The 72,089-nt window shown below is 47.2% G+C and overlaps 2 protein-coding genes across 2 annotated transcripts; both read right to left on the reverse strand.

Annotated features, from left to right (window-relative positions):
- Positions 1-6,908: 6,908 nt before the first annotated feature.
- Positions 6,909-41,157, reverse strand: LOC141213690 (uncharacterized). The gene is made up of 6 exons (XM_073665293.1): positions 41,089-41,157; positions 13,906-14,055; positions 13,477-13,776; positions 13,296-13,393; positions 13,007-13,097; positions 6,909-10,244 (listed from the first exon to the last, which is right to left on the reverse strand). Exons 3-6 carry the CDS (start codon positions 13,607-13,609, stop codon positions 8,548-8,550), a joined length of 2,019 nt encoding a protein of 672 aa, XP_073521394.1. The 5' UTR covers positions 13,610-13,776; positions 13,906-14,055; positions 41,089-41,157; the 3' UTR covers positions 6,909-8,547.
- Positions 41,158-49,617: 8,460 nt separating this feature from the next.
- On the reverse strand, positions 49,618-54,066 carry LOC141213681 (uncharacterized; the record flags this gene model as incomplete). The annotated part of the gene is made up of 1 exon (XM_073665281.1): positions 49,618-54,066. A coding segment is annotated over one exon (864 nt), but the record flags the coding sequence as incomplete, so codon positions are not given.
- Between the last annotated feature and the right edge of the window lie 18,023 nt (positions 54,067-72,089).

Here is a 72,089-nt window from a genome sequence, read left to right on the forward strand (position 1 = left end):
GACTTTGTGGAACTTTCTCCCATCTCCCTACTGCATCTCTGGAGCTCAGCCACAGTGATCTTGGGGTTCTTCTTTACCTCTTTCACCAAGGCTCTTCTCCCACGATTGCTCAGTTTGGCTGGACGACCAGGTCTAGGAAGACTTCTTGTGGTCTCAAAAATCTTCCATTTAAGGATTATGGAGGCCACTGTGCTCTTAGGAACCTTAAGTAATGCAGACATTCTTTTGTAACCTTGGCCAGATCTGTGCCTTGCCACAATTCTGTCTCTGAGCTCCTTGGGCAGTTCCTTTGAGCTCATGATTCTCATTTGGTCTGACATGCACTGTGAGCTGTGAGGTCTTATATAGACAGGTGTGTACCTTTCCAAATCAAGTGCTATCAGTTTAATTAAACACAGCTGGACTCCAATGAAGGAGTAGAACCATCTCAAGGAGGATCACAAGGAATGGACAGCATGTCACTTAAATATGAGTGCCTGAGCAAAGGGTCTGAAGACTTATGACCATGCGATATTTCAGTTTTTCTTTTTTAATAAATTTGCAAAAATGTCTACATTTCTGTTTTTTTCAGTCAAGATGGGGTGCAGAGTGTACTTTAATGAGAAAAAAATGAACTTTTTAGAATTTACCAAATGGCTGCAATGAAACAAAGAGTGAAAAATTTAAAGGGGTCTGAATACTTTCCGTACCCACTGTATATGGTTTCTGGATTGCTGATTTGTCTGGAATATTGTGCAGCGGCCAAAACAGCAGACCCCCTCTCCCACTACAGTGAACCCACTTAGGAAACGATATTCCTCTGGTATTAGAGGTTTAGAATACAAAGGGACATGATGAATTCTAAGTCTTTCCTTTAGACTATGGACTTCTTAGGGTGCCAACCTCTGCAGTCATTCAGTGTTAGTAGTAATAAGGGTGAAATAGTAATTATCAATAAACCCCATCCTATTTCCTCTCATCTCCCAATGTGCCCGTCCATCTTTGTTATCATTTTTATTCTATTTCATAGAAAGACTTAGAATTCATCACGCCCCTATGTATTCTAAGCCTCTAATCCCACATTTGTTATTATTCCTCCCCCACGATGGGGGTAATGGCTGCTGGAATAATTATGTCTAACATTCTGGGAGGGTGTCACGGGTGTATCAGGTTTGACAGACAGTAATTCTGGATCCTGCTGTAGAAGGTCGCTGTGCTTGGCTTTGCAGACACCTTTTTGATTCTTTCATCCCTGTAGTGTAGTGCTATCCTCTCGCTAGGACCCAGCAGTGATCTCCTCTTTCTGCTGCTAATTGACACACCCTTGCTTGATATTTAAAAACCCACAGTGTCTCCAGAGAGTCACCGGTGAACTATTTTCCTCTGTTCAGGCCTGGAGTTCTAGCAGTTGGCTAGTTTCTTCTTGGAGTTTCTTGGTGATTAAGGACGATAGGGGAGTCAGGGTGTTGTAAGATCTGCCTAGGGGGTCTCCTCTCTCATTTTCCCTAGTTGTTGGGTTTCCCCCATTTTCCCATCGTCATACATTTGGTCCTTCCCTTCTACTTTGAAGAACCTAGAATATAAGACATAATTTCAGTTGTTTCACACTTTTTTGTTAAGTATATAATTCCACATGTGTTAATTCATAGTTTTGATGCCTTCAGTGTGAATGTACAATTTTCATAGTCATGAAAATACAGAAAAATCTTTTAAATGAGGTGTGTCCAAACTTTTGGTCTGTAATGTATCAAAACCAGATATGGTCGTCATTGTGTCCATGGAGTAAGAGAGAGACAGCACATGTGTCTTATGATTTTAAATCCAGTCCAAGAGGAGCATCTCCAGCCCCCGATGTGGGGGACTGATATCACCAGCCTATTGTATTCTCCCATTTTCCCCCATCACTGACTAAGAGCTATGATGAACCCTGGTAACCTCAGCTGATAGGACAGAAGGGAACTGGTGTTACGAGTTGTATACACCACCTTTACACAACTATTGTAAATCTGCTTCTGATTTGCCCAGACTGAGCTTCTGTTCAGAGAAAAGTCCTTCCCCCTCCAGCAAAGCACACTGTCTTATATACACACATTATTTATATATATATATATATATATATATATATATATATATATATATATATATATATATATATATATATATATATATATATATAATAATAATATATACTCACACACACACACACACTCACACATATGAGTGGAGCAATATTCATGTGGGATAATATATGTACAGTACAGACCAAAAGTTTGGACACACCTTCTCATTTAAAGATTTTTCTGTATTTTCACGACTATAAAAATTATACATTCACACTGAAGGCATCAAAACTATGAATTAACACATGTGGAATTATATACTTAACAAAAAAGTGTGAAACAACTGAAAATATGTCTTATATTCTAGGTTCTTCAAAGTAGCCACCTTTTGCTTTGATGACTGCTTTGCACACTCTGGGCATTCTCTTGATCAGCTTCAAGAGGTAGTCACCGGAAATGGTTTTCACTTCACAGGTGTGCCCTGTCAGGTTTAATAAGTGGGATTTCTTGCCTTATAAATGGGGTTGGGACCATCAGTTGTGTTGTGCAGAAGTCTAGTGGATACACAGCTGATAGTCCTACTGAATAGACTGTTAGAATTTGTATTATGGCAAGAAAAAAGCAGCTAAGTAAAGAAAAACGAGTGGCCATCATTACTTTAAGAAATGGAGGTCAGTCAGTGCAAAAAATTGTGAAAACTTTGAAAGTGTCCCCAAGTGCAGTTGCAAAAACCATTAAGCGCTACAAAGAAATTGACTCATATGAGGACCGCCCCAGGAAAGGAAGACCAAGTGTCACCTCTGTTTCTGAGGATAAGTTTATCCAAGTCACCAGCCTCAGAAATCGCAGGTTAACAGCAGCTCAGATTAGAGACCAGGTCAATGCCACACAGAGTTCTAGCAGCAGACACATCTCTACAACAACTTTTAAGAGGAGACTTTGTGCAGCAGGCCTTCATGGTAAAAGAGCTGCTAGGAAACCACTGCTAAGGAAAGGAAACAAGCAGAAGAGACTTGTTTGGGCTAAAGAACACAAGGAATGGACATTAGACCAGTGGAAATCTGTGCTTTGGTCTGATGAGTCCAAATTTGAGATCTTTGGTTCCAACCACCGTGTCTTTGTGCAACGCAGAAAAGGCGAACGGATGGACTCTACATGCCTGGTTCCCACCGTGAAGCATGGAGGAGGAGGTGTGATGGTGTGGGGGTGCTTTTCTGGTGACACTGTAGGGGACTTATTAAAAATTGAAGGCATACTGAACCAGCATGGCTACCACAGCATCTTGCAGCGGCATGCTATTCCATCCGGTTTGCGTTTAGCTGGACCATCATTTATTTTTCAACTGGACAATGACCCCAAACACACCTCCAGGCTGTGTAAGGGCTATTTGACCAAGAAGGAGAGTGAAGGGGTGCTACACCAGATGACCTGGCCTCCACAGTCACCAAACCTGAACCCAATCGAGATTGTTTGGGGTGAGCTGGACCGCAGAGTGAAGGCAAAAGGGCCAACAAGTGCTAAGCATCTCAGGGAACTCCTTCAAGATTGTTGGAAGACCATTTCCGGTGACTACCTCTTGAAGCTCATCAAGAAAATGCCAAGAGTGTGCAAAGCAGTCATCAAAGCAAAAGGTGGCTACTTTGAAGAACCTAGAATATAAGACATATTTTCAGTTGTTTCACACTTTTTTGTTAAGTATATAATTCCACGTGTGTTAATTCATAGTTTTGATGCCTTCAGTGTGAATGTATAATTTTTAGTCATGAAAATACAGAAAAATCTTTAAATGAGACGGTGTGTCCAAACTTTTGGTCTGTACTGTATATATATTATATGTATACTGTGGGGAAAAAAAGTATTTAGTCAGCCCCCAATTGTGCAAGTTCTCCCACTTACAGAGATGAGAGCGGCCTGTAATTGACATCATAGGTCGAGATCAACTATCAGAGACAAAATGAGAAAACAAATCCTGAAAATCACATTGTCTGATTTGGAAAGAATTTTTTTTAATATACATAAATATGCATGTATTAAATTTAGATATGAAATGAATATTTGTTATCAAGAGATAATACTCAAATAAAAGCTGCGACACCTTCCCATAATGGCTACAGCCAGAGGGATCAAAAGAGAAAACGTATTCAGAACATACCCCGGCCCCCTCACACCACCCCAACGCCGTATTGCTGATGCTTCGTCAGGGGCACTGTGATTTTCTTGATTTTTTTGGGATATTCTATATCTCAATGTTAAAATTAATCTACCCTTAAAATTATAGACGGTTCATGTCTTTGTCAGTGAGAAAACTTATAAAAACAGCAAGGGATCAAATACTTATTTCCTTCACTGTATATATATATATATATATATATATATATATATATATATATATATATATATATATATATATATATATATATATATATATATATATATATATACACTGCTCAGAAAATTAAACGGAACACTGAAATAACACATCCTAGATCTGAATGAATGAAATATTCTCATTGAATACTTTGTTCTGTACAAAGTTGAATGTGCTGACAACAAAATCACACAAAAATCATCAATGGATATCACATTTATTAACCAATGGAGGCCAGGATTTGGAGTCATCCCCAAAATGAAAGTGGAAAAACATACTACAGGCTGATCCAACTTTGATGTAATGTCCTTAAAACAAGTCACAATGAGGCTCAGTATTGTGTGTGGCCGCCACGTCCCTGTATTACCTCCCTACAATGCCTGGGCATACTCCTGATGAGGCTGAGTATTGTGTGTGGCCTCCACGTGCCTGTATGACCTCCCTACAATGCCTGGGCATGCTCCTGATGAGGGTGCGGATGTTCTCCTGTGGGATCTCCTCCCAGACCCCTGGGCTAAAGCATCCGCCAACTCCTGGACAGTCTGCGGTGCAACGTGACGTTGGTGGATGGAGTGAGACATGATGTCCCAGATGTGCTCAATGGGATTCAGGTCTGGGGAACGGGCGGGCCAGTCCATAGCTTCAATGCCTTCATCTTGCAGGAACTGCTGACACACTCCAGCCACATGAGGTCTGGCATTGTCTTGTATTAGGAGGAACCCAGAGCCAACCGCACCAGCATATGGTCTCACAAGGGGTCTGAGGATCTCATCTCGGTACCTAATGGCAGTCAGGCTACCTCTGGCGAGCACATGGAGGGCTGTGCGGCCCTCCAAAGAAATGCCACCCCACACCATTACTGACCCACTGCCAAGCCGGTCATGCTGAAGGATGCTGCAGGCAGCAGATCTCTCTCCACGGCGTCTCCAGACTCTGTCACGTCTGTCACATGTGCTCAATGTGAACCAACTTTCATCCGTGAAGAGCACAGTGTCCTGCACGGTCTTGGGCTGTGAGCACACCCCCCATCTGTGGACGTCGGGCCCTCATACCACCCTCATGGAGTCAGTTTCTAACCGTTTGTGCAGACACATGCACATTTGTGGCCTGCTGGAGGTCATTTTGCAGGGCTCTGGCAGTGCTTTTCCTGTTCCTCCATGCACAAAGACGGAGGTAGTTGTCCTGCTGCTGGGTTGTTGCCTTTCTACGGCCCCCTCCACGTCTCCTGGTGTACTTGCCTGTCTCCTGATAGCGCCTCCAGCCTCTGGACGCTACGCTGACACAGCAAACCTTCTTGTCAAAGCTCGCATTGATGTGCCATCCTGGATGAGTTGCACTACCTGAGCAACTTCTGTGGGTTGCAGAGTCCGTCTCATGCTACCACGAGTGTAAAAGCACAGCCAATATTCAAAAGTGACAAAAACATCAGCCAGAAAGCATTGCTACTGAGATGTGGTCTGTGGTCCCCACCTGCAGAACCACTCCTTTATTGAGGGGGTCTTGATAATTGCCAATAATTTCCATCTATTGTCTATTCCATTTGCACAACTTAATGTGAAATTGATTGTCAATCAGTGTTGCTTCCTAAGTGGACAGTTTGATTTCACAGAAGTTTGATTTACTTGGAGTTATATTCTGTTAAGTGTTCCCTTTATTTTTTGAGCAGTGTAGTATGGTTGGGTAGTAGTGATGCGGCGGTGTAGCAGTGATTGCCATGTGTCATGCCACGTCCTCCCCACACCCATTGGCCGAGAGACTACACACCCCCTTTTCTGCAGTTCTTTAATCTTTTTTCTTACTTAGGTGCATTTTCTAGGCTTTAATATGTATTAGGATATACTTTTACCCTGTCGCCTAAGAGTCAGGGCACTGATACCACTTACAAAGGTCTGCTGTCCCCGGTATGAGCTATCTATATTAGTACCTATATATAGACAGCGGTATAACTAACCTCTTATATAGCAACTACTTCTGACCTACCTCACAAGCACCTGCACTTTTATTGAATGCTTCTCAGCATTTTAACAATATATTCTTATTTTTTGGCAGCCCAATTATGTACTTACATCAGAAAAGAATCATGTTAATTTGTCTCATGCTCCTCATTAGTGCTCCTCCATTGTTTTACTATTAACTGTCTCTGTTTCTGCGATTCATATTTTTTTCCTGTATAAATTATAATTAATAACATTTTGTAATTTTTTCACTATTATATGGGACTCTGACTTGAAGTTTTTTCCTCTTGTTTCTTATGTATGGAGGAGGATGTGGGGCTCATTATACTGTATACTGGTTGGCCCACGACTTTGTCAAAGTTTTCATGTTGTGAGGTTTACATTCCTGATGTAGAATCAGTCTGGGTAAATGTACATGGACATGGCAATAATGGAAAGCTGCTAATTGGACTTTGCTACAAGCCTCCTAATATAGCTGAACACGTAGAGGATGAAATGCTGCAACAAGTTAAAAAGGCAACAAAAACAAGTCCTGGTGAAAAGTGTTGGATCCCTTGAAATTGTTCCAGAAAATGAAGTAATTCTCCCTGAAAATTATTGCAATTACATGTTTTGTTATACACATTTATTTCCTTTGCGTGTATTGGAACAACACAAGAAAACAGAGAGAAAAAGGCAAATTGAACATAATTTCACACAAAATAGGCCGGACAAAATTCTAGGTAAACAACTTTGTTTCAAGCATGTGAAGCTTGTTCACACGCAATTGTGGCAAGTAACAGGTGTGGGCAATATGAAAATCACAACTAAAACTAGATAAAAAAGGGAGAAGTTGATTCAATCTTTGTATTGTGTGCATATGTGTGCCACACTAAGCATGGAGAAAACAGAAAAAGGAGAAGACAACTGTCTGAGGATTTGAGAACTAAAATTGTTGAAAAATATCAACAATTTCAAGGTTATAAGTCCATCTTTAGGGATAAGCATGTTCCTTTGTCCAAGGTGCGCAGCATAATCAATAAATTTACAACCCATACAGTCAAATATGGTGGAGGTTCAAAGGTGTTTTGGTGTTGGTTCGCTGCCTCTGGCACTAGGTGCCTTCACTGTGTGCAAGACATCATGAAATCTGAAGATTAGCAAAGGATTTTGGGTCACAATGTAGTGCCTAGTGTCAGAAAGCTGGGTTTGTGTCCTAGGTCATGGGTTTCCAGCATGACAATGACCCCAAACATACTTCAAGAAGCCCCCAGAAAATGGATGGAAACAAAGTGCTGGGGAGTTCTGACCAGCAAGGAGTCTGGATCTAAATCCCATTGAACACCTGTGGAGAGATCTTAAAATTGCTGTATGGAGACAAATATTACAGTTTGAGAGTCCTCAGTTTTTGATACCATCTTTTCAGTTAGCCATTAGTCAGTAAGCTTTCGAGACTACTCAGGTCTCTTCATCAGACATAGTATAACACAAAATCTGAAGAGTCACATATTTATACACAACATGGCACAGGAATAATGCAATAGATGAGACAAGTGATGTGAAGCAGAAATATCAGTTTTGGAAAGGGAGAAGCAGTTGTGGCCGTAAAAATAAGTGGCCACAAGTAGAACTATTCTTTTTGTCTTTTTTTGTGTGGCGATGAGAATTCATCCTTGTTCTAAGTTTTTGCCCTGTCTCCCCTACATACAGACCCCCAGTTGGACATTTGGTACATATAATTAAGTACATTACATGTGATGCAGCTGAAAGTACCTGGGATCTTGTGGTCCTGATGTGAGTTGGGAATCTTTATCTTGTCCGTGGTCATTATAAATGGACAGGTTTATATACAGTGGATGAGGATGAATTTTGTAAGTTTCACCACAAAGGTGAAACTATCCTCCAGGTCAGTTTGCTTTCCCTCCCAGTACCTTTTCATTCTAACAATGTTAGGTTTTTGAGAGATTATACTTGTTCCTTCTATTTTTTGTTCTCCTTAGCTTGACTTCTTCGCCCTATATGAATGTGTTTTTGTTTCTCATTCAGGGTTTTCGTATTTTACTTCATACTTTTCTTTCCCCTTGTTGACAGTGTGTTGCGGTACGAGGACGAGGAGGTACGAGAAACTCCTCAACGGCTTATTAAGGAGTTAGGTCTGTGGTGGTTTTTAGTTGTGCAGCTAGGGCCTTTCTTGTCTGTGCAGAGACTAGTTGGGTGTAGTTGTGGCATTCTCCCCTGTGTGGGTTCTCCGGTGGTTATCAAGATGCGCTTTCTGGTTAAAACATTTCCCACATTTTGAACAAGAAAAAGGCTTCTTCCCTGTGTGAATTCTCTGATGTTTATTAAGATCTGATTTCTGTACAAAACATTTCCCACAATCTGAACATGAAAAAGGCTTCTCCCCTGTGTGAGTTTTGTGATGTTTTATAAGAGTAGACTGCGCTGTAAAACATTTCCCACATTCTGAACATGAAAATGGCTTCTCTCCTGTGTGAGTTCTCTGATGGTTGATAAGAGTTGATTTCTCTGCAAAACATTTTCCACATTCTGAACATGAAAAAGGCTTCTCCCCTGTGTGAGTTCTCTGATGTGGGATAAGCTTTGATTTCTTTGCAAAACATTTCCCACATTCTGAACATGAAAATGGCTTCTCCCCTGTGTGAGTTTTGTGATGTTTTATAAGAGTAGACTGCGCGGTAAAACATTTCCCACATTCTGAACATGAAAACGGCTTCTCTCCAGTGTGAGTTCTCTGATGGCTGGTAAGAGTTGATTTCTCTGCAAAACATTTTCCACATTCTGAACATGAAAAAGGCTTCTCCCCAGTGTGAGTTCTCTGATGTTTGATAAGCTTTGATTTCTTTGCAAAATATTTCCCACATTCTGAACAAGAAAATGGCTTGTCCCCTGTGTGAGTTCTCTGATGTGTGATAAGAGTTGATTTCTCTGTAAAATATTTCACACATTCTGAACAAGAAAAAGGCTTCTCACCTGTGTGAGTTCTCTGATGTTTGATAAGGGTTGATTTTGCTGTAAAACATTTCCCACATTCTGAACATGAAAAAGGCTTCTCCCCTGTGTGAGATTTGTGATGCTTGATAAGATTTGATTTCTTTGCAAAACACTTCCCACATTCTGAACAAGAAAATGGCTTCTCCCCGGTGTGAGTTCTCTGATGTATATTAAGATGTGATTTCTGTACAAAACATTTCCCACAATCTGAACATGAAAATGGCTTCTCCCCTGTGTGAGTTTTGTGATGCTTGATAAGATTTGATTTCTCAGTAAAATATTTCCCACATTCTGAACATGAAAATGGCTTCTCCCCTGTATGAGTTCTCTGGTGCTTAAGAAAACTAGATTTCTGGTTAAAACATTTTCCACATTCTGAACATGGAAAAGACTTCTCCCCTGTGTGAGTTCTCTGATGTGTGATAAGAGTTGATTTCTCTGTAAAACATTTCCCACATTCTGAACAGGAAAATGGCTTCTCTCCTGTGTGAGTTCTCTCATGCCTAACAAGATTTGATTTCTGATTAAAACATCTCCCACACTTGGAGCAAGAAAATCTATTCTTCACTGTGTGAATTTTTTGATGTTTAAGAAAAGACTTTTTGAGAGGAAAACTATTTCTATACTCTGAATGTGAAAATGGCTTCTTTGCATTAGGAGCAGTTTGTTTTTTAATGCTTATTTTGTGACTATGATTTTCCTTAGTAGTCGGTAATGAATCAGAAGACAGGACCTGTTTCATAGGATCAGATGACAGATCTTTGCTGTGAAGGGATGATGGTAAATCTGGAGAAATGTCATTCACTTCAATTGTATCCTGTGGGATCTGAAAATTATCTGATTTGAAAATTGAAGATGTCAGCTGTCCCTCTGATCTCCTGGTACAGTTATCTGCCAAGAATAAAACCAATTATTATTTTTTAATAAAAAATCCTTGAATTTTATATTTTTGAACATTTCTACTTAAACTGTCTGTAAATAAAGGCAAGTTATATAAAAAAAAATTCACTTATTCACCAGGACAATGACCATCTAATAGAAAACCTCATAGGATGAACCAGTGGAGCGTGGTGTTCAACTGTTTATTCATTCTGCCTCCCAAATATGGAGTAAAAGGCGCAGGCTCTGTCCAGCCACTTATATTAGTTTGCATGGAACCAGTAGTACCATCCAGTCTGGCAGTATGGGTGTGTGTGCTGTCCAGCTGGAGTAATCTGCTCCCTGCTTCACCCATTTGGAAAGCACCGCACCCTACTAAAGCTGGAAGCATATTGCCGGAAGCTGCCAGATCCAGCCTTGTTCTCCTCTGGTTCAGTCCTCTGTGATCAGCTCCCGGCTTGTGCATTTGGTTCCTGTTGTGACCTCGGCTCGTTTAGTGACTACTCGTGTCTTCTGATTTTGTACTTTCTCTGCCCTCCTGGTTCTGACCCGGCTACCTGACTATTCTTCTTCCCATCTCACTCTACAGAACAGCTGGTAACACCGTGGCCCAAGCCTAGGGGTCTCTGTGTAAGTCCACATCCATGTAGACGGGTTAAAGGGTGATGAGCAGAGTAATTTGTGAAATCTGTAAACAGGGTAGATAGTGACAAGCCTGTTCGTGGTGGCCATCTTTTGAGCTGCCAGGTGACCATGAACAGTGCCCCCAATACATTGTGTCTGCGAACTATTCCAGCAAGATCTGCATTCCTAATAGCTAAATGTCGCTCCTTCCCTTCTTACCCTGCCATGTGCCCAGACAGTAGTGTACAACCGTATATAGGGGATTGTCAGATTCAAGAGAAGTTGGAAAATAATTTGTAAAGTCCATTTGTTTCCTATTATCCTTTGTGAAGAATTCCAAAATTATCACCACATAAAGTGACACATATCAAATATGAAAAATGGAACCTGATTAGGAACAAAAACTGTCTGCGGGAAGGGGTTACATCAGAGGATTACTGAAGTCAAAAACTGTGAGTATAGACAATAACACATCTACTGAAATGATCAAACTCAACAGTCTTCAGAGAAAAATGAGTAACTAGTGGAGAAACCTCTGTAGGGTAATTAGAGTCTGGGGCTCGGTGGCTCTTGGCAATCTAAACTATCGTAAGGGACAATATTTTCTATCACATGAGTGTCAAGAAGAAATATTAGACATTTAAAGTGAAGATTTTTACAATACTGCAGAGCTGAGGTGTCTTAAATTTAGATCTCGGACATTTGGAAGAGGCAATGGAGATCTTTTAGAAAGACTACCAGGGAGTTACAGAGACACAAAAGTGAGGCCGGCCGATCCCACCACAATCAGACTATCATACAGAATGAACTTGTAAAAAAAGGAAAGAATATATAAACATGTAACATCCCCAACAACAACGTAAGTATGAAGGGAGAAATCCAACACTAAACCGGAGTTGCACTCATTTATGGTGGACCATTGGAGGTATGATGAGTCCTGACCAGAAGAGTAGAGAAAGTATTAGTGCCCCCATTTCAGGAGCGATTGTGCTGGAATCTGAATTCTTTAGGATTGAAAACATTATGGAATTTATGACGTGGAGTGAATCCATGAAACCAGGGCTCGAGCCATGCCACCACATCTCCTGCAGGCGTGAATAGATGTATATTACAGCCATCAGCCACGCACAGCTTAGAGACATATCATGGCACAGTTGTAATGTTTTTATGTAGTTTATCAAGATCCTGTTTGAAGTTCGTTGGTTTTAAAAGAAATTGAAAAGTATAAAGGGAAACTCTGTTGTTATTGTACAGAAATTCACACTTGTCTCTCACTGCACATTTAATGTTATCGATCAAAAAAGCAAACTTTGGCCCGAAAGACTGGACCTGGTCTTGTAGGGACCATATGAGAACATTCAGCCGCACAGAAGGGAGAGAAGGTAGATTCATCCAATAAAATATCAGGGATCTAGGAAGCCAACAGCATCATTACCCTCCGCTTTCTCTTACAGACCCATCAGAATATTTTTCTTCAAGTGATTTTCTCACTTGCCAGCACTTTCTACGTACGCTGTCATTTGGCTTTGTAGTTTACAGATCTGGGCAGGTGACGGTCAGCGTCTACTAATCCCAGGGGGTAGGTGGATCCTCCAGGTTGGAAGATCTATAGAATTTCACAATTACACAAAGAAAATTGAATATTTTCGGACGGAGGAGAATGTTGTGGTCTAGAGGGAAAATGGTGATCACACGATTGTGATACGGCCGGACTACACGACTGATAAAGCTGCCACAGCCGGTGACTGAGAAGAATCTGTGACTTCTCAGAATTTAGTGGTCACTACTCACCAGGTTAGAGGATGCAGTGTCTCAGGCACGTGATCCCTTAGCCCATTCTCCCTGTCTTCTGGTCCTAAGGGATTATTGCCTGAGACACTGTGTCCTCACCCTCCTTTCCTATTGTCATTCCCAACAAGTGGTACACTGATGAAGGTCGTATAGACCGAAACGTGTTTTTGTTTTTTTTCTGCTGTGGACTGCAATTAAAATTGCTTTTGCTAAAATTCATTACCTGAGTGCCGAGGTTCCTCTTATATTATATGTGGTTTGGACCCTACTCGTGCACCCAGGTCCAGTACTGCTGCGTTCTCCAGCACTATTACTGAGAAAAATCTGAGACTTCTCAACATTTCATGGTTACTACTCACCTGGGTAGTCATATATAGGAATCTCCTCCTTACACCGCTCATCACCCCTCACATATGCCTCTATAGTATTAATATGGGTCAGATCTTCACCCTGAAACAAATATTATAAAAGTCAAAGACAGATGGAGAAGTCACATGTATGATCGGCTCTAATCCTGCCATCTCCACTGTTCTCATTACACAAGTATAAAACACAATAATGGTGGATAAAACAAGACTGAAGACATGACTTTTACAGCCGTGTCTACACATCATAGGGGAGATCTCATGACACCTTCTCTCCATCTACCTGATGATCCTGAGGAACATTGGGATCTTCTTGTTTACAGTCCTGAGGAAGAAGAGGACGGGGACATCTCTCTGGTGTTGTCCTCTTACTGGATAGATCTGGAGGAAACACATACAGAGACTGAATTCATTCTTTACATACATATAATTATAGGCCGTGTGTATTTAGTCCTGTCTATTACCTGGTGATGTGAGGGGCTGGGGAACCTCCATCATGATGTTCTTGTACACATCTTTGTGTCCTTCTAAATACTCCCACTCCTCCATGGATAAATAGATGGCGACATCCTGACACCTTATAGGAACCTGACACATACAATGATACCGTCATCTCCCCGATCCCTTTATAGCGTTACTGTATAATGTCCCAGCAGTGTCACCTCTCCAGTCAGCAGCTCAATCATCTTGTAGGCGAGTTCTAGGATCTGGTCATTGATGTCCTCATGTATCAGGGGGTGAGGTGGAGGCCCCGTCATTAATCTCTGGTTATGGAGAGACACATTAATAAATCTCACTACAGACATTTCCAGAGTCCTCACCTCTCCAGTTCTGTCCATCTGTTATTCCCATAGATAAGAATGATGTAATGTGATGTCATCAGAATCTCTCACCTCTCCAGTAAGCCGGAAGAGGATCTCTAGTGTGAGGTGTAATATGCTCTCCACCATCTTGTCCCTGTCCATATCCATCTTTGATAGGTAAATCAGGAAAATTTTCTTATATAGACGATCTTCACTGAGAGGATCCGGTATTGTAGAGACCTGAATGAGAAGAAGATGAGCCGATGGAACATCATAAAAATCCTGTATAATAATTAGTGTTGAGCATTCCGATACTGAAATATCGGGTATCGGCCTATATTCGCGGTATCGGAATTCCGATACTTAATTCCGATACTTTTGCAATATCGTATACCGGAATCGGAAGTTCCCATAATGCAATGAGCCAGTTTCATTTTATTCAGCCAATGAGGATCCTAAGAAGTGTGGGCACATCCTGTTAGGCATGTAGGCATCTTAACTAATGGCATGGCTGTGATTGGCTGCTGAAATGATGTCATGATGCACTATAAAAGCCGCCGCCGCCATTTTGAGCTCACTCTGCTGTGAATTCAGTTAGGGATAGGACGCTGTTGTTCTGAGGGACAGTTTTAGCTACCTATTTGCTCTATTCTGCTTTACCCAAGCTACTTTATAAATCGCTGTGCCTTGCAGCGCTAGTGCACAGTTCTCTGTGCTGTTCACCGCTGTCTGCAAGGTCTGTGTGTGTGACTGCAGCTCACCCTGTAGTGTGTGATTCAGCCACGTCTGGTTGTAGTGCACTCAGTGAGTGTCACTGCCTCATACATTGTCCTTTTTTGCCAATTCATAATTTTTCCTGATTTCTCCTATTAGTGTGGTGGTTCCATCCGTATTCAGCTAAATTGGTTCCAAACACACTATATAGGAGTAGATAGAGAATTTTTTTTTTGTCTTGCAGCGCTAGTGCATAGTGCTCTGCATCTGCACTGTTCACCGCTGTCTGCAAGGTCTGTGTGTTTGAGTGCAGCTCACCCTGTAGTGTGTGCTTCAACCACGTCTGGTTGTAGTGCACTCAGTGTGTGTCACTGCCTCATACATTGTCCTTTTTTGCCAATTCATAATTTTTCCTGATATCTCCTATTAGTGTGGTGGTTCCATCCGTATTCAGCTAAATTGGTTCCAAACACACTATATAGGAGTAGATAGAGAATTTTTTTTTGTCTTGCAGCGCCAGTTCACAGTGCTCTGCATCTGCACTGTTCACCGCTGTCTGCAAGGTCTCTGTGTGTGAGTGCAGCTCACCCTGCAGTGTGTGCTTCAGCCACGTCTGGTTGTAGTGCACTCAGTGTGTGTCACTGCCTCATACATTGTCCTTTTTTGCCAATTCATAATTTTTCCTGATTTCTCCTATTAGTGTGGTGGTTCCATCCGTATTCAGCTAAATTGGTTCCAAACACACTATATAGGAGTAGTTAGAGGAGCCTTTCTGCAGCATTGGGCCCTGCAGCCCCAGCCAGATTAGTATTAGCCTATTTTTTGCAGCCTCATCTATTGCATTGTAGGTTACCTTCCAACATTGTAATAGCTACAAAAAGTTTGTGATACTATCGGTATTACATCTTTGGGCACATCCAGTGTCTTTTTGTGACAAAAAAAACCTAAACAAAGTTCACCAAACACTCCACTTTACAGTTGTGTAGGCCACATTAGCCCATATTAACCCCTTAATAACATCTGACGTACTAATACGCGTCTGTGCCCTGGGACTTAAGAGCCAGACCCGTATTAGTACGTCATCGCGATCGCGCGCGCACACAGGCTGTGCGGCCGCGATCGCCGCCGGGTGTCAGCTGATTGTCACAGCTGACACCCGGTACTATGTGCAGGGAGCGGTCACGCACCGCTCCCAGCACATTAACCCCCGCGATGCTGCGATCGAAGTCGATCGCGGCATTGCGGGGGCAAGGGGAGGTGATCGGCGATACTCACCTCCTCTTCCGGCTTCCAGCGCAGTCTGCAAAGGCTTCCCGGGTGTTGCCATGACGACCCGATGTCGTCATGACAACATCCGGGTCACCAGAGAGCAGGAAGATTGCTTGGACATGCGCAGTGCATCTCCAAGCAATCTTCACACTGTGCACTTCTGACAGCCTTCATGGCATAGGGATTGTGCTCCATTCCTGTGCCATGCAGGCGATCAGAAAAAAAAAAGTGAAAGTCCCAGAGTGGGACAAAGTAATAAAGTGTATAAACTGTGTGAAAGTGGAAAAAAAAAAAAAAAAAAATGTGCAAAAATATTATAAAAAAATAAAAAAAATAATACACCAAAAATAAAAATATAATGTACCCATCAATAAATATTATTATAAAAAAAATAAAAAAAAACAATAAAAGTACACATATTTGGTATCGCCGCGTCCGGAACAACCTGACCTATAAAACTGTCCCACTAGTTAACCCCTTCAGTGAACACGGTAAAAAAAAAAAAAAAAAACCCAAGCAAAAAACAATGCTTTATCACCATGCCGCCAAACAAAAAGTGGAATAACACGCGATCAAAAAGACGCATATAAATAAAAATGATACCGCTGAAAACGTCATCTCGTCCTGCAAAAAACAAGCCGCCATATAGCTCCATCAGCCGAAAAATAAAAAAGTTATAGCTCTCAGAATAAAGCGATACTAAAAAATATTTTTTTCTATAAAATATTTTATTGTGTATAAGCGCCAAAACATAGAAAAATGATACAAATGTGGTACCGCTGTAAACGTACTGACCCGAAGAGTAAAGCTGCCTCATCAATTTTACCACACGCGGAACAGAATAAAAAAAAAAAAAAAAAAACAATTCCTGAATTGTTGGTTTTTGTTTATTCTGCCTCCCAAAAATCGGAATAGAAAGCGATCAAAAAATGTCACGTGCCTGAAAATGGCACCAATAACAACGTCAAGTCATCCCGCAAAAAACGAGCCGTCACATGACTGTCTGCCAAAATCTGGAAAAATTATAGCTCTCAAAATATGGCGATGCAAAAACTAGATTTTACAAAAAATGCGTCTTTTAGTGTGTGACAGCTGTCAGTCATAAAAACCCCATATGATTCTGGCATTGCTGTAATCACACCGACCCGAAGAATAAAGTCGTCTAATCACTTATACCGCACAAGGAACGGCGTCAAAAATAAACTCTTGAGTTAGGATTGGGCTAGGGTTAGGGCTGGGTTTGGGGCTAGGGTTGTGCTGGGGCTAGGGTTGTGCTAGGGTTAGGGCTGGGGTTGGGATTTTTTTCAAAAGTAAGAAAAAAAGATGACGATATGGCGACTAGTGTTGAGAGCAAGTGCTCGCTACTTGAGTTTGCATCGGGTGCTCTGGTATGCATTTAGTATCGTGGGTATTTGAGTGACATGCTCGAGTCTCTGCCCCATATGCTTCGCGGCCAAAAAACTTTACGGGGATTGCCTGCCATGCACGAGCGATCCCCGCATGGTTTTTTTTGGGTGTATAATAACCGTGAAACATGCGGAGCAGGGACTCGAGCATGTCACTCGAGCACACGCTGTACATGGTGCATACCTGAGTACCCGATGCAAACTCAAGTAGCGAGCACTTGCGCTCAAGAATAATGACAACTTATTCAATATGATGACCTAATGTAAACAAATAATGTGCCGTACCTCTGGGTTCAAAATGTTCACTATACACCTTAATAAAATCTTTGAGGGGTATAGTTTCCAAAATGGGGACACTTGTGGGGGAGCTCCACTGTTTAGGCACATCACGGGCTCTCCAAACGCGACATGGTGTCCGCTAACAAATTGAATGGAAAATCGGCTCAAATTGTTAGCGGACGCCATGTTGCGTTTGGAGAGCCCCTGTGTGCCCAAACATTGGAGCTCCCCCACAAGTGACCCCATTTTGGAAACTAGACCCCCCAAGGCACCTATCTAGATGCATAGTGAGCACTTGGAACCCCTAGGTGCTTCACAAATTGATTCGTAAAAATGAAAAAGTGAAAAAAAAAACACTTTTTCATTTTTATGAATCAATTTGTGAAGCACCTGGGGTTCCAAGTGCTCACTATGAATCTAGATAGGTGCCTTGGGGGGTCTAGTTTCCAAAATGGGGTCACTTGTGGGGGAGCTCCAAAGTTTGGGCACAGAGGGGCTCTCCAAACGCAATGTGGTGTCCGCTAACAATTTGAGCCGATTTTCCATTCAATTTGTTAGCGGATACCATGTTGCATTTAGAGAGCCGCTGTGTGCCCAAATATTGGAGCTCCCCCACAAGTGACCCCATTTTGGAAACTAGACCACCCAAGGCACCTATCTAGATGCATAGTGAGCACTTGGAACCCTCAGGTGCTTCACAAATTGATTCATACAAATGAAAAAGTGTTTTTTTTTTCACTTTTTCATTGTTACGAATCAATTTGTGAAGCACCTGGGGGTTCCAAGTGCTCACTATGCATCTAGATAGGTGCCTTGGGGGGTCTAGTTTCCAAAATGGGGTCACTTGTGGGGGAGCTCCAATGTTTGGGCACACAGGGACTCTCTAAATGCAACATGGTGTCCTCTAACAAATTTAACGGAAAATCGGCTCAAATTGTTAGCGACACCATGTTGCGTTTGGAGAGTCGCTGTGTGCCCAAACATTGGAGCTCCCCCACAAGTGACCCCATTTTGGAAACTAGACCCCCCAAGGCACCTATCTAGATGCATTGTGAGCACTTGGAACCCTCAGGTGCTTCACAAATTGATTCATAAAAATGAAAAAGTGGTTTTTTTTTTCACTTTTTCATTGTTACGAATCAATTTGTGAAGCACCTGGGGGTTCCAAGTGCTCACTATGCATCTAGAAAGGTGCCTTGGGGGGTCTAGTTTCCAAAATGGGGTCACTTGTGGGGGAGCTCCAAAGTTTGGGCACACATGGGCTCTCCAAACACAACATGGCGTCCGCTAATTATTCAAGCAAATTTTACAATCAAAAAGTCAAATGGCGCTCCTTCCCTTCCGAGCCCTGCCGTGCGCCCAAACAGTATTTTTTCCCCAAATATTGGGTATCTGCGTGCCCAGGGGAAATTGCACAACAAATTTTGGGGTCCATTTTTTCTTGTTACCCCTGTGAAAATAAAAAAAATTGGGTCTAAAGTAACATTTTTGTGAAAAAAGTTAAATGTTCATTTTTTTCTTCCACATTCAAAAAATTCCTGTGAAGCACCTGAAGGGTTAATAAAGTTCTTGAATGTGGTTTTGAGCACCTTGAGGGGTGCAGTTTTTAGAATGGTGTCACTTTTGGGTATTTTCTGTCATAAAGACCTCTCAAAGTGACTTCAAATGTGATGTGGACCCTAAAAAAATGGTTTTGAAAATTTTGTTGGAAAAATGAGAAATCGCTGGTCAACTTTTAACCCTTATAGCTCCCTAACAAAAAAAAATTTTGGTTCCAAAATTGTGGTGATGTAAAGTAGACATGTGGGAAATGTTACTTATTAACTCTTTTGTGTGACATATCGCTCTGATTTCAGGGCTTAAAAATTCAAATTTTGAAAATTGCAAAATTTTCAAAATTTTCGCCAAATTTCCGTTTTTTTCACAAATAAACGCAAGTGATATCGAAGAAATTTTTCCACAATCATGAAGTACAATATGTCACGAAAAAACAATCTCAGAATCAGGGGGATCCGTTGAAGCGTTCCAGAGTAATTACCTCATAAAGTGACAGTGGTCAGAATTGTAAAAATTGGCCCGGTCATTAACGTGCAAACCACCCGCGGGTCTTAAGGGGTTAAAGTCTAGTCCACACTTTATAAAATTAGTGTTTCTTATACCTGTTAGCAGCTGTTCAGGAATAAGCACACTAAGCCCTTAGTCCTTTGCTGCCTATCTTTATCAGTCTACCAAGATGAAGAAGGCAGGGAGTAAGGCATGTGGTCGTGGGCGTGGAGTTTCTGCAGGGAGAGGACGTGAGGATTCTGTGCCTGCAGGGAGAGGACGTGGGGATTCTGTGCCTGCTGCGGGCACCAGTGACTCAGCATCCCCCAGTTTTACCAGGGAACAGTCCTTTATGCGCAGCTTTGTAGGAGCTAGCCATACCCCACTGCTGCGGGAGGACCAAATTGAAGCCGTTGTCGGATGGATGGCAGCTAATGCATCGACTTCAATTAGTTTCACATCCTCTCAGGTCCTGAGCACTGAAGAGCACCCATCTGTCTCTTCACCACCTGCCAAATTGCCCAGGCAGTCAGAGAGCCCTGGACAGGAGCCATCTCTACTTCTGTTCTCTGAATCTCTTGGCTTGGAAAGAGGGGGCCAGCCAAGCAGAATTCGAGAATTTGAAGAAGAGGTAGTATGCAGTGATGCGCAACCGTTTTGTCTCTCTGAATCTGAAGAGGCGGGTGGGCCAGTGCCTATGCTCAGCAGCACACCTCAGTATGCATCTGATGAGGAGACTCAGGTGTCACTTTCTGGTGCGTACTGTGCTGTTGAGACTACCCAGGAGAAGCAGTTGTTTGAAGAGGATGGTGTAGATGATGAGGTCCTTGACCCATCATGGCGTGAGGGACAGGAAGGTGGTGGGAGCAGCTCTGAGGAAGAGATTCCCCGAACAGCCCAAAAAGGAGGGAGAGGGAGGGGGCAGACTTGGTTGCCTGTAGCCTCCACTTCGGCACCCATTAGGAGCATGGCTCTTCCAAAATCCAAAGCGGGCGCTCCCAAGACTTGCAGTGCCTGGTCCTTTTTTGACACAGTTGCAGATGACATTTGCTTTGTCAAATGCAAGCTGTGTAATCAGAAGGTGAAAAGAGGGAAAAGTGTCAGCAACCTCAATACCACAAATATGTGGAAACATGTGCGGACCAAGCACGTGGTGGAGTTACAAAAACACACTGAAGACCTAGGCCAACCTACAGCGCCACCTACCACCTCTTCAGCTCGTGTTGTAGCCTCTTCCTCCAGCTCACACACAGCTGGTTCGGCTTCCTCACAGGATCGCCATGGAAGAATCTCTGGCACTGTTGTACAGAGACACAGTGTAATTCCACCCACAGCACCACTTTCCCAGTCATCCTCACACTCCCAGGCCAGTCTACAGCCATCGTTAGCACAGGCATGGGAGAAAAGGCGCCCATACTCGGCAAACCACCCCCGAGTACAGGCTCTGAATGCTGGCATTGCTAAACTACTGGCCCTTGAAATGCTATCATTCAGGCTGGTGGAGACTGACACCTTCTCTAACTTTATGGCATTGGCAGTCCCACAATACAACGTGCCCAGCCGCTTTTATTTCAGCAGGCATGCCGTCCCTGCCTTGCAACATCATGTGGAGGGAAAAATTAAACATGCACTACAAAACGCTGTCAGTAGCAAGGTCCACCTGACCACCGATGCGTGGACCAGTAAGCATGGACAGGGACGATACCTTTCCCTCACTGCCCATTGGGTAAATGTTGTGGAGCCGGGTACAGATCTTGAGAGTGGCGCTGTACGTGTTCTGCCAACTCCAAGGATTGCAGGAATCCAGTCTGTACACATTGACTCCTCCTCATACTCCAGTTCCTCTGAACCAGCGCTGCAGGAGCCGTCACGGTCTACCTCCACATCGACCCGTGAACGGTTGGTTACCTGTTATGATGACCGATATGAGCACAGCCGTGGCCGAACGTCAACAGGCCATATTAAAATTAATTTCTTTGGGGAATCGAAGGCACACAGCGCAGGAGCTCTGGAATGCCATCAAGCAGCAGAGCGACGTGTGGTTTGTGTCAGCGAATCTCCAGCCAGGCATGGTAGTGTGTGACAATGGCCGAAATCTGGTGGCAGCTCTGGGCCTAGGCAACCTCACTCACATCCCATGTCTGGCACATGTGCTCAACTTGGTCGTGCAGAGTATTTTGAGGGACTATCCGGATCTTGATGCACTGCTTCACAAGGTCCGCATAGAGTGCGCTCACTTACGGCGTTCCAGCAACGCAAGATCACGCATTGCAGCTCTGCAGCACCGATTACGTCTTCCAGAACATCGCATCATATGTGACCTACCCACCAGGTGGAATTCAACGTTACATATGTTGAAGAGGTTGTGTGAGCAGCAGGCAGCAGTAATAGAGTACCAGCTGCAGCAGGCGCAAACAAGTCGCAGTGCGTGCCGTTCACACTTCACCACCACTGAGTGGGCTTTTATGAAGGACATTTGCCACGTTTTGCGTGCCTTCAATTATTCCACGCGGATGGCGAGTGCAGATGATGCACTAGTCAGCATGACTATCCCCCTTATCTGCCTGCTTGAAAAAACACTGCAAGCACTAAGGGACGAGGTTTAGGAAGAAGTGGAGGATGAGGAGTCACAAATGCCATCTGCTTCTCTAAAGTCTGCGCAACGTGGTTCCTCACAAAGGCCTAGGCAGGGGACACTTTGTGAGGAGGATGAGGAGGAGTCAATGGATGAGGAAGACATCTGTCCAGAGGAGGGAGGTACACAATGCTCTAGTAGTCAGTATCTAGAGAGAGGGTGGGGTGATGCAGAGCAGGCAGAGATCACGCCTCAAGCAGGGGACAGCGTTTCTTGGCCAGTTGGCAGTCTGCAGCACATGGTTGATTTCATGCTGCAGTGCCTGAGAAAAGACCGCCGCATCGCCCACATTCTCAACACGGCTGATTATTGGGTGTCCACCCTCCTAGATCGTCGCTACCGGGACAACTTACAAAGCCTCATAACACCATTGAACCGGGAGCGTAAAATGCGGGAGTAACAAGACGCACTGGTGCATTCCATCATGTTCTCCATTCCAACCGAGAGCAGTGCTGCTAGAGCTTTACAAAGCTCAGTGCGTTGAGGCAGTGGAGAAAGCTCTGCACAAAGAGGGAGCAGAAGCAGCGCCTCAGCACAAGGCAAGACCAGTATGGCTGAAATGTGGCAAAGTTTTGTGTCCCCGCCGCCACAAATATCTACACCATCACAGACGGCTCCAGTCAGCAGGAGGCAACGTTTCCGTCAGATGGTGACAGACTACATGTCTTGCCCTCTCAGTGTACTCCCAGACGGCTCTTCTCCCTTCAAGTTTTGGGTCTGTAAGCTGGATACATGGCCAGAGCTTAGTCAGTATGCATTGGAGGTGCTAGCTTGCCCTGCTGCTAGTGTATTATCGGAACGCGTCTTTAGTGCCGCAGGTGGTGTACTAACAGACCGTCGCATGCGACTATCCTCCGATAACGTTGACCGGCTTACTTTTCTCAAAATGAACAAGGCCTGGATCTCTCATGAATTTGCCAGTCCTCTTCCAGAATAAATAATTGGTTGGCAACAGTATCCAGGTCTCCTGTTGTGTTCATGCTTCTACCACCTGAACTGTAATCCCTGAGCTCCAACACCGCTAGTTGGCGCTCGGAAGTGCCGTCTGCACAGTCAACACTTGCTGCCGTGTTATTGGGGTTCAGTAACGTCAGCTGTTCCCCTGCTGTGCGGACGGCAATTTCTCCTGCTCTGTCCACATTCTCACTACTACAGATTTTAAAGTTGCTCCAATTACACCTCTGGCTCCTCTGTTTTCAGTATTATCCCTGAGCTCCAACACCGCCAGTTGGCGCTCGGAAGTGCCGTCTGCACAGTCAACACTTGCTGCCGTGTTATTGGGGTTCAGTAACGTCAGCAGTTTCCCAGCTGTGTGTCCGGCAAATTCTCCTGCTTTGTCCACATCCACTGTACTACTGATTTAAAACTTGCTCCAATTACACCTCTGGCTCCTCAGTTTTTAGTATTTATCCTGGGCTCCAATACCGCTAGTTGCTGCTCAGAAGTGCCGTCTGCACAGTCAACGCTTGCTCCAGTGTTATTGGGGTTCAGTAACGTCAGCTGATCCCCAGCTGTGTGTCCGGCTAATTCTCCTGCTTTGTCCACATCCACTGTACTACTGATTTAAAACTTGCTCCAATTACACCTCTGGCTCCTCTGTTTTTAGTATTTACCCTGGGCTCCAATACCGCTAGTTGCTGCTCAGAAGTGCCGTCTGCACAGTCAACGCTTGCTCCAGTGTTATTGGGGTTCAGTAACGTCAGCTGATCCCCAGCTGTGTGTCCGGAAAATTCTCCTGCTTTGTCCACATCCACTGTACTACTGATTTAAAACTTGCTCCAATTACACCTCTGGCTCCTCTGTTTTTAGTATTTACCCTGGGCTCCAATACCGCTAGTTGCTGCTCAGAAGTGCCGTCTGCACAGTCAACGCTTGCTCCAGTGTTATTGGGATTCAGTAATGTCAGCTGATCCCCAGCTGTGTGTCCGGCAATTTCTCCTGCTCTGTCCACATTCACACTACTACAGATTTTAAAGTTGCTCCAATTATGCCTCTGGCTCCACTCTGTTTTTAGTATTTACCCTGGGTTCCAGCACCGCCAGCTGTTACCCAGCAGTGTCTTTGGCACGGGTACTCCCTGCTGCCCAGCCTGGTTCCAGCACGCCAGCTGTTTCCGGGTAGTGTCAACGTCACTTTGCCTCCAATGCGTTGTCCTGTCGTGTTGCGGTCAGGTTAGCCAACTCTATGGTGCCTGCAGTTTAGGTGACTCCTATGTGGGCTGCGGGATCTGGCAATGAAGGCGGGTTCCATAGTGCCAATAGGACAAGCACCCCCTGTAGGACTGTGGGTTTTGTTAACTGCGGCTGGCTCGCGGCCTTGAAAGTTTTTTTTACATGGGTACCTTCTGCTACCCATCCGGGTACCAGTACCGTCAGCTGGTTCTCGGCAGTGCCTTTGGCTTAGGTGCCTCCTTCTCGGTATCCAAGTTCCACCAACGTCTGCTGGTCCTTGGTAGTGCTTTCTGGCACAGGTACCTCCTGCTTAGTAACCGAGTTCCAGCACCGTCAGCTGGTCTTCGGTAGTTCCATTGGCTCTTGTACCTTCTGCTACCCATCCGGGTTCCAGTACCGTCAGCTGGTCCTCGTTAGTTCCATTTGCTCTTGTATCTTCTACTACCCATCCGGGTTCCAGTACCGTCAGCTGGTTCTCGGCAGTGCCTTTGGCTTAGGTGCCTCCTTCTCGGTATCCAAGTTCCACCAACGTCTGCTGGTCCTTGGTAGTGCTTTCTGGCACAGGTACCTCCTGCTTAGTAACCGAGTTCCAGTACCGTCAGCTGGTCTTCGGTAGTTCCATTGGCTCTTGTACCTTCTGCTACCCATCCGGGTTCGAGTACCGTCAGCTGGTTCTCGGCAGAGTCTTTGGCACGGGTACTCCCTCCTGCCCAGCCTGGTTCCAGCACGCCAGCTGTTTCCGTGTAGTGTCAAAGTCACTTTGCCTCCAATGCATTGTCCTATCGTGTTGCGGTCGGGTTAGCCGACTCTATGGTGCCTGCAGTTTAGGTGACTCCTATGTGGGCTGCGGGATCTGGCAATGAAGGCTGGTTCCATAGTGCCAATAGGACAAGCACCCCCTGTAGGACTGTGGGTTTTGGTAACTGCGGCCGGCTCGCGGCCTTGAAACTTTTTTTTACATGGGTACCTTCTGCTACCCATCCGGGTTCCAGTACCGTCAGCTGGTCCTCGGTAGTTCCATTGGCTCTTGTACCTTCTGCTACCCATCCGGGTTCCAGTACCTTCAGCTGGTCCTCGATAGTTCCTCAGCCTTCTTGTACCTTCTGCTACATTTCCAAGTTCAAGCTTTTTGAAATGGTTCTTGGTAATCACTCTGGATCTCCCTGATGAGGACCCTGAAGACGAGGACCCTGAAGACCACCCCGAAGAAGACGAGGACCCCGATGACGAGGACCCTGAAGACCAACCCGAAGAAGACGAGGACCCTGAAGACGAGGACCCTGAAGACCAACCCGAAGAAGACGAGGACCCCGAAGACGAGGACCCTGAAGACCACCCCGAAGAAGACGAGGACCCCGAAGACGAGGACCCTGAAGACCACCCCGAAGAAGACGAGGACCCTGAAGACGAGGACCCTGAACACGAGGACCCTGAAGACCACCTCGAAGAAGACGAGGACCCCGAAGACGAGGACCCTGAAGACGAGGACCCCGAAGACGAGGACCCTGAAGACCACCCCGAAGAAGACCAAGAAGATGACCCTGAAGAAGTTGACCAAGAGGACAAAGAAGAGAAGACAACCACCAAGATACAGAAGAAAAAGAGACAGAAAACCAAGAAGCAGAAGTACAAGAAGCTGCAGAACAAAAAGCGGAAGAACATTAAGCATAAGACTAAAAATCAGAGCAAAAGATAATATCTAAATTATAAGCAGAAGATGACTAAGCAGTGTATGGGGGTGAGTCCGTTCCTCCTCGTGGTGCCCCTGGAAAAGACCTACTGTTGCAGGCCAAACTGAACGCGGACAAATCCTGTTGTAAATCTTTTGTGACGGGCAGAACGAAAGGTGTAAGGTTCAAACTTTTATAGATAACAACTACAGGAATGCCTGTCACAAATAAGAATATGATGAAGAAGAAGAATATGAAGAAGATGAAGAAGTAGAATATGAAGAAGAATAATAGTTGAATAAGAAGAATATAAAGAATGTAAAAAAAAAGAATAATACGAAGAAGGTGAAGAAGAAAAAGATGAAGAAGGTGAAGAAGAAGTTGATGAAAAAGATGCTGATGCTGAGGATGATGGAGAAAGTGTGGGAGAAGTAAAAAAGAAGGTGAAGAGCATGGAAGTAGTGAAACATAAATATCTGACAAAATATAAAAATACTTAACATAGTCAATATTTCCGTAACTCAGAACGTCTTAAAAAAAATATTAATTCCTGCTATTCAATTTGATTGGGCTAAACCTCTATGCCTTTATTGTCTCCCCCACCTCCCCCAATACATTCTACATTATTCTTAGTTGTTTTCCTTCATGTAGAATTAACCTACAAGGAAAGAAAGGGTTTATTTTTATTCCGATATTTCTGTCCATTTGACTTGCATTGGTTTCCGGTATCGGAATTGGCGATATCCGATACTTTTTGGGTATCGGTCCGATCCAATCCGATCCGATATTTCCCGATATCGGAAGGTATCGCTCAACACTAGTTATGAACTCTTTTGGACACCAGAACATAGATGTACACCTCAGGGATGGCAGAGGTGCAGCTGCAATAAAATCCCTGGCAGTTTAACCACTTGCTCCTGCAAAAAGTAAACATGGCATCCAAGAAGATGTGACAAAGTTTGGCTGAATGCCCTCCTCCCCCAAGTACTGGGCATGTAATGTACAAAAGTCTATTAAGCCGGGCCAGAGGCAGAGTTCCATAACTTACTTTTTAACGCCTCCATAAACATTAGACTAAAGTTACATGGAAGCACTGATTTTGGTTGACTATATAATGTATTTGGGGACCTCCCTACAGATGCAGTCAGTCATACAAACCACAGGAAAGCTGGAATATTTGTGTATGGGGGAGTCTGGAGAGATAGCCGTCTGCCAAATGATCGTTCAGCCAACACTTATCTCATGTGTATGGGGCAGTTAGTATTACACTGACAGGCAGTGATAGTACACGGCACTACAGTAGTACGGTGGATCACCTGAGCAATCAAAGGCTTCTGTGTTGTATAATCACACTAATGAGAGTTATTTTAAAAAGTTTATAAAAAAGGTTTAAAAAAATTTTAAAGTGAAAATATCACAGTTTTAGCAAAAATAAATATTTGTCTCTATAAGGAAAACATGCATATAATGAGAAAATGGAGAGGGAGGTCAGCTCACTGTTTATTTAATGCACCTTGTCTGAAGAATACAGCATGAGCCGCCCTGGTCAGGGACTGTGAAGACCCGGGGTCTTCTGTGGGTGTAACGCTACTCAAACAACACAGGGTGAGGGTAAAACAGTGTAGCAATACTTTATTGAACTACAAAGGAGACATTAAACATACAGAACTGTCCAGCAAATACCCAAGATGGTACAACATTACACAGTCTCACCCTTCCTTCTCCGCCCGCCTGGGATAGAACAGCTGCGACTTTGGAGACTTCCAGGGCCAACTAACTCAACCAGTGGCCCTCCGCTTCTGGCTGGCCCCCACAGAGAGAAGGTAGCGGCAAGCTTAGGAAGTCAACAGTCCATCGAGGTACAAGACCAGGAGACCCGATGGTCCCATCCTGGCCTCTCCGAGAGTTTCCATGGGACCAGACGACCGGTGGGTCCCTCCTGGCAACTCCAAATGTCTCCATGGGTTCTAGGTGACCGGTGGGTCCCTCCTAGTAACACCAAAACAGCATATCCATGGGGCCAAGTGACTTTTTCATCCTCTCCTGGACTTCCTAAAAGTATCCATGGTCTCTCTGATGGTTAATGGAGCAGATCTGAAACTTTCCAGTGAGGGCTGATACCCTTAGACTAGAATCATGTAGAATACAAATCTGTGTCTCTTTAGATGCCATGCAATCCATCTACTTTCCTGAAGGATGTCTCCCATTCTCCTTCCAAAGTCCTTCTGATGTTCCGTGATTCTCTGTCCCAAATTTCATTCTGTCTACAGCACTACAGACACCCCTGTTTATATTTACATCTGTGTGAGGTCATAAAGCCCAGGTAAAAGAGGTAAAGGTGCAGGGATCACCTATCATTGTTTGAGCTAATCTATTTACATAGTTGGTATCACAGAGGCTGTTGTAAATAAACTTTCAGCTGACTTAGTACAATTTGTCATTAGCACAGTAAACATGATTGTTTCCAAAAGAATAGAATTCAGCATTCAGGATTATACAAATACTATGACCTTTTTGATCAGCAAGAGAAATACAGCCCCTGACGAAGCTACTGTAGTAGCGATACGCGTAGGGCTTACCTCTCTACAGTGGAAACCCTAAGTAGGTATCTATACCCTACGTGTATCGCTTCTACAGTAGCTTCGTCAGGGGTCATATGTTTTTTAACCACTTGTGTGTCCCTACATGAAATAAAGTTGCTATTTTATTTATTATTTGTAGTAATTCTTATTATTTTTGGGTGTGCATTATCTCACTGTACAAGTTTTTCGCTACCTACTTCTTTATTTGCTTTGTTGCACAGTTACCATTGCACCCGGTATTTCAGTGATTTAGATTGTGTGGTGCCGACTGACAAATATCTTAATAGATTAATGTCTTCTAATACATTTTTTTAGCGGACCTGATGTGCATCCCACGTATTGTAGTTAACTCTCTATACACTCTATTAAATAAATGACCCCCTATAGTGGTACAATTGATGAAATTGTGTATTGAAAATTGCTGTACCGTTAGGTTTTCTTCAAATGTGTCGGTTTTATTAACATAGTTGCATGCTTTACAGGGTTTATGGCCACATTTAAAAAAGCCCTTATAGGATAACCAAGTTACATTGCGTTTGATACTTGCTTCGTGCTTATTCCGCCTAGTGTAGAAGCCTTTTTGGATCCAAAACTCAAACAAAATATGCAAAAGAATTTACAAAGTCTGGAGGATGGATCTCAGACATAAAAAAAACTACGTTTGAGAGAGATATCAAAGACTACGAGTCAAATTCAATTTACACATGGAAACTAAACAAACCAGGAGCTACTGTTCTGAAATACAGGTCACACAATAAATTCAAAGGAAATAGAGGAGAGCGGAGGTCAGCGTCACAAATCCTAATGTGTCCATGGGTTCCTCTAATTATAATTCTCTGAGGACTTATCTGATGCATCAGTGGGATCAACTAAAGAAAGATGGAACAAAAATAAATTCTCAAGAACGCCCCACAATCCAGCACAAAACAACGGGCGGCAGAAAGCTCAAACGTGCCCAGACATGTGCGTTCCATGCCGGAGTGCATCACGGTCTCCTATCTGCGCATGCGCATGTCCGGAAGCATGCGTTCCACACCGGATCGCATATGGTATTGGATTGCATACCACCAACATAGAAAAATCCTATCTCTGAGATCAGCATCATGGGAAACTAAAAAAAAGTACTGCACATCCTCCCATCATGTAATAGGCATGTAGATCTACTTTATCACTACAAAAATTATGGGATGGTGGCCAACAGTATATTCCTAAATGGTCAAATTTGACCTCTATTGCACAATTAGAGATACACAAGGATCATTACACTTGTTAATGATGAAATAGTATAAGTGGAATATAATTGATAAGTAATAACTCTGATATAGAAGCTCAGATATCTCAATGAAGTACAACAATATGTGAACCCCATTCACAGGGAACTGACTAGCAATGGGTAGAGCATAAAATCCAAAAATATAATCCAGAATGGGGCTGTAGTCACACAAAACAGGCATAGGAAATTTGCTCATCGAGTCCCTTAGGGGCTGGTGAATCCAGTCTAACAATCCACTCACTTTCCTTTCAGAGGATACATCTATTGTGATCACCTCCTCTCACATTGGGTTTAACCACCTCAATGATACAAAAGGAGAGGTCTCCGGGTTCACCTCGATGTGCACTGTTCATGTGTCTCACTAATGGGATCTCCCAACCATGGCATATATCGCCCAAATGCTCCCCTACTCTCCTCCTAGACTCCCTCTTGATGTTGTCTACATATTCTAGGGGGCAGGTGCATGTGGCCATATATACTAGTCCTGAGGTTTTACAGTTGGAATAATCCCACTGGAAAAGGATTTTAACCATGGAGGAACTTGAGAAAGATTTACATGGTCTCATCCAATTACGTGTACAACATTCTCCAGATCTAAATAAACCGCAGATTCTTCTATCTAGCCAAATCCCCTTGGGTGCAGGTTTTTTATAGACACTGTGCACTAAATGGTCCCTAATTGACCAACCCTTTCTGAAAGTTATTGTGGGAGTAGATTCCACAGCACCCTCAGGTCCGGGTCGACCACAAGTATATCCCAGTGTTTTCTGAGGATATGAAAGATACAGTCACTCTGATTGTCATAAGTTTTTCTTACTCGTGTAGTCCAATCTTCTTCTAGGTCTCTTGGATTGGTATGGAGGAGTGTCTCTCCCATTTTTCTGCAAATGATGATGCGGAATCCAAAATGTACCACGAGTACCCTTTATCCCTTAATCTGGTGTTCAGGTCTATTGCCTGTATATTAAAATCTGTGACATTCGAGCAGTACCTTCTCAACCGTAAAAATTGGCCCTTGGGTTTTCCTCTTTATATGGGGATGGGGGTGGTGGTTATCCCACTTCAATAGTTTATTAGTGCTTGAAGGTTTATGGTAGATGAGTGACCCTAGGGTCCCATTCCAATCTAACTTGATCAGCACATAAAGGAACGTCAACAGGTAATAATTAGTGTTGGTCTGCCCCTTTAAACAAAATGTACTTTTCAGGTTACCACCCCAGCACCCTCACTTATCTTCCCTTCTTTTGAGGCCCACAGAGTCAGACTCTACCGGCCCTTCTCCCTGCGAGTGGCGGTTGTCTATCGCCCTCCGGGCCCCTCCCATCAGTTTGTGGATCATTTTGCCACTTGGCTTCCAAATTTTCTATCCTATTGTAATGCACACGCCCGGGCTGAGCGGCGTGTGCGTGTGATTGTAGTGATTCCACTGGACCGTGCCGGAGAGTGAATGCCTGGAGGGGCGTAACTAGGTATTCACCCGATCCGACCAGGGTCGCACGACGGCATACGACGCCAGTGCACCAAGGAGGAACCGAGCAGAGGGACCAGGTGCTACTCCAGGACAGACCCCGGACACGGCTGTTGACCCACACAGGGGAATACAGGAACAGACTGGTAGGCTGGCACACAGACTGGTGGGTATAGGCAGGCACGACTGGTATGCAGGCAGGCGGGTATGCAGGCAGGGGGGTACAGGCAAGCACAGCTAGAGTGCAGACAGGGAGGCACTAGCAGGTAGGAACACAGGCGGGATAGGACCCAGTACACACTGGGACTCAGGAACAGAACCACAGATGTGGCGGACAAACACAGCAAAGTGAGGCCGCCCAGAGAGGTGAGCGATAACAGGGCAGGACAAGGCCGCCTGGAGCGGTGAGCAAGAGTAGAGCAGGACAAGGCCGCCAGGAGCGGTGAGCAAAGGGTCAGAGCTGAGCGAGACTGCCGGAGCAGTGAGCAAGAGTAAAGCAGGACGAGACCGCCTGGAGCGGTGAGCAAGAGTGGAGCAAGACTGCCGGAGCAGTGAGCAAAAGGATAAGAGCGGAGCGAGACTGCCGGAGCAGTGAGCAAAAGGATAAGAGCGGAGCGAGACTGCCGGAGCAGCGAGCAAAGGAGTCAGAGCAGGCTAGAACCGCCGGAGCGGTAAGCAAAGGAGTCAGAGCAGGCTAGAACCGCCGGAGCGGTGAGCAAAGGAGGCAGCGCAGGCTAGAACCGCCGGAACGGTGAGCAAAGGAGACAGAGCAGGCAAGGCTGAGCAGGGGGGACAGGGCTCTGTTCACACGGAACAGACAGGAAGGGAAAGGCAGAGCCAGATACCCACAGGGTACTTGCAGTGAAGTAGCGAGTGGACCACAAACTCACAAACGGGAGTACAGAGACAACAAGCAGGAGTTAGGTACGAGTTCAGACTCTGCAGAAAAAGGAAGGGAATGGACATAGAGGCAAAACAGGTAAAGGATAGGAGAGAGTTCAGACTGGAACTGAGTGTACGGAGGAGACCGACACTGCAGCGGAATACAGGAGCGGGTCTGGGAATACGGCCCCAGAGAGGCAGGATGAACAGGCAAGGAGCGTGTTCAGACAGGACAGACAAGATACAGGAGCGGGTCTAGGTAATCGGCCCCTAGAAGGCGGGAGGAACAGGCTAGGAGCGTGTTCAGACAGGACAGACAAGATACCGGAGCGGGTCTAGATAATCGGCCCCTAGAAGGCGGGAGGAACAGGCTAGGAGCGTGTTCAGACAGGACAGACAAGATACAGGAACGGATCTAGGTAATCGGCCCCTAGAAGGCGGAAGGAACAGGCTAGGAGCGTGTTCAGACAGGCCTGGAAATACAGCCTCCAGGATAGGCAGACAAGAGAACACAGACAGGACTCAGTTCAGACACGGGAACTGATACCGCAAGGCAGGAGACATAGACAGGACTCAGTTCAGACACGGGAACTGAAACCGCAAGGCAGGAGACATAGACAGGACTCAGTTCAGACACGGGAACTGATACCGCAAGGCAGGAGACATAGACAGGACTCAGTTCAGACACGGGAACTGATACCGCAAGGCAGGAGACATAGACAGGACTCAGTTCAGACACGGGAACTGAAACCGCAAGGCAGGAGACATAGACAGGACTCAGCTCAGACACGGGAACTGATACCGCAAAGCAGGAGACAAAGAACGGGACCTGGCACCTTCAGAGTGCAAGCACACACTGAATGAAACACTATGCTCAGACAGGGATAGATGGGAGCAGCTGAGCTATATACCAGGTGACAGACAGCAATAGGCTGAGGACGCACAAGGGGTGTGACCCACAGCAGGTACAAAAAGCAGGAAGTGATCGGGCGCCGCCCTTAAGCAGCAGAAACAGACACAAACAGACAGCATGGAGGGAAGCCAGAGAGACAATCTGGACTGGAGATCAAGTGCGCGCTCTTGCACAGTGGGAGATGGACCACCATGCAAGGACGCCGCCAGGTATGTTACAGTACCCCCCCCCCCTTACACCCCCTCTTCTTCAGGCCTGCCAGAATCTTCCGCAGGGAATTCGAGGACCAGTCGTTCACTTCAAGGAGATCACTTCCACTGTCCACAGGAAAAACTGATCTCATCTGGTTAGCTAGGATGCTACCTCCTATCCAGCCATCCTCAGCAACAGACGAAACGGGTGGAGTACCAGGAACAGCACACAAGGAAGTCTCTCTCCACATATTTTCAGGTGGCACCCCAGAGGGTACAGGAGACAACTGGAAGTCCTTCACCGGGTTGGAGGGGGACAGAGACTTGGGGGTAATCTCTGCTTCGAGGTACATCTTGTCAAGCTCACAGGAAGAAATAGACGGGTTATCAGGTACATAATGAGGAAAAGTCACTGTCTCTTTGTTATCTGGTGGTACCCCGGAGGATTCAGGAAACAACTGGAGGTCCTCCGCCGGGTCAGAAGAGTGCAGAGGCTCAGAGAAAACATCTGCTTCAGAGTACACTAGGTCGGACTCACTGGACGAAGCAGGCGAGGTATCGGGTACCGAGTATAGGAAAGTCTCTGTCCATTCACCACCAGGTGGCACCCCGAAGGGTTCTGGAGACAACTGGCGGTCCTCCGCCTGGTCAGAGGGGTGTAGAGACTCACGGGTAACCTCTGCTTCAGAGTACACTAGGTCGGACTCACTGGACGAAGCAAGCGAGGTATCAGATCCAGGATATAGGAAAGTCTCTGTCCATTCACCACCAGGTGGCACCCAGAAGGGTTCTGGAGACAACTGGAGGTCCTCCGCCTGGTCGGAGGGGTGTAGAGACTCGGGAGTAACCACTGCTTCGGAGTACACTAGGTTGGACTCAGTGGACGAAGCGAGCGAGGTATCAGGTACAGAGTATAGGAGAGTCTCTGTCTTTTCGCTACCAGGTAGCACCCCGAAGGGTTCTGGAGACAACTGGAGGTCCTCCGCCTGGTCGGAGGGGTGTAGAGACTCGGGGGTAACTACCACTTTGGGGTACCCATTGTCAGGCTCACAGGACGAAGCGGACAAAGTATCGAGTACCGGGTGTAGAGAAGTCTCTCTCCATTTGTCATCGAGTGGTATCCCGGAGGATTCAGGAGGCAACAGGGGGTCCTCCACCAGGTAGTAGAGGTGCACAGACTCTGAGGTAACCACAGCTTTGGAGCATCCTTGGACATGCACACCGGTTAAAGTGGGTGAAGCATCTGATGCCGGGTGCAGGAAGTTCTCCTGTGTGGAGTCTGGATGGGCAGAAGTCTCTTCGGGCAGGAGAACTGGTGCACTACCCACGCACATTACCCGTTGGGGCTTCTCCGGGATACAGGGAGATGAAGCTTCAGTAGGGACTTCAAGGTTGGGGTCAGGAGGTCTCAGGGAGGACAGACCCTGGCGTGACGGCTTGCCTCTACGTCTAGCACGTCTGGACTGCCTCTTGAGGTTGGGAGAAGTATTCCGGAAAGCGTAGTCACCCTGTGAGGATTCTGGGTGGGCAGTAGTCTCATTGGGCTGGAGGACTATTGCGCTACCCACACACATTACCCGTCGGGGCTGCTCCGGGATATTGGGAAGTGAAGGTTCAGCAGGGGCTTCAGGGATAGGGTACTCGAAGACCATACGAAAGGCCACCAGGAAGGCCTGCAGGTCAAGGACGACAGGATCCCATGCTTCCCATAGGGGGGTGACCCATTTCAAGGCATCACCCGCTAGGTAGTCAATCATAAAGGCCACTTTAGCCCAATCGGAAGGAAAATAGAGAGGGTAGGCCTTAAAGTGTAGCATGCATTGCTCCACAAATGCACGACACTGTCTTGGATCCCCATAGTAACGTGGCGGATCCGCAGGAACGAGAGCTGATAGATCCATCTGGACGGTGCGTAATTCGCCTGGAACTCAGCTAAGGAAAAAAAATTTTTATTTCTTTTAATGCATGTATTCGCTGGAAAACTTCTCAGAGAGCGAAGGCCGTGGGGCTCAACGGGAACCATGGCCTGAGCATGCTGTAATGCACACGCCCGGGCTGAGCGGCGTGTGCGTGTGATTGTAGTGATTCCACTGGACCGTGCCGGAGAGTGAATGCCTGGAGGGGCGTAACTAGGTATTCACCCGATCCGACCAGGGTCGCACGACGGCATACGACGCCAGTGCACCAAGGAGGAACCGAGCAGAGGGACCAGGTGCTACTCCAGGACAGACCCCGGACACGGCTGTTGACCCACACAGGGGAATACAGGAACAGACTGGTAGGCTGGCACACAGACTGGTGGGTATAGGCAGGCACGACTGGTATGCAGGCAGGCGGGTATGCAGGCAGGGGGTACAGGCAAGCACAGCTAGAGTGCAGACAGGGAGGCACTAGCAGGTAGGAACACAGGCGGGATAGGACCCAGTACACACTGGGACTCAGGAACAGAACCACAGATGTGGCGGACAAACACAGCAGAGTGAGGCCGCCCAGAGAGGTGAGCGATAACAGGGCAGGACAAGGCCGCCTGGAGCGGTGAGCAAGAGTAGAGCAGGACAAGGCCGCCAGGAGCGGTGAGCAAAGGGTCAGAGCTGAGCGAGACTGCCGGAGCAGTGAGCAAGAGTAAAGCAGGACGAGACCACCTGGAGCGGTGAGCAAGAGTGGAGCAAGACTGCCGGAGCAGTGAGCAAAAGGATAAGAGCGGAGCGAGACTGCCGGAGCAGTGAGCAAAAGGATAAGAGCGGAGCGAGACTGCCGGAGCAGCGAGCAAAGGAGTCAGAGCAGGCTAGAACCGCCGGAGCGGTAAGCAAAGGAGTCAGAGCAGGCTAGAACCGCCGGAGCGGTGAGCAAAGGAGACAGCGCAGGCTAGAACCGCCGGACCGGTGAGCAAAGGAGACAGAGCAGGCAAGGCTGAGCAGGGGGGACAGGGCTCTGTTCACACGGAACAGACAGGAAGGGAAAGGCAGAGCCAGATACCCACAGGGTACTTGCAGTGAAGTAGCGAGTGGACCACAAACTCACAAACGGGAGTACAGAGACAACAAGCAGGAGTTAGGTACGAGTTCAGACTCTGCAGAAAAAGGAAGGGAATGGACATAGAGGCAAAACAGGTAAAGGATAGGAGAGAGTTCAGACTGGAACTGAGTGTACGGAGGAGACCGACACTGCAGCGGAATACAGGAGCGGGTCTGGGAATACGGCCCCAGAGAGGCAGGATGAACAGGCAAGGAGCGTGTTCAGACAGGACAGACAAGATACAGGAGCGGGTCTAGGTAATCGGCCCCTAGAAGGCGGGAGGAACAGGCTAGGAGCGTGTTCAGACAGGACAGACAAGATACCGGAGCGGGTCTAGATAATCGGCCCCTAGAAGGCGGGAGGAACAGGCTAGGAGCGTGTTCAGACAGGACAGACAAGATACAGGAACGGATCTAGGTAATCGGCCCCTAGAAGGCGGAAGGAACAGGCTAGGAGCGTGTTCAGACAGGCCTGGAAATACAGCCTCCAGGATAGGCAGACAAGAGAACACAGACAGGACTCAGTTCAGACACGGGAACTGATACCGCAAGGCAGGAGACATAGACAGGACTCAGTTCAGACACGGGAACTGAAACCGCAAGGCAGGAGACATAGACAGGACTCAGTTCAGACACGGGAACTGATACCGCAAGGCAGGAGACATAGACAGGACTCAGTTCAGACACGGGAACTGATACCGCAAGGCAGGAGACATAGACAGGACTCAGTTCAGACACGGGAACTGAAACCGCAAGGCAGGAGACATAGACAGGACTCAGCTCAGACACGGGAACTGATACCGCAAAGCAGGAGACAAAGAATGGGACCTGGCACCTTCAGAGTGCAAGCACACACTGAATGAAACACTATGCTCAGGCAGGGATAGATGGGAGCAGCTGAGCTATATACCAGGTGACAGACAGCAATAGGCTGAGGACGCACAAGGGGTGTGACCCACAGCAGGTACAAAAAGCAGGAAGTGATCGGGCGCCGCCCTTAAGCAGCAGAAACAGACACAAACAGACAGCATGGAGGGAAGCCAGAGAGACAATCTGGACTGGAGATCAAGTGCGCGCTCTTGCACAGTGGGAGATGGACCACCATGCAAGGACGCCGCCAGGTATGTTACACCTATGACATCTCCACCCTCATCACGGGAGACTTTAACATCCCAATTGGCGATTCCGTCTCCCTATCTGCAGCTCATCTTTTATCTCTAACTTCCTCCTTCGGCCTTTCACAGCTTGCTAATTCTCCTACACATGAAAATGGAAATACTCTTGACTTGATCTTCGCCTGTCTCTGTTCAATACATGACTTTACTAATGCTCCTCTTGCACTCTCTGATCACAACCTTCATTCATTCTCTGTCAAGGACTGTCCCCCTGCTCAGGACACCCCCACTTTCCACACTTACAGAAATATACAATCCATTAACACCCAGAAATTTATGAAAAAGTTGCAAACATCATTGGCCCCAATCTCCTCCCTCTCATGTCCCGACTCGGCACTGAAGCATTATAACAAAACATTGCTATGCGCCCTGGATGAAGCTGCACCTCCTACACAAAGAACAACTCGGCACAGACGGCGACAACTCTGAAACACGCCGCAAACACGTCTTCTCCAGCGGTGCTCCAGGTGCGCTGAACGGCTGTGGAGAAAATCTAATCTGCCCGAAGATTTCCTCCATTATAAATTTATGCTTAAAACCTATAACTCCGCCCTTCACCTCTCCAAACAATCCTACTTTAACAACCTCATCATCTCACGGTCCAATAATCCTAAAAGCCTGTTTGACACTTTTCACTCTCTCCTCAATCAAGCAGCACAGGCCCCGACCACCGACCTCAGCGCTGATGATCTGGTCAATTGTTTCAAAGAGAAAATTAACCATATCCGACAAACTTTTCTCCCAATCCTCAAATGTAATGCATGCTCCTCCCTCCCACACTGCATCATGCTCATTTTCTGACTTCGAACCAGTCACGGAAGAAGAAAAAAACCATCCCTGGACCAGAACAGTGCTGCTAACTACAGACCTGTCTCCAATCTTCCCTTTATCTCTAAACTCCTGGAACACCTGGTCCACTCCTAATCCGCTATCTCTCAGATAACTCTCTTCTTGACCCTTTACAATCTGGTTTCCGCTCTTTACATTCTACTGAAACTGCCCTCACTAAAGTCCCTAATGATCTACTAACAGCTAAATCTAATGGTCACTACTCCCTGCTGATTCTCTGGATCTCTCTGAATCATTCGACACGGTGGATCACCAGCTCCTCCTCACTACGCTCCGCTCTATCGGCCTCAAGGACACTGTCCTCTCCTGGTTCTCCTCCTACCTCTCTGACCGCTCCTTCACTGTGTCTTTTTCTGGCTACTGTTCTTCTCCACTTCCCCTTATTGTCAGGGTTCCTCAAGGATCAGTCCTAGGCGCCCTTCTTTTCTCCTTATATACCGCTTCTATTGGACAAACAATCAGCAGATTCGGTTTTCAGTACCATCTCTAAGCTGATGACACCCAATTATACACCTCTTCTCCAAACAACACCCCTGCATTATTACAAAATACCAGTGAATGTCTTTCCGCCGTCTCGAACACTATGTCCTCCCTCTATTTAAAACTGAATCTGTCAAAAACTGAACTACTCGTATTTCCTCCCTCCACTAACCTACCTGTGCCCGATATTGCCATTTCCGTTTGTGGCTCCACCATTACTCGCCAGCAACATGCCCACTTGTCTTGGGGTCATACTTGATTCAGATCTTTCCTTCACTCCTCATATCAAATCACTCACTCGCTCGTGTCATCTACACCTCAAAAACATCTCTAGATTCAGAAATTTTCTTACTTTTGACTCTGCAAAAACTCTTACTGTAGCTCTTATTCATTCTCGTCTAGACTATTGCAACTCTCTACTAATCAGTCTCCCTCTTTCTAAACTCTCCCCTCTCCAATCCGTCCTAAATGCAGCAGCCAGGATCATATTCCTCGCCAACCGCTACACCGATGCCTTTTCCCTGTGCCAGTCATTGCACGGGTTGCCCATCCAATACAGAGTTCAATATAAACGTATCACTCTCACCCACAAAGTGCTCCATGCTTCAGTACCCCCCTACATCTCCTCCCTCGTCTCAGTCTACCACCCTTCCCGTGCCCTCCGTTCTGCTAATAACTTTAAACTAAAATCCTCTGTAATCCGAACCTCCCACTCCCGTCTCCAAGATTTCTCACGTGCTGCACCAATTCTTTGGAATGCACTACCCAGGATAATTCGATTAATTTCCAATACGGAGAGTTTTAAGCATGCCGTAAAAACCCATTTCTTTAGACCGGCCCATCACCTCAACACACTTATCTAACTGTCCCAGTTTGGCCCATATTAAAATTTTCTTCAAAATCATGCTCATACAATCAATGCACTGATTAGCCTCTGTACTGTACACATACTGGCTGGCGACCAGTTCATGTAGTGTTATGTACTTACCCTATTTAGTATATTATAGCTGTATTATAGAATATATGTACATTTTACCTTTGTGTCTCCCTATTTCCTTATAGACTGTAAGCTTGCGACCCTCACTCCTTTTAACATCTGAGTTATGCTTATTCTGTAAAGTCTGTATTGTCTGTATAAGTGCCCCCTAAAATTGTAAAGTGCTGTGGAATATGTTGGTGCTATAAAAATAAAAAATATTATTATTATTATAATTAAATTCAGATGTAAATCTAAGGCCCACTCTATTGATGCGGAGTTCCCCAACAAATTAAAAAGATTGTTCAGTCGTCCCCGACCAGATGATAAAAATGTAGTCAATATATTTGTACCATACCCCAGTATATGGATGCCACCACTTATAATCATCTCTGAATATTGTGGATTCCTCCCACCAGTCCAGGGATAAGTTAGCATATGAGGGGGCACAGGGGCTCCCCATCGCAGTACCCCTGAGCTGGAGGAAGTACTGCCTGTCAATAAGAAAGAAGTTATGAGAAAGAGTAAATTTTAGAAGATCCTCCATGAAGTCATTATGTCTGCTACACTGTATTGATCTCGATTTAAAGAAATGTCTTACTCCTCTGATACCATCCTCAGGCCGTATATTACTGTACAAAGCCTCGATATCTAGTAAGACCGGCTGCTCCCCAACATGCATGTATACATGGAGGGGAGCAGGCAAAGGGAAAACCAACTCCAGAGGGATTATTCCAGTACTGTGGGGGCATCATACATACTGCATAAGGGGCATAATGGGGGCATTACACTGTGTGGGGGCATCATACATACTGCATAAAGGGCATAATGGGGGCATTACACTGTGTGGGGGCATCATACATACTGCATAAGGGTCATAATGGGGGCATTACACTGTGTGGGGGCATCATACATCCTGCATAAGGGGCATAATGGGGGCATTACACTGTGTGGGGGCATCATACATCCTGCATAAGGGGCATTACACTGTGGGGGCATCATACATCCTGCATAAGGGGCATAATGGGGGCATTACACTGTGTGGGGGGCATCATACATCCTGTATAAGGGGCATAATGGGGGCATTACACTGTGGGGGTCCTGTACTCTGAGAACAATACGTTTCCTCCCTTCCTGTCTCCATAGTTGGGTCGTATGTATCTATTACAGGAAACAGAACAGAAACCTTATGATTCTTATAAAGGGGCAACACAAGACCCCAAAAGAGCCTCCGTGCTGAAGGGGTTAATGCCCCCTGCCCCAGTAATGGGGTCTCCACATACCTCCACCTGCAGAGCCGCCACCACATATATGGCTGTTGTGTGCGCACAGGAGCTGTGATGAGGTCACAGGAGGGGAGGAGTCAGGGGTCACATGATCAGGGGCCTCAGTGGATGCAGGACTCTGCTGTGCTGGTTGTCATGGTGCTGGATGAGCTGAAGTTTATGTGTGGGGTCAGGAGGGGTTTACAGTGTGGATGTAGCAGAGCCGCGTGTGTGCGAGGTGTACGGAGCAGAGCCGCGCGTGTACGAGGTGTACGGAGCAGAGCCGCGAGTGTACGAGGCGTATGTAGCGGAGCCGCGCGTGTAGGAGGTGTATGTAGCAGAGCCGCGTGTGTACGAGGTGTACGGAGCGGAGCCGCGCGTGTACGAGGTGTATGTAGCGGAGCCGCGAGTGTACGAGGCGTATGTAGCAGAGCCGCGTGTGTACGAGGTGTACGGAGCGGAGCCGCGCGTGTACGAGGTGTATGTAGCGGAGCCGCGTGTGTACGAGGTGTACGGAGCAGAGCCGTGTGTGTACGAGGTGTACGGAGCGGAGCCGCGTGTGTACGAGGTGTACGGAGCGGAGCCGCGTGTGTACGAGGTGTACGGAGCGGAGCCGCGCGTGTACGAGGTGTACGGAGCAGAGCCGCGCGTGTACGAGGCGTTCGGAGCAGAGCCGCGCGTGTACGAGGTGTACGGAGCGGAGCCGCGTGTGTACGAGGTGTACGGAGCAGAGCCATGTGTACGAGGTGTACGGAGCGGAGCCGCGCGTGTACGAGGTGTACGGAGCGGAGCCGCGCGTGTACGAGGTGTACGGAGCGGAGCCGCGCGTGTACGAGGTGTACGGAGCGGAGCCGAGAGTGTATGAGGCGTACGGAGCGGAGCCGCGCGTGTACGAGGCGTACGGAGCGGAGCCGCGCGTGTACGAGGCGTACGGAGCGGAGCCGCGCGTGTACGAGGCGTACGGAGCCGAGCCGCGCGTGTACGAGGCGTACGGAGCGGAGCCGCGCGTGTACGAGGCGTACGGAGCCGAGCCGCGCGTGTACGAGGTGTACGGAGCGAAGCCGCCCGTGTACGAGGTGTACGGAGCGAAGCCGCGCGTGTACGAGGTGTACGGAGCGGAGCCGCGCGTGTACGAGGTGTACGGAGCCGCGCGTGTACGAGGTGTACGGAGCGGAGCCGCGCGTGTACGAGGTGTACGGAGCGGAGCCGCGCGTGTACGAGGCGTACGGAGCGGAGCCGCGCGTGTACGAGGCGTACGGAGCGGAGCCGCGCGTGTACGAGGCGTACAGAGTGGAGCCGCGCGTGTACGAGGCGTACGGAGCGGAGCCGCGCGTGTACGAGGTGTGCGGAGCCGCGTATACGAGGTGTACGGAGCGGAGCCGCGCGTGTACGAGGTGTACGGAGCAGAGCTGCGTGTGTACGAGGTGTACGGAGCAGAGCCGCGTGTGTACGAGGTGTACGGAGCGGAGCCGCGCGTTTACGAGGTGTACGGAGCGGAGTCGCGCGTGTATGAGGTGTACGGAGCGGAGCCGCGCGTGTACGAGGTGTACGGAGCGGAGCCGTGTGTACGAGGTGTATGGAGCGGAGCCGTGTGTATACGGAGCGGAGCCGCGTGTGTACGAGGCGTACGGAGCGGAGCCGCGTGTACGGAGCGGAGCCGCGCATGTACGAGGTGTACGGAGCGGAGCCGCGCGTGTACGAGGCGTACGGAGCGGAGCCGCGCGTGTACGAGGCGTACGGAGCGGAGCCGCGCGTGTACGAGGCGTACGGAGCGGAGCCGCGCGTGTACGAGGCGTACGGAGCGGAGCCGCGCGTGTACGAGGCGTACGGAGCGGAGCCGCGCGTGTACGAGGCGTACGGAGCGGAGCCGCGCGTGTACGAGGAGTACGGAGCGGAGCCGCGCGTGTACGAGGTGTACGGAGCGGAGCCGCGCGTGTACGAGGTGTACGGAGCCGCGCGTGTACGAGGTGTACGGAGCGGAGCCGCGCGTGTACGAGGTGTACGGAGCGGAGCCGCGCGTGTACGAGGTGTACGGAGCGGAGCCGCGCGTGTACGAGATGTACGGAGCGGAGCCGCGCGTGTACGAGGTGTACGGAGCGGAGCCGCGCGTGTACGAGGTGTACGGAGCGGAGCCGCGCGTGTACGAGGTGTACGGAGCGGAGCCGCGCGTGTACGAGGTGTACGGAGCGGAGCCACGCGTGTACGAGGTGTACGGAGCGGAGCCGCGCGTGTACGAGGTGTGCGGAGCCGCGTATACGAGGTGTACGGAGCGGAGCCGCGCGTGTACGAGGTGTACGGAGCGGAGCCGCGTGTACGGAGCGGAGCCGCGCGTGTACAAGGTGTACGGAGCAGAGCCGCGTGTGTACGAGGCGTACGGAGCCGAGCCGCGCGTGTACGAGGCGTACGGAGCGGAGCCGCGCGTGTACGAGGTGTACGGAGCGGAGCCGCGCGTGTACGAGGCGTACGGAGCGGAGCCGCGCGTGTACGAGGTGTACGGAGCGGAGCCGCGCGTGTACGAGGTGTATGGAGCGGAGCCGCGTGTACGAGGTGTACGGAGCGAAGCCGCCCGTGTACGAGGTGTACGGAGCGAAGCCGCGCGTGTACGAGGTGTACGGAGCGGAGCCGCGCGTGTACGAGGTGTACGAAGCCGCGCGTGTACGAGGTGTACGGAGCGGAGCCGCGCGTGTACGAGGTGTACGGAGCGGAGCCGCGCGTGTACGAGGCGTACGGAGTGGAGCCGCGCGTGTACGAGGCGTACGGAGCGGAGCCGCGCGTGTACGAGGCGTACAGAGTGGAGCCGCGCGTGTACGAGGCGTACGGAGCGGAGCCGCGCGTGTACGAGGTGTACGGAGCGGAGCCACGCGTGTACGAGGTGTACGGAGCGGAGCCGCGCGTGTACGAGGTGTGCGGAGCCGCGTATACGAGGTGTACGGAGCGGAGCCGCGCGTGTACGAGGTGTACGGAGCGGAGCTGCGTGTACGGAGCGGAGCCGCGCGTGTACGAGGTGTACGGAGCAGAGCCGCGTGTGTACGAGGCGTACGGAGCCGAGCCGCGCGTGTACGAGGCGTACGGAGCGGAGCCGCGCGTGTACGAGGCGTACGGAGTGGAGCCGCGCGTGTACGAGGCGTACGGAGCGGAGCCGCGCGTGTACGAGGCGTACGGAGCGGAGCCGCGCGTGTACGAGGCGTACGGAGCGGAGCCGCGCGTGTACGAGGCGTACAGAGTGGAGCCGCGCGTGTACGAGGCGTACGGAGCGGAGCCGCGCGTGTACGAGGTGTGCGGAGCCGCGTATACGAGGCGTACGGAGCGGAGCCGCGCGTGTACGAGGCGTACGGAGCGGAGCCGCGCGTGTACGAGGCGTACGGAGCGGAGCCGCGCGTGTACGAGGCGTACGGAGCGGAGCCGCGCGTGTACGAGGCGTACAGAGTGGAGCCGCGCGTGTACGAGGCGTACGGAGCGGAGCCGCGCGTGTACGAGGTGTGCGGAGCCGCGTATACGAGGTGTACGGAGCGGAGCCGCGCGTGTACGAGATGTACGGAGCAGAGCCGCGTGTGTACGAGGTGTACGGAGCAGAGCCGCGTGTGTACGAGGTGTACGGAGCGGAGCCGCGCGTTTACGAGGTGTACGGAGCGGAGTCGCGCGTGTATGAGGTGTACGGAGCGGAGCCGCGCGTGTACGAGGTGTACGGAGCGGAGCCGTGTGTACGAGGTGTATGGAGCGGAGCCGTGTGTATACGGAGCGGAGCCGCGTGTGTACGAGGCGTACGGAGCGGAGCCGCGCATGTACGAGGTGTACGGAGCGGAGCCGCGCGTGTACGAGGCGTACGGAGCGGAGCCGCGCGTGTACGAGGCGTACGGAGCGGAGCCGCGCGTGTACGAGGCGTACGGAGCGGAGCCGCGCGTGTACGAGGCGTACGGAGCGGAGCCGCGCGTGTACGAGGCGTACGGAGCGGAGCCGCTCGTGTACGAGGCGTACGGAGCGGAGCCGCGCGTGTACGAGGCGTACGGAGCGGAGCCGCGCGTGTACGAGGAGTACGGAGCGGAGCCGCGCGTGTACGAGGTGTACGGAGCGGAGCCGCGCGTGTACGAGGTGTGCGGAGCCGCGTATACGAGGTGTACGGAGCGGAGCCGCGCGTGTACGAGGTGTACGGAGCGGAGCCGCGCGTGTACGAGGTGTACGGAGCAGAGCCGCGTGTGTACGAGGCGTACGGAGCCGAGCCGCGCGTGTACGAGGCGTACGGAGCGGAGCCGCGCGTGTACGAGGCGTACGGAGTGGAGCCGCGCGTGTACGAGGCGTACGGAGCGGAGCCGCGCGTGTACGAGGTGTACGGAGCGGAGCCGCGCGTGTACGAGGTGTATGGAGCGGAGCCGCGTGTACGAGGTGTATGGAGCGAAGCCGCCCGTGTACGAGGTGTACGGAGCGAAGCCGCGCGTGTACGAGGTGTACGGAGCGGAGCCGCGCGTGTACGAGGTGTATGGAGCGGAGCCGCGTGTACGAGGTGTACGGAGCGAAGCCGCCCGTGTACGAGGTGTACGGAGCGAAGCCGCGCGTGTACGAGGTGTACGGAGCGGAGCCGCGCGTGTACGAGGTGTACGGAGCCGCGCGTGTACGAGGTGTACGGAGCGGAGCCGCGCGTGTACGAGGTGTACGGAGCGGAGCCGCGCGTGTACGAGGCGTACGGAGCGGAGCCGCGCGTGTACGAGGTGTACGGAGCGGAGCCGCGCGTGTACGAGGTGTACGGAGTGGAGCCGTGTGTGTACAAGGTGTACGGAGCAGAGCCGTGTGTACGAGGTGTACGGAGCGGAGCCGTGTGTGTACGGAGCAGAACGTATGTAACAGAAGTAGTTAGTGTACGATGCCGTGTGTGCGATGCCTCTGGTATATAGTCTGAAGTGCAGACATTGCTTAGTGTGAGGAGCGAGTGGAGTCTGGAGAATCTCAGCTGTTCACTCCATTGATGCAGTAAACAGCGCGCAGCAATGATAAATGAGATTGTGATCCTTGGTTGTGAATATCGGGACGTTTCAGTGTAATAACCTTTCTCAAACACTCGCTGGATGGGGGCACTGTGGGCAGGAAGAGCTTATAGGGGGCTACACAATTTTTAAAGCAGTTTCTCAACAATGAGGCGACACCAGAATGTGGCAGATGATCTCGCTTCCACAGCTCGGAAAGGAAGAATCACTACAGTGGATACGGAAAGTATTCAGACCCATTTACATTTTTCACTCTTCGTTTCATTGCAGCCATTTGGTAAATTCTAAAAAGTTCATTTTTTCTCATTAAAGTACACTCTGCACCCCATCTGAACTGAAAAAAAACAGAAATGTAGAAATTTTTGCAAATTTATTAAAAAAGAAAAACTGAAATATCACATGATCATTAGTATTCAGACCCTTTGCTCAGTATTGAGTAGAAGCACCTTTTGAGCTAGTACAGCCATGAGTCTTCTTGGGAATGATACAAGTTTTTCACACCTGGATTTGGGGATCCTCTGCCATTCTTCCTTGCAGATCCTCTCCAGTTCTGTCAGGTTGGATGGTGAACGTTGGTGGACTGCCGTTTTCAGGTCTCTCCAGAGATGATCAATTGGGTGTAGGTCAGGGCTCTGGCTGGGCCAGTAAAGAATGGTCACAGCGTTGTTCTGAAGCCACTCCTTTGTTATTTTAGCTGTGTGCTATGGGTCATTGTCTTGTTGGAAGGTGAACCTTCAGCCAAGTCTGAGGTCCAGAGCACTCTGTAAGAGGTTTTCATCCGGGATATCTCTGTACTTGGCCGCATTCATGTTTCCTTCAATTGCAACCAGTCGTCCTGTCCCTGCAGCTGAAAAACACCCCCATAGCATGATGCTGCCACCACCATGTTTCACTGTGGGGATTGTATTGGGCAGGTGATGAGCAGTGCCTGGTTTTCTCCACACATACCGCTTAGAATTATCACCAAAAAGTTCTATCTTCGTCTCATCAGACCAGAGAATCTTATTTCTCATAGTCTGGGAGTCCTTCATGTGCTTTTGAGTAAACTCTATGCAGGCTTTCATATGTCTTGCACTGAGAAGAGACTTCCGTTGGGCCACTCTGCCATAAAGGCCCGACTGGTGGAGGGCTGCAGTGATAGTTGACTTTGTGGAACTTTCTCTCATCTCCCTACTGCATCTCTGGAGCTCAGCCACAGTGATCTTGGGGTTCTTCTTTACCTCTTTCACCAAGGCTCTTCTCCCACGATTGCTCAGTTTGGCTGGACGACCAGGTCTAGGAAGACTTCTGGTGGTCTCAAACTTCTTCCATTTAAGGATTATGGAGGCCACTCTGCTCTTAGGAACCTTAAGTAATGCAGACATTCTTTTGTAACCTTGGCCAGATCTGTGCCTTGCCACATTTCTGTCTCTGAGCTCCTTGGGCAGTTCCTTTGTGCTCATGATTCTCATTTGGTCTGACATGCACTGTGAGCTGTGAGGTCTTATATAGACAGGTGTGTGCCTTTCCAAATCACGTCCTATCAGTTTAATTAAACACAGCTGGACTCCAATGAAGGAGTAGAACCATCTCAATGAGGATCACAAGGAAATGGACAGCATGTCACTTAAATATGAGTGCCTGAGCAAAGGGTCTGAATACTTATGACCATGCGATATTTCAGTTTTTCTTTTTCAATAAATTTGCAAAAATGTCTACATTTCTGTTTTTTTCAGTCGAGATGGGGTGCAGAGTGTACTTTAATGAGAAAAAAAATGAACTTTTTAGAATTTACCAAATGGCTGCAATGAAACAAAGAGTGAAAAATTTAAAGGAGTCTGAATACTTTCCGTATCCACTGTATATGGTTTCTGGATTGCTGATTTGTCTGGAATATTGTGCAGCTGCCAAAACAGCAGACCCCCTCTCCCACTACAGTGACCCCACTTAGGAAACGATATTCCTCTGGTATTAGAGAGGTTTAGAATACGAAGGGACATGATGAATTCTAAGTCTTTTCTTTAGACTATGGACTTCTTAGGGTGCCAACCTCCGCAGTCATTCAGTGTTAGTAGTAATAAGGATGAAATAGTAATTATCAATACACCCCATCCTATTTCCTCTCATCTCCCAATGTGCCCGTCCATCTTTGTTATCATTTTTATTCTATTTCATACAAAGACTTAGAATCCATCACGCCCCTATGTATTCTAAGCCTCTAATCCCACATTTGTTATTATTCCACCCCCGCGATGGGCGTAAAGGCTGCTGGAATAATTATGTCTAACACTCTGGGAGGGTGTCACGGGTGTATCAGGTTTGACAGACAGTTGTTCTGGTTCCAGCTGTAGAAGGTTGCTGTGCTTGGCTTTGCAGATACCTTTTTGATTCTTTCATCCCTGTAGTGTAGTGCTATCCTTCTCTCGCTAGGACCCAGCAGTGTTCTCCTCTTTCTGCTGCTAATTGACACACCCTTGCTTGATATTTAAAAACCCACAGTGTCTCCAGAGAGTCACCGGTGAACTATTTTCCTCTGTTCAGGCCTGGAGTTCTAGCAGTCGGCTAGTTTCTTCTTGGAGTTTCTTGGTGATTAGGGACGATAGGGGAGTCAAGGTGTTGTAAGATCTGCCTAGGGGGTCTCCTCTCTCATTTTCCCTAGTTGTTGGGTTTCCCCCATTTTCACATTGTCATACATTTGGTCCTTCCATTCTACTTTGAAGAACCTAGAATATAAGACAGAATTTCAGTTGTTTCACACTTTTTTGTTAAGTATATAATTCCACATCTGTTAATTCATAGTTTTGATGCCTTCAGTGTGAATGTACAATTTTCATAGTCATGAAAATACAGAAAAATCTTTAAATGAGGTGTGTCCAAACTTTTGGTCTGTAATGTATCAACCAGATATGGTCGTCATTGTGTCCATGGAGTAAGAGAGAGACAGCACATGTGTCTTGTGATTTTACATCCAGTCCAAGAGGGGCATCTCCAGCCCCCGATGTGGGGGACTGATATCACCAGCCTATTGTATTCTCCCATTTTCCCCCATCACTGGCTAAGAGCTATGATGAACCCTGGTAACCTCAGCTGATAGGACAGAAGGGAACTGGTGTTACGAGTTGTATACACCACCTTTACACAACTATTGTAAATCTGCTTCTGATTTGTCCAGACTGAGCTTCTGTTCAGAGAAAAGTCCTTTCCCCTCCAGCAAAGCACACGGTCTTATATGCACACATATATATATATATATATATATATAATAATATATACTCACACACACATGAGAGGAGCAATATTCATGTGGGATAATATATGTATATATATTATATGTATACTGTGGGGGAAAAAAAGTATTTAGTCAGCCCCCAATTGTGCAAGTTCTCCCACTTACAGAGATGAGAGCGGCCTGTAATTGACATCATAGGTCGAGATCAACTATCAGAGACAAAATGAGAAAACAAATCCTGAAAATCACATTGTCTGATTTGGAAAGAATTTTTTTTAATATACATAAATATGCATGTATTAAATTTAGATATGAAATGAATATTTGTTATCAAGAGATAATACTCAAATAAAAGCTGCGACACCTTCCCATAATGGCTACAGCCAGAGGGATCAAAAGAGAAAACGTATTCAGAACATACCCCGGCCCCTCACACCACCCCAACGCCGTATTGCTGATGCTTCGTCAGGGGCACTGTGATTTTCTTGATTTTTTGGGGATATTCTCTCTCTCAATGTTAAAATTAATCTACCCTTAAAATTATAGACGGTTCATGTCTTTGTCAGTGGGAAAACTTATGAAAACAGCAAGGGATCAAATACTTATTTCCTTCACTGTATATATATATATATATATATATACACATATATACACACACACTGCTCAGAAAACTAAAGGAAGCACTCAAATAACCCATCCTATATCTGAATGAATGAAATATTCTCATTGAATACTTTGTTCTGTACAAAGCTGAATGTGCTGACAACAAAATCACACAAAATCATCAATGGAAATCAAATTTATTAACCAATGGAGGCCTGGATTTGGAGTCATCCCCAAAATTAAAGTGGAAAAACATACTACAGGCTGATCCAACTTTGATGTAATGTCCTTAAAACAAGTCACAATGAGGCTCAGTATTGTGTGTGGCCTCCACGTCCCTGTATTACCTCCCTACAATGCCTGGGCATGCCCCTGATGAGGGTGCGGATGGTCTCCTCTGGGATCTCCTCCCAAACCTGGACTAAAGCATCCGCCAACTCCTGGACAGTCTGTGGTGCAACGTGACGTTGGTGGATGGAGCGAGACATGATGTCCCAGATGTGCTCAATGGGATTCAGGTCTGGGGAATGGGTGGGCCAGTCCATAGCTTCAATGCCTTCATCTTGCAGGAACTGCTGACACACTCCAGCCACATGAGGTCTGGCATTGTCTTGTATTAGGAGGAACCCAGAGCCAACCGCACCAGCATATGGTCTCACAAGGGGTCTGAGGATCTCATCTCGGTACCTAATGGCAGTCAGGCTACCTCTGGCGAGCACATGGAGGGCTGTGCGGCCCTCCAAAGAAATGCCACCCCACACCATTACTGACCCACTGCCAAGCCGGTCATACTGAAGGATGCTGCAGGCAGCAGATCGCTCTCCACGGCATCTCCAGACTCTGTCACGTCTGTCACATGTGCTCAATGTGAACCTGCTTTCATCCGTGAAGAGCACAGTGTCCTGCACGGTCTTGGGCTGTGAGCACAACCCCCATCTGTGGACGTCGAGCCCTCATACCACCCTCATGGAGTCGGTTTCTAACCGTTTGTGCAGACACATGCACTTTTCTGGCCTGCTGGAGGTCATTTTGCAGGGCTCTGGCAGTGCTCTTACTGTTCCTCCTTGCACAAAGACGGAGGTAGCGGTCCTGCTGCTGGGTTGTTGCTTTTCTACGGCCCCCTCCACGTCTCCTGGAGTACTTACCTGTCTCCTGATAGCGCCTCCAGCCTCTGGACACTACGCTGACAGACACAGCAAACCTTCTTGTCACAGCTCGCATTGATGTGCCATCCTGGATGAGCTGCACTACCTGAGCAACTTCTGTGGGTTGCAGAGTCCGTCTCATGCTACCACGAGTGTAAAAGCACAACCAACATTCAAAAGTGACAAAAACATCAGCCACAAAGCATTGCTACTGAGATGTGGTCTGTGGTCCCCACCTGCAGAACCACTCCTTTATTGAGGGGGTCTTGATAATTGCCAATAATTTCCATCTATTGTCTATTCCATTTGCACAACAGCATGTGAAATTGATTGTCAATCAGTGTTGCTTCCTAAATGGACAGCTTGATTTCACAGAAGTTTGATTTACTTGGAGTTATATTCTGTTAAGTGTTCCCTTTATTTTTTTGAGCAGTGTAGCATGGTTGGGTAGTAGTTAATAATTTCTATATATTTTATATATATAATAGAATATAATTTATATATAATTTAGATATATTTCGCATTTATAGATCGATATTTTGAGAGATATGTTCTTATATCTTATTATGCATTTATACTATGATCTCATATAATCATGTTATACTTCATGCTTCACTGTTCTCTGTGGTGTCCTCGCTGGCCGTATCAATCTGTGCTCCATGACGCGCGGTCACGTGGTTCCCCACGTGCTTGCGGCATGATGGATCATATGACGCGTTTGCCATGGATGCGGCGGTGTAGCAGTGATTGCCATGTGTCATGCCACGCCCTCCCCACACCCATTGGCCGAGAGACTACACCCCCCCTTTTCTATTGGCTCAAGAAAGCTGGGTTTGCGTCCTAGGTCATGGGTCTTCCAGCATGACAATAACCCCAAACATACTTCAAGAAGCACCCAGAAAATGGATGAAATCAAAGTGCTGGAGAGTTCTGACCAGCAAGGAGTCTGGATCTAAATCCCATTGAACACCTGTGGAGAGATCTTAAAATTGCTGTATGGAGACAAATATTACAGTTTGAGAGTCCTCAGTTTTTGATGCCATCTTTTCAGATAGCCATTAGTCAGTAAGCTTTCGAGACTACTCAGGTCTCTTCATCAGACATAGTATAACACAAAATCTGAAGAGTCACATATTTATACATAACATGGCACAGGAATAATGCAATAGATGAGACAAGTGATGTGAAGCAGAAATCTCAGTTTTGGAAAGGGAGAAGCAGTTGTGGCCGTAAAAATAAGTGGCCACAAGTAGATCTATTCTGTCTTTTTTTGTGTGGCGATGAGAATTCATCCTTGTTCTAAGTTTTTGCCCTGTCTCCCCTACGTACAGACCCCCAGTTGACCATTTGGTACATATAATTAAGTACATTACATGTGATGAAGCTGAAAGCACCTGGGATCTTGTGGTCCTGATGTGAGTTGGGAATCTTTATCTTGTCCGTGGTCATTATAAATGGACAGGTTTTACATATACAGTTGGTGAGGATGAATTTTGTAAGTTTCACCACAAAGGTGAAACTATCCTCCCGGTCAGTTTGCTTTCCCTCCCAGTATCTTTTCATTCTAACAATGTTAGGTTTTTGAGAGATTATACTTGTTCCTTCTATTTTTTGTTCTCCTTAGCTTGACTTCTTCGCCCTATATGAATGTGTTTTTGTTTCTCATTCAGGGTTTTCGTATTTTACTTCATACTTTTCTTTCCCCTTGTTGACAGTGTGTTGCAGCCTCCCCTCTGGTTCCTCAGGAGGTATGAGAAACTCCTCAACGGCTTATTAAGGAGTTAGGTCTGTGGTGGTGTTTTTAGTTGTGCAGCTAGGGCCTTTCTTGTCTGTACAGAGACTAGTTGTGTGTAGTTGCAGCATTCTCCCCTGTGTGGGTTCTCCGGTGGTTATCAAGATGTGCTTTCTGGTTAAAACATTTCCCACATTTTGAACATGAAAAAGGCTTCTTCCCTGTGTGAATTCTCTGATGTTTATTAAGATGTGATTTCTGTACAAAACATTTCCCACAATCTGAACATGAAAAAGGCTTCTCCCCTGTGTGGGTTCTCTGGTGCTTATCAAAATCAGATTTCTGGTTAAAACATTTTCCTTATTCTGAACATGGAAAAGGCTTCTCCCCTGTGTGAGTTTTCTGATGTGTGATAAGCTTTGATTTGTTTGCAAAACATTTCCCACATTCTGAACATGAAAATGGCTTCTACCCTGTGTGAGTTTTGTGATGTTTGATAAGAGTTGATTTCTCTGTAAAACATTTTCCACATTCTGAACATGGAAAAAGCTTCTCCCCTGTGTGAGTTCTCTGATGTGTGATAAGCTTTGATTTCTTTGCAAAACATTTCCCACATTCTGAACATGAATATGGCTTCTCCCCTGTGTGAGTTCTCTGATGTGTGATAAGCTTTGATTTCTGTACAAAACATTTCCCACATTCTGAACACGAAAAAGGCTTCTCCCCTGTGTGAGTTTTGTGATGCTTGATAAGATTTGATTTCTGTGCAAAACACTTCCCACATTCTGAACAAGAAAATGGCTTCTCCCCTGTGTGAGTTCTCTGATGTGCAATAAGAGTTGATTTCTCTGTAAAATATTTCACACATTCTGTACATGAAAATGGCTTCTCCCCTGTGTGAGTTCTCTGATGTATATTAAGATATGATTTCAGAACAAAACATTTCCCACAATCTGAACATGAAAAAGGCTTCTCTCCTGTGTGAGTTCTCTGGTGCTTAAGAAAACTAGATTTCTGGTTAAAACATTTTCCACATTCGGAACATGGAAAAGGCTTCTCCCCTGTGTGAGTTCTCTGATGTGTGATAAGAGTTGATTTCTCTGTAAAACATTTCCCACATTCTGAACAGGAAAATGGTTTCTGTCCTGTGTGAGTTCTCTCATGCCTAACAAGACTTGATTTCTGATTAAAACATTTCCCACACTTGGAGCAAGAAAATCTATTCTTCGCGGTGTGAATTTTTTGATGTTTAAGAAAAGACTTTTTGAGAGGAAAACTATTTCCATATTCTGAATGTGAAAATGGCTTCTTTGCATTAGGAGCAGTTTGTTTTTAATGCTTATTTTGTGACTTTGATTTTCATTAGTAATCGGTAATGAATCAGAAGACAGGACCTGTTTCATAGGACCAGATGACAGATCTTTGCTGTGAAGGGATGATGGTAGATCTGGAGTAATGGCATTCACTTCAATTGTATCCTGTGGGATCTGAAAATTATCTGATTTGAAAATTGAAGATGTCTCCTGTCCCTCTGATCTCCTGGTACATATATCTGCCAAGAATAAACCCAATTATTATTTTTTAATAAAAAAGCCTTGAATTTTATATTTTTGAACATTTCTACTTAAACTGTCCATAAATAAAGGCAGGTTCTATAAAAAAAAAATTCACTCATTCACCAGGACAATGACCATCTAATAGAAAACCTCATAGGATGAACCAGTGGAGCGTGGTGATCAACTGTTTGTTCATTCTGCCTCCCAAATATGGAGTAAAAGGTGCAGGCTCTGTCCAGCCACCAAGATTAGGTAACCTGGGACCAGTAGTACCATCCAGTCTGGCGGTATGGGTGTGTGTGCTGTCCAGCTGGAGTAATCTGCTCCCTGCTTCAGCCATATGGAAAGCACCGCACCCTACTAAAGCTGGAAGCATATTGCCGGAAGCTGCCAGATCCAGCCTTGTTCTCCTCTGGTTCAGTCCTCTGTGCTCAGATCCCGGCTTGTGTATTGGTTCCCTGTTGTGACCTCGGCCCGTTTACTGACTACTCTTGTGTCTTCTGATCTTGTACTTTCTCTGCCCTCCTGGTTGTGATCCGGCTACCTGACTATTCTTCTACCCATCTCACTCCACAGACTAGCAGGTAACACCGTGGCCCAAGCCTAGGGGTCTCTGTGTAAGTCCAGATCCATATAGAGGGGTTAAAGGGTGATGAGCAAAGTAATTTGTGAAATGTGTAAATGGAGTAGATAGTGACAAGCCTGTTTGTGGTGGCCATCTTTTGAGCTGCCAGGTGACCATGAACAGTGCCCCCAATACATTGTGTCTGCGATTTTTCCAGGAAAATCTGCATTCCTAATAGCTAAATGGCGCTCCTTCCCTTCTTAACCTGCCATGTGCCCAGACAGTAGTGTACAACCCGTATATAGGGGATTGTCAGATTCAAGAGAAGTTGGAAAATAATTTGTAAGGTCCATTTGTTTCCTATTATCCTTTGTGAAGAATTACAAAATTATCACCACATAAAGTGACACACGTCAGATTTGAAAAATGGGGCCTGATTAGGAACAAAAAACTGTCTGTGGGAAGGGGTTAAATCAGAGTATTACTGAAGTCAAAAACTGTGAGTATAGACAACAACACATCTACTGAAATGACCAAACTCAACAGTCTTCAGAGAAAAATGAGTAACTAGTGGAGAAACCTCTCTGGGGTAATTAGAGTCTGGGGCTCGGTGGCTCTTGGCAATCTAAACTATCGTAAGGGACAATATTTTCTATCACATGAGTGTCAAGAAGAAATATTAGACATTTAAAGTGAAGTTTTTTACAATACTGCAGAGCTGAGGGGTCTTAAATTTAGATCTCTGGCATTTGGAAGAGGCAAAGGAGATCTTTTTGAAAGACGACAAGGGGGTTACAGACTCACATAAGTGAGGCCGGCCGATCCCACCACAATCAGACTATCATACAGAATGAACTTGTAAAAAAAAGAAAGAATATATAAACATGTTACATCCCCAACAACAACGTATGTATGAAGGGAGAACTCCAACACTAAACTGGAGATGCACTCATTTATGGTGGACCATTGGAGGTATGATGAGTCCTGACCAGATGAGTAGAGAAAGTAATAGTGCCCCCATTTCAAGAGAGATTGTGCTGGAATCTGAATTCTTTAGGATTGAAAGCATAATGGAATTTATGACGTGGAGTGATTCCATGAAACCAGGGCTCGAGCCATGCCACCACATCTCCTGCAGGCGTGAATAGATGTATATTACTGCCATCAGCCACGCACAGCTTAGATATATCATGGCACAGGTGTAATGTTATTTATGCAGTTTATCAAGATCCTGTTTGAAGTTAGTTGGTTTAAAAAGAAACTGAAAAGTATAAAGGGAAACTCTGCTGTTATTGTACAGAAATTCACACTTGTCCCTCACTGGACATTTAATGTTATCGATCAAAAAAGCAAACTTTGGCCAGAAAGACTGGACCTGGTCTTGTAGGGACCATATGAGAACATTCAGCAGCACAGAAGGGAGAGAAGGTAGATTCATCCAATAAGATATCAGGGATCTAGGAAGCCAACAGCATCATTACCCTCCGCTTTCTCTTACAGGCCCATCAGAATATTTTTCTACAAGTGATTTTCTCACTTGTCAGCACTTTCTACGTACGCTGTCATTTGGCTTTGTAGTTTACAGATCTGGGCAGGTAACAGTCAGCGTCTACTAATCCCAGGGGGTAGGTGGATCCTCCAGGTTGTAATTTCTATAGAAAAGGTCTTTCACAATTACACAAAGTAAATTGAATATTTTCGAACGGAGGAGAATGTTGTGGTCTAGCGGCAAAATGGTGATCACACGATTGTGATACGGCCGGACTACACAACTGATAAAGCAGCCACAGCCGGTGACTGAGAATAACTGTTACTTCTCAGAATTTAGTGGTCACTACTCACCAGGGTAGAGGATGCAGTGTCTCAGGCACGTGATCCCTTAGCCCATTCTCCCTGTCTTCTGGCCCTAAGGGATCACGTGCCTGAGACACTGCGTCCTCACCCTCCTTTCCTATTGTCATTCTCAACAAGTGGTACACTGATGAAGGTCGTATAGACCGAAACGTGAGTTGTTTTTTTTCTGCTGTGGGCTGCAATTAAAATTGCTTTTGCTAAAATTCATTACCTGAGTGCCGAGGTTTCACTTATATTATATGCGGTTTGGACCCTACTCGTGCACCCTGGTCCATTAGTGCTGCGTTCTCCAGCACTATTACTGAGAAAAATCTGAGACTTCTCAACATTTCATGGTTACTACTCACCTGGGTAGTCATATATAGGAATCTCCTCCTTACACCGCTCATCACCCCTCACATATGCCTCTATAGTATTAATATGGGTCAGATCTTCACCCTGAAACAAATATTATAAAAGTCACAGACAGATGGAGAAGTCACATGTATGATCAGCTCTAATCCTGCCATCTCCACCGTTCTCATTACACAAATATAAAACATAATAATGGTGGATAAAACAAGACTGAAGACATGACTTTTACAGCCGTCTACACATCATAGGGAAGATCTCATGACATCTTCTCTCTACCTGAGAAACATTGTGATCTTCTTGTTTACAGTCCTGTGGAAGAAGAGGACGGGGACATCTCTCTGGTGTTGTCCTCTTACTGGATGGATCTGGAGGAAACACATACAGGGACTGAATTCATTCTTTACATACAGATTATTATAGGCCGTGTGTATTTAGTCCTGTCTATTACCTGGTGATGTGAGGGGCTGGGGAACCTCCATCATGATGTCCTTGTACAGATCTTTGTGTCCTTCTAAATACTCCCACTCCTCCATGGAGAAATAGACAGCGACATCCTGACACCTTATAGGAACCTGACACATACAATGATACCGTCATCTCCCCGATCCCTTTACAGTGTTACTGTATCATTTCCCAGCATTCCCAGCAGTGTCACCTCTCCAGTCAGCAGCTCAATCATCTTGTAGGCGAGTTCTAGGATCTGGTCATTGATGTCCTCATGTATCAGGGGGTGAGGTGGAGGCCCCGTGATTAATCTCTGGTTATGGAGAGACACATTAATAAATCTCACTACAGACATTTCCAGAGTCCTCACCTCTCCAGTTCTGTCCATCTGTTATTCCCATAGATAAGAATGATGTAATGTGAGGTCATCAGAATCTCTCACCTCTCCAGTAAGCCGGAAGAGGATCTCTAGGGTGAGGTGTAATATACTCTCCGCCATCTTGTCCCTGTCCATATCCATCTTTGATAGGTAAATCAGGAAAATGTTCTTATATAGACGATCTTCACTGAGAGGATCCGGTATTGTAGAGACCTGAAGGAGAAGAAGATGACCCGATGTAACATCATAAAGAATTCTGTGTAATAATACAATTACTGGAGATAATAAGGGAAACATATGAGGAGATTTATTATTTTACAGTTTTTAGTTTTTTCTTTACATCTAGTAATAAAACCTACATATTTTAGGCCACAGACAACAAGCAATTTCTTCCTCGAAGTCTGCAGCTGAATACGTTTCTCATAGACTCACCTTCCATAACGCTAATTCTCGTCTCATTTTGGGTCACTGGAATTGGCATTGGCAATACTGCAGGAGATATTTATTTCACGTGATATGAGAAATAACTACTTCATGATGAGGCAACATCTTCTACTACGGATCTAAAACCATATTTGGAGACAGTCCGTCACTGACTACATCACCACTGGCCGTCTGTATGAATGTTTCCCGTCTTCCCCGAACTGTAATCTTCTATCAAGTTAGATCTCAGGTCTGATTCACACACAGAAGATAGAGGGTTTTATAAAAGCTGTTTTGTTTGCACAAATGCCGCAGACAGAAATTATTTGATACTAAAGTCTACATGTACAGTGTATTATGGGTTTTATTTCTAGCCTTAGGCTTTCCTATATTACAAGAAAAAAAACAGAAAAAAGCAGATATTAAAATGTTTCAAAAGAAAATTTGCACCAACAATTCTTGTAAAAAGAAAAAACATGCAAAAAGCAGAAGACACATTTTGTAATTTTTTAACATGTTATGAACTCTTTTGGGCACCAAAACATAGATGTACACCTCAGGGATGGCACAGGTGTGGCAGCAATAAAATCCCTGGCAGTTTAACCACTTGCTCCTGCAAAAAGCAAACATGGCATCTAAGAAGGTGTGACAGAGTTCGGCTGAATGCCCTCCTCCCCAAAGTACTGGGCCTGTAATGTACAAAAGTCTATTAGGCCGGGCCAGAGGCAGAGTTCCATAACTTACTTTTTAACGCCTCCATAAACATTAGACTAAAGTTACATGGAAGCACTGATTTTGGTCGACTATATAATGTATTTGGGGACCTCCCTACAGATGCAGTCAGTCATACAAACCACAGGAAAGCTGGAATATTTGTGTATGGGGGAGTCTGGAGAGATAGCCGTCTGCCAAATGATCATTCAGCCAACACTTATCTCCTGTGTATGGGGCAGTTAGTATTACACTGACAGGCAGTGATAATACACGGCACTACAGTAGTACAGTGCATCACCTGAGCAATCAAAGGCTTCTGTGTTGTATGATCTCACTAATGAGAGTTATTTTAAAAAGTTTATAAAAAAGGTCTAAAAAAAGTTTCAAGTGAAAATATCACAGTTTTAGCAAAAATAAATATTTGTCACTATAAGGAAAACATGCATATAATGAGAAAATGGAGAGGGAGGTCAGCTCACTGTTTATTTAATGCACCTTGTCTGAAGAATACAGCATGAGCCGCTCTGGTCAGGGACTGTGAAGACCCGGGGTCTTCTGTGGGCGTAACGCTACTCAAACAACACAGGGTGAGGGTAAAACAGCGTGGCAATACTTTATTGAACCACAAAGCGGACATTAAACATACAGAACAGTCCCAGCAAATACCCAAGATGGTACAACATTACATAGTCTCACCCTTCCTTCTCTGCCCGCCTGGGATAGAACAGCTGCAACTTTGGAGACTTCCAGGACTGACTACCTCAACCAGTGGCCCTCCGCTTCTGGTAGGCCCCCACAGAGAGAAGGCAGCGAGGTAGAAGACCAGGAGACCCGATGGTCCCATCCTGGCCTCTCCGAGAGTTTCCATGGGACCAGATGACCGGTGGGTCCCTCCTGGCAACTCCAAATGTCTTCATGGGTTCTAGGTGACCGGTGGGTCCCTCCCAGTAACACCAAAATAGCATATCCATGGGGCCAAGTGACTTTTTCGTCCTCTCCTGGACTTCCCAAAAGTATCCATGGTCTCTCTGATGGTTAATGGAGCAGATCTGAAACTTTCCAGTGAGGGCTGATACCCTTAGACTAGAATCATGTAGAATACAAATCTGTGTCTCTTTAGATGCCATGCAATCCATCTACTTTGCTGAAGGATGTCTCCCATTCTCCTTCCAAAGTCCTTCTGATGTTCCGTGATTCTCTGTCCCAAATTTCATTCCGTCTACAGCACTACAGACATCCCTGTTTATATTTCCATCTATGTGAGGTCATAAAGCCCAGGTAAAAGAGGTAAAGGTGCTGGGATCACTTATCATTGTTTGAGCTAATCTATTTACATAGTTGGTATCACAGGGGCTGTTGTAAATAAACTTTCAGCTGACTTAGTACAATTTGTCATTAGCACAGTAAACATGATTGTTTCCAAACGAATAGAATTCAGCATTCAGGGTTATACAAATACTATGACCTTTTTGATCAGCAAGAGAAATACAGCCCCTGACGAAGCTACTGTAGTAGCGATACGCGTAGGGTTTATCTCTCTACAGTGGACTCCCTCCGTAGGTATCTATGCCCTACATGTATCGCTACTACAGTAGCTTCGTCAGGGGTCGTATGTTTTTTAACCACTTGTGTGTCCCTACATGAAATAAAGTTGCCATAGTATTTATTATTTGTAGTAATTATTATTATTTTTGGATGTGCATTATCTCACTGTGCAAGCTTTTCTCTACCTACTTCTTTATGTGCTTTGTTGCACAGTTACCATTGCCCCCCGTATCATATTTCAGTGATTTAGATTGTGTGGTGCCGACTGCCAAATATCTTAATAGATTAATGTCTTCTAATACATTTTTTAGCGGACCTCATGTGCATTCCACGTATTGTAGCTAACTCTCTATATACTCTATTAAATAAATGACCCCCTATAGTGTTACAATTGATGAAATTGTGTATTGAAAATTGCTGTACCGTTAGGTTTTCTTCAAATGTGTCGGTTTTATTAACATAGTTGCATGCTTTACAGGGTTTATGGCCACATTTAAAAAAAACCTTATAGGATAACCAAGTTACATTGCGTTTGATATTAGTTTCTTGCTTATTCCGCCTGGTGTAGAAGCCTTTTTGGATCCAAAACTCAAACAAAATATGCAAAAGAATTTACAAAGTCTGGAGGATACTATCTCAGACATCAAATAAACTAAGATTGAGAGAGATATCAAAGACTACGAGTCAAATTCAATTTACACATGGAAACAAAACAAACCAGGAACTACTGTTCTGAAATACAGGTCACACAATAAATTCAAAGGAAATAGAGGAGAGCGGAGGTCAGCTTCACAAATCCTAATGTGTCCATGGGTTCCTCTAATTATAATTCTCTGAGGACTTATCTGATGCATCAGTGGGATCAACTAAAGACAGATGGAACAAAAATAAATTCTCAAGAACGCCCCACAATCCAGCACAAAACAACGGGCAGCAGAAAGCTCAAACGTGCCCGGACATGTGCGTTCCACGCCGCTGGGCATCACGGTCTCCTATCTGCGCATGCGCATGTCCGGAAGCATGCGTTCCACGCCGGATAGCATATGGTATTGGATTGCATACCACCAACATAGAAAAATCCTATCTCTGAGATCAGCATCATGGGAGACTAAAAACAAGTACTGCACATCCTCCCATCATGTAATAGGCATGTAGATCTACTTTATCACTACAAAAATTATGGGATGGTGGCCCACAGTATATTCCTAAATGGTCAAATTTGACCTCTATTGCACAATTAGAGATACACAGGGATCACCACACTTGTCAATGACGAAATAGTATAAGTGGAATATAATTGATAAGTAATAATTCTGATATAGAAGCAAAGATGTCTCGGTGAAGTACAACAATATGTGAACCCCATTCACAGGGAACTGACTAGCAATGGGTAGAGCATAAAATCCAAAAATATAATCCAGAATGGGGCTGTATTCACACAAAACAGGCATAGGAAATTTGCTCATTGAGTCCCTTAGGGGCTCGTGAATCCAGTCTAACAATCCACTCACTTTCCTTTCAGAGGATACATCTATTGTGATCACCTCCTCACACATTGGGTTTAACCACCACAATGATACAAAAGGAGAGGTCTCCGGGTTCACCTCGATGTGCACTGTTCATGTGTCTCACTAATGGGATCTCCCAACCATGGCGTATATCGCCCAAATGCTCCCCTGCTCTCCTCCTAGACACCCTCTTGATGTTGTCTACATATTCTAGGGGGCAGGTGCATGTGGCCATATATACTAGTCCTGAGGTTTTACAGCTGGAATAATCCCACTGCAAAAAGATTTTAACCATGGAGGAACTTGAGAAAGATTTACATGGTCTCATCCAATTACATGTACAACATTCTCCAGATCTAAAGAAACCGCAGATTCTTCTATCTAGCCAAGTCCCATTGGGTGCAGGTTTTTTATAGAAACTGTGCATGGTCCCTAATTGACCAACCCTTTCTGAAAGTTATTGTGGGAGTAGATTCCACAGCACCCTCAGGTCCGGGTCGACCATAAGTATATCCCAGTGTTTTCTGAGGATATGAAAGATACAGTCACTCTGATTGTTATAAGTTTTTCTTACTCGTGTAGTCCAATCTTCTTCTTGGTCTCTTGGATTGGTATGGAGGAGTGTCTCTCTCTCCCATTTTCCCATGATGCGGAATCGAAAATGTACCATGAGTACCCTTTATCCCTTAATCTGGTGTTCAGGTCTATTGCCTGTATATTAAAATCTGTGACATTCCAGCAGTACCTTCTCAACCGTAAAAATTGGCCCTTGGGTTTTCCTCTTTGTATGGGGATGGGGGTGGTGGTTATCACACTTCAATAGTTTATTAGTGCTTGAAAGTTTATGGTAGATGAGTGTCCCTAGGGTCCCATTTCAATCTTTCTTGATCAGTACATACAGGAACGGCAACTGGTAATAATTGGTGTTGGTCTGCTCCTTTAAACAAAATGTACTTTTCAGGTTATCCCCCCATCACCCTCACTTATCTTCCCTTCTTTTGAGGCCCACAGAGTGAGACTCTACCGGCCCTTCTCCCTGCGAGTGGCGGTTGTCTATCGCCCTCCCGTCCCCTCCCATCAGTTTGTGGATCATTTTGCCACTGGGCTTCCAAACTTTCTATGCTATGACATCCCCACCCTCATCATGGGAGACTTTAACATCCCAATTGGCGATTCCGTCTCCCCATCTGCCACTCATCTTTTATCGCTAACTTCCTCCTTCGGCCTTTCACAGCTTACTAATTCTCCTACACATGAAAATGGAAATACTCTTGACCTGATCTTCGCTCGGCTCTGTTTAATACATGACTTTACTAACGCTCCTCTACCGATCTCTGATCACAACCTTCTTTCATTCTCTGTCAAGAACAGTCACCCTGCTCAAGACACCCCCACTTTCCTCACCTATAGAAATATACAATCCATTAACACCCAGAAATTTATGAAAACGTTGCAAACATCATTGGTCCCAATCTCCTCCCTCTCATGTCCTGACTCTGCACTGAAGCATTATAACGAAATATTGCTATGCGCCCTGGATGAAGCCGCACGCTGCACCTCCTACACAGAGTACAACTCGGAACAGACGTCGACAATCCTGGCACACGCTGTAAACATGTCTTCTCCAGCGGTGCTCCAGGTGCGCTGAACGGCTGTGGAGAAAATCTAATCTGGCCGAAGATTTGCTCCATTATAAATTCATGCTTAAAACCTATAACTCCGCCCTTCACCTCTCCAAACAATCCTACTTTAACAACCTCATCATCTCACGGCCCAATAAGCCAAAACACCTGTTTGACATTTTTCATTCTCTCCTTAATCAAACAGCTCAAGGCCCGACCACCGACCTCAGCGCTTACGATCTGGCCAATTATTTCAAAGAAAAAATTGACCATATCAGACAGGAAATTTTCTCCCAATCCCCAAATGTTATGCATGCTCCCCCCTCCCACACTGCATCTTGCTCATTTTCTGATTTTGAACCAGTCATGGAAGAAGTGACAAGGCTCCTTGCTTCCGCTAGCTGTACCACCTGCACCAGTGACCCTATTCCCTCACATCTCCTTCAGTCCCTTTCTCCAGCTGTCACCACTCACCTAACTAAAATATTCAACCTCTACCTCTCATCTGGTATTTTCCCCTCCTTTTTTAAACACGCCAACATACATCCATTACTTAAAAAACCATCCCTCAACCAGAACTGCATGGCCAACTACAGACCTGCTTCCAATCTTCCTTTTATCTCTAAACTCTTGGAACGCCTGGTCTACTCCTGTCTAATACTCTATTTTTCAGATAACTCCCTTCTTGACCCTTTACATTCTACTGAAACAGCACTCACTAAAGTCTCTAATGATCTACTAACAGCAAAATCTAATGGTCACTACTCCCTGCTGATTCTCCTGGATCTCTCTGCAGCATTCGACACTGTGGATCTACCTCTTTGACCGCTCCTTCACTGTATCTTTTGCTGGCTCCTCTTCCTCTCACCTTCCCCTTATTGTCGGGGTTCCTCAAGGATCAGTCCTAGGCCCCCTTCTTTTTTCCTTATATACCGCTTCTATTGGACAAACAATCAGCAGATTCGGTTTTCAGTACCATCTCTAAGCTGATGACACCCAATTATACACCTCTTCTCCAAACAACACCCCTGCATTATTACACAATACCAGTGATTATCTTTCCGCCGTCTCGAACACTATGTCCTCCCTCTATTTAAAACTGAATCTGTCAAAAATTGAACTACTCGTATTTCCTCCCTCCACTAACCTACCTGTGCCCAATATTGCCACTTCAGTTTGTGGCTCCACCATTACTCCCCAGCAACCAGCAACAAGCCCACTTGTTGGTCTTGGGGTCATACTCGATTCAGATCTTTCCTTCACTCCTCACATCAAATCACTCGCTCGTTCGTGTCATCTACACCTCAAAAACATCTCTAGAATCAGAAATTTTCTTACCTTTGACTCGGCAAAAATTCTTACTGTAGCTCTTATTCATTCTCGTCTAGACTATTGCAACTCTATACTAATCGGTCTCCCTCTTTCTAAACTTTCCCCTCTCCAATCCATCCTGATCGCAGCAGCCAGGATCATATTCCTCACCAACAGATACACCGATGCCTCTTCCCTGTGCCAGTCATTGCACTGGTTGCCCATCCAATACAGAGTTCAATATAAACGTATCACTCTCACCCACAAAGCGCTCCACGATTCAGCACCGCCCTACATCTCCTCCCTCATCTCAGTCTACCACCTTTCCCGTGCCCTCCATTCTGCCAATGACTTAAAACTAAAACCCTCCATAATCTGAACCTCCCACTCCCGTCTCCAAGATTTCTCGCATACATCACCAACTCTTTGGAATGCACTACCCAAGACAATTCGATTAATTCCCAATACCCACAGTTTTAAGCGTGCCATAAAAACCCATTTCTTTAGACTGGCCTATCAGCTCAACACACTTATCTAACTGTCCCAGTTTGGCCTATATTAAAATTTTCTTCAAAATCATACTCATACAATCCATGCAGTGATTAGCCTCTGTCTGTACTGTACACATACTGGCTGGCGACCAGTTCATGTAGTGTTATGTACTTACCCTATGTATTATAGAATATATGTACATTTTACCTTTGTGTCTCCCCTATTTCCTTATAGACTGTAAGCTTGCGACCCTTACTCCTTTTAACATCTGAGTTAAGCTTATTCTGTAAAGTCTGTATTGTCTGTATAAGTCCCCCCTAAAATTGTAAAGTGCTGTAGAATATGTTGGCGCTATAAAAATAAAAATTATTATTATAATTAAATTCAGATGTAAATCTAAGGCCCACTCTATTGATGTTGAGTTCCCCGACAAATTAAAAAGATTGTTCACTCGTCCCCGACCAGATGATAAAAATGTAGTCAATATATTTCTACCATACCCCAGTATATGGATGCCACCACTTATAATCATCTCAGAATATTGTGGTTTCCTCCCACCAGTCCAGGGATAAGTTAGCATATGAGGGGGCACAGGGGCTCCCCATCGCAGTACTCCTGAGCTGGAGGAAGTACTGCCTGTCAATAAGAAAGTAGTTACAAGTAAGAATTAATTTTAGAAGATCCTCCATGAAGTCATTATGTCTGCTGCACTGTATTGATCTCGATTTAAAGAAATGTCTTACTCCTCTGATACCATCCTCAAGCCGAATATTACTGTACAAAGCCTCGATATCTAGTAAGACCGGCTGCTCCCCTACATGCATGTATACATGCTCGAGGGTATACATGGAGGGGAGCAGGCAAAGGGAAAACCAACTCCAGAGGGATTATTCCAACTGCAGGACCTCAGGCGGTACTGTAGGGGCATCATACACACTGCATAAGGGGCATAATGGGGGCATTATACTGTGTGGGGGGCATCATACATACTGCATAAGGGGCATAATGGGGGCATTACACTGTGCGGGGGGCATCACCCATACTGCATAAGGGGCATAATAGGGGCATTACACTGTGTGGGGGGCATCACACATACTGCATAAGGGGCATTACACTGTGTGGGGGGCATCATACACACTGTATAAGGGGCATAATGGGGGCATTACACTGTGTGGGGACATCATACATACTGCATAAGGGGCATAATGGGGGCATTACACTGTGTGGGGGCATCATACAACCTGCATAAGGGGCATAATGGGGGCATTACACTGTGTGGGGACATCATACATGCTGCATAAGGGGCATAATGGGGGCATTACACTGTGTGGGGGGCATCATACATCCTGCATAATGGGGGCATCATACATCCTGCATAAGGGGCATAATGGGGGCATTACACTGTGGGGGGCATCATCCATCCTGTATAAGGAGTATAATGGGGGCATTACACTGTGGGGGGCATCATACATACTGCATAAGGGGCATAATGGGGGCATCATACATCCTGTATAAGGGGTATAATGGGGGCATTACACTGTGGGGGCATCATACATCCTGCATAAGGGGCATAATGGGGGCATTACACTGTGGGGGGCATCATACATCCTGTATAAGGGGTATAATGGGGGCATTACACTGTGTGGGTGCATCATACATCCTGCATAAGGGGCATAATGGGGGCATTACACTGTGGGGGTCCTGTACTCTGAGAACAATACGTTTCCTCCCTTCCTGTCTCCATAGTTGGGTCATATGTATCTATTACAGGAAACAGAACAGAAACCTTATGATTCTTATAAAGGTTCAACACAAGACCCCCAAAGAGCCTCCGTGCTGAAGGGGTTAATGCCCCCTGCGCCCAGTAATGGGGTCTCCACATACCTCCACCTGCAGAGCCGCCACCACATATATGGCTGTTGTGTGCGCACAGGAGCTGTGATGAGGTCACAGGAGGGGAGGAGTCAGGGGTCACATGATCAGGGGCCTCAGTGGATGCAGGACTCTGCTGTGCTGGTTGTCATGGTGCTGGATGAGCTGAAGTTTATGTGTGGGGTCAGGAGGGGTTTACAGTGTGGATGTAGCAGAGCCGCGTGTGTGCGAGGTGTACGGAGCGGAGCCGCGTGTGTACGAGGCGTACGGAGCAGAGCCGCGCGTGTACGAGGTGTACGGAGCAGAGCCGCGCGTGTACGAGGCGTGCGGAGCGGAGCCGCGCGTGTACGAGGTGTACGGAGCAGAGCCGCGCGTGTACGAGGTGTACGGAGCGGAGCCGCGCGTGTACGAGGTGTACGGAGCGGAGCCGCGCGTGTACGAGGTGTACGGAGCAGAGCCGCGCGTGTACGAGGTGTACGGAGCGGAGCCGCGCGTGTAAGAGGTGTACGGAGCGGAGCCGGGTGTGTACGAGGTGTACGGAGCGGAGCCGCGCGTTTACGAGGTGTACGGAGCAGAGCCGCGCGTGTACAAAGTGTACGGAGCAGAGCCGCGCGTGTATGAGGTGTACGGAGCAGAGCTGCGCGTGTACGAGGTGTACGGAGCGGAGCCGGGTGTGTACGAGGTGTATGGAGCGGGGCCGCGCGTGTACGAGGTGTACGGAGCAGAGCCGCGTGTGTACGAGGTGTACGGAGCAGAGCCGCGTGTGTACGAGGTGTACGGAGCAGAGCCGCGTGTGTACGAGGTGTACGGAGCAGAGCCGTGTGTGTACGAGGTGTATGGAGCAGAGCCGCGTGTGTACGAGGTGTACGGAGCAGAGCCGCGCGTGTACGAGGTGTACGGAGCGGAGCCGCGCGTGTACGAGGTGTACGGAGCGGAGCCGCGCGTGTACGAGGTGTACGGAGCGGAGCCGCGCGTGTACGAGGTGTACGGAGCGGAGCCGCGCGTGTACGAGGTGTACGGAGCGGAGCCGAGCGTGTACGAGGTTTACGGAGCGGAGCCGCGCGTGTACGAGGTGTACGGAGCGGAGCCACGCGTGTACGAGGTGTACGGAGCGGAGCCGCGCGTGTACGAAGTGTACGGAGCGGAGCCGCGCGTGTACGAAGTGTACGGAGCGGAGCCGCGCGTGTACGAAGTGTACGGAGCGGAGCCGCGCGTGTACGAGGTGTACGGAGTGGAGCCGAGCATGTACGAGGTGTACGGAGCGGAGCCGCGTGTGTACGAGGTGTACGGAGCGGAGCCGCGTGTGTACGAGGTGTACGGAGCAGAGCCGCGCGTGTACGGAGCAGAGCCGTGTGTGTACGAGGTGTACGGAGCGGAGCAGTGTGTGTACGAGGTGTACGGAGCAGAGCCTTGTGTGTACGAGGTGTACGGAGCGGAGCTGCGCGTGTACGAGGTGTACGGAGCGGAGTCGCGCTTGTACGAGGTGTACGGAGTGGAGCCGAGCGTGTACGAGGTGTACGGAGCGGAGCCGAGCGTGTACGAGGTGTACGGAGCGGAGCCGCGCGTGTACGAGGTGTACGGAGCAGAGCCGCGCGTGTACGAGGTCTACGGAGCGGAGCCGCGCGTGTACGAGATGTACGGAGCGGAGCCGCGCGTGTACGAGGTGTACGGAGCGGAGCCGAGCGTGTACGAGGTGAGCGGAGCCGCGCATCTACGAGGCGTACGGAGCGGAGCCGCGCGTCTACGAGGTGTACGGAACGGAGCCGTGTGTTTACGAGGTGTACGGAGCGGAGCCGTGTGTGTACGAGGTGTACGGAGCGGAGCCGTGTGTGTACGAGGTGTACGGAGCGGAGCCGCGCGTGTACGAGGTTTACGGAGCGGAGCCGCGCGTGTACGAGGTGTACGGAGCGGAGCCGCGCGTGTACGAGGTGTACGGAGCGGAGCCGCAAGTGTACGAGGTGTACCGAGCAGAGCCGCGCGTGTACGAGGTGTACCGAGCAGAGCCGCGCGTGTACGAGGTGTACCGAGCAGAGCCGCGCGTGTACGAGGTGTACGGAGCAGAGCCGCGCGTGTACGAGGCGTACGGAGCAGAGCCGCGCGTGTACGAGGCGTACGGAGCAGAGCCGCGCGTGTACGAGGCGTACGGAGCAGAGCCGCGCGTGTACGAGGCGTACGGAGCAGAGCCGCGCGCGTACGAGGCGTACGGAGGCGAGCCGCGCGCGTACGAGGCGTAGGGAGCGGAGCCGCGCGCGTACGAGGCGTAGGGAGCGGAGCCGCGCGTGTACGAGGCGTACGGAGCGGAGCCGCGCTTGTACGAGGCGTACGGAGCGGAGCCGCGCTTGTACGAGGCGTACGGAGCGGAGCCGCGCGTGTACGAGGTGTACGGAGCGGAGCCGCGCATGTACGAGGTGTACGGAGCGGAGCCGCGTGTGTACGAGGTGTACTGAGCGGAGCCGCGCGTGTACGAGGCGTAGGGAGCGGAGCCGCGCGCGTACGAGGCGTACGGAGTGGAGCCGCGCTTGTACGAGGCGTACGGAGCGGAGCCGCGCTTGTACGAGGCGTACGGAGCGGAGCCGCGCGTGTACGAGGTGTACGCGGCTCCGCTCCGTACGCCTCGTACACGCGCGGCTCCTCTCCGTACGCCTCGTACACGCGCGGCTCCGCTCCGTACGCCTCGTACTCGCGCGGCTCCGCTCCGTACACCTCGTACACGCGTGGCTCCGCTCCGTACACCTCGTCCACGCGCGGCTCCGCTCCGTACACCTCGTACACTCGCGGCTCCGCTCCGTACACCTCGTACACGCGCGGCTCCGCTCCGTACACCTCGTACACGCGCGGCTCAGCTCCGTAGCACCACGTACACGTGCGGCTCCGCTCCGTACACCTCGTACACGCGCGGCTCCGCTCCGTACACCTCGTACACGCGCTTCTCCGCTCCGTACACCTCGTACACGCGCGGCTCCGCTCCGTACACCTCATACACGCGCGGCTCCGCTCCGTACACCTCGTACACGCGCGGCTCCGCTCCATACACCTCGTACACGCGCGGCTCCGCTCCGTACACCTCGTACACGCGCTTCTCCGCTCCGTACACCTCTTACACGCGCTGCTCCGCTCCGTACACCTCGTACACGCGCGGCTCCGCTCCGTACACCTCGTACACACGCGGCTCCGCTCCGTACACCTCGTACACGCGCGGCTCCGCTCCCTACACCTCGTACACGCGCGGCTCCGCTCCGTACACCTCGTACACGCGCTTCTCCGCTCCGTACACCTCGTACACGCGCTGCTCCGCTCCGTACACCTCGTACACGCGCTGCTCCGCTCCGTACACCTCGTACACGCGCGGCTCCGCTCCGTATACCTCGTACACGCGCGGCTCCGCTCTGTACACCTCGTACACGCGCTGCTCCGCTCCGTACACCTCGTACACGCGCGGCTCCGCTCCGTACACCTCGTACACGCGCGGCTCCGCTCTGTACACCTCGTACACGCGCTGCACCGCACACTGTAAAAAAATAACAGTAATAGTGTCTCCCTGACTGGTCAGACACCAATATATCTTTTATTTAAAAGAGTCTAGTGTAGGCCAGAAAAATATAACTATGAATTAACACATGTGGAATTATATACTTAACAAAAAAGTGTGAAACAACTGAAAATATGGCTTATATTCTAGGTTCTTCAAAGTAGCCACCTTTTGCTTTGAAGACTGCTTTGCACACTCTTGGCATTCTCTTGATGAGATTCAAGAGGTAGTCACTGGAAATGTTTTTCACTTCACAGGTGTGCCCTGTCAGGTTTAATAAGTGGGATTTCTTGCCTTATAAATGGGGTTGGGACCATCAGTTGTGTTGTGCAGAAGTCAGGCAGATACACAGCTGATAGTCCTACTGAATAGACTGTTAGAATTTGTATTATGGCAAGAAAAAAGCAGCTAAGTAAGGAAAAACGAGTGGCCATCATTACTTTAAGAAATGAAGGTCAGTCAGTCCCAAAAATTGGGAAAACTTTGAAAGTGTCCCCAAGTGCAGTTACAAAAACCATCAAGCGCTACAAAGAAACTGGCTCACATGAGGACCGCCCCAGGAAAGGAAGACTAAGAGTCACCCCTGCTTCTGAGGATAAGTTTATCTGAGTCACCAGCCTCCGAAATCGCAGGTTAACAGCAGCTCAGATTAGAGACCAGGTCAATGACACACAGGATTCTAGCAGCAGACACATCTCTTCAACAACTGTTAAGAGGAGACTTTGTGTAGCAGGCCTTCATGGTAAAATAGCTGCTAGGAAACCACTGCTAAGGACAGGCAACAAGCAGAAGAGACTTGTTTGGGCTAAAGAACACAAGGAATGGACATTAGACCAATGGAAAAATGTGCTTTGGTCTTATGAGTCCAAATTTCAGATCTTTGATTTCAACCACAGTGTCTTTGTGAGAAGCAGAAAAGGTGAACGGATGGACTCTACATGCCTGGTTCCCACCATGAAGCATGGAGGAGGTGTGATGGTGTGGGGGTGCTTTGCTGGTGACACTGTTGGTGATTTATTCAAAATTGAAGGCATACTGAACCAGCATGGCCGCCACAGCATCTTGCAGCGGCATGCTATTCCATCCGGTTTGCGTTTAGTTGGACCATCATTTATTTTTGAACAGGACAATGACCCCAAACACACCTCCAGGCTGTGTAAGGGCTATTTGACCAAGAAGGAGAGTGA

Source organism: Phyllobates terribilis, unplaced genomic scaffold (assembly GCF_046119375.1).
Source record: "Phyllobates terribilis strain yellow unplaced genomic scaffold, ASM4611937v1 Scaffold_207__1_contigs__length_3498100, whole genome shotgun sequence".
NCBI lineage: Eukaryota > Metazoa > Chordata > Amphibia > Anura > Dendrobatidae > Phyllobates > Phyllobates terribilis.

What these genes read in the sequence shown, in the direction of transcription:
- LOC141213690 (XM_073665293.1), bottom strand. Translation starts at nt 13,609, where the DNA reads ATGTGTCAGGTTCCTATAAGGTGTCAGGATGTCGCCATCTATTTATCC. An exon ending in ATGTTCCTCAGGATCATCAG is followed by an intron (nt 13,098 to 13,295) that starts GTAGATGGAGAG and finishes TATTTGTTTCAG; the next exon opens with GGTGAAGATCTGACCCATAT. An exon ending in TCCTATATATGACTACCCAG is followed by an intron (nt 10,245 to 13,006) that starts GTGAGTAGTAAC and finishes TATTCTTGGCAG; the next exon opens with ATAACTGTACCAGGAGATCA.